The following is a 72,089-nucleotide window of genomic DNA, read 5'->3' on the forward strand; positions in this document are numbered from 1 at the left end:
ATATTTCAGGAAAGTTCAATGATTAGCATGCCATGGATTAGGAATGTGGACCCCTCAAAATGCTAAGGACAAAAGATTGGCTCAAGCTCTTAAGCTCAAGACTCTACATTTTCATTTTAGTGATCCAAGATCACATTGAGTCCATAGGAAAGCCAATACTATTAAAAGGGGATGAGGTATTGCTTAATGGGTTTCTTGCTCAAAGTGCTTAGTGATATGCTCCAAAACCCTCAGCCACTTTCTCACATCCACATATGTCCCAAACCAAAAGTCCAACTCGGCCCCACCGAAACTTTCTATCCGGCGCCATCGAGTTCTCTTGACATAGCCATTGCCACAAACCGTAGTCACTTTGGTCTCACCGATAGGGATCTCGGTCTCACCGAGATGGGATTGCAAACTCTCTATTTCCCTTCGTAATGTTTCGGTCTCACCGAGATGAGCGATTGGTCTCACCGAGTTCGCAATGCAAACTCTCTGTTTCCCCTTCGTAACATTTCGATCCAACCGAGATGAGCGAATCGGTCCCATCGAGTTTGCCTAGCCAACTCTCTGGTTAGCTTATTACCAACATCGGTCCCACCGAGTTTGTGTAATCGGCCTCACCGAGATTACGGTATTCCCTAACCCTAATGGAATCGGTCCCACCGAGTTGATCATGTTGGTGCCAATGAAAAAAATAACGCGCTACAGAAAATAGCGCGACCCCTGAAAATATGCTATTAGCATGCTATAGCGCGCTACAACGTGCTATTAACGAGACATTGTACACAAATTAATTTAGCGAGACAATTCTCTACACACTATAGCATGCTATTAGCGGCGCTATAGCGCGCTATTTTTTTCATTGGTTGGTGCCACCGAAAAGCCTAACGGTCACATTATGAACTAAATCGGTCTGACCGAGTTTTCTGATTCGGCCCCACCGAGTTTGGTAAATTTTGTGTAACGGTTAGATTTTGTGTGGAGGCTATATATACCCCTCCACCCACTCTTCATTTGTGAGGAGAGCCATCAGAACATGCCTACACTTCCAACATACATTTTCTGATAGAGAACCACCTACACTTGTGTTGAGGTCAAGATATTCCATTCCAACCACATAAATCTTGATCTCTAGCCTTACCCAAGTTGCTTTCCACTCAAATCATCTTTCCACCAAACCCAATCCTATGAGAGAGAGTTGAGTGTTGGGGAGACTATCATTTGAAGCACAAGAGCAAGGAGTTCATCATCAACACACCATCTATTACCTTTTGGAGAGTGGTGTCTCCTAGATTGGTTAGGTGTCACTTGGGAGCCTCCGTCAAGATTGTGGAGTTGAACCAAGGAGTTTGTACGGGCAAGGAGATCGCCTACTTCGTGAAGATCTACCCTAGTGAGGCAAGTCCTTCGTGGGCGATGGACATGGTGGGATAGACAAGGTTGCTTCTTCATGGACCCTTCGTGGGTGGAGCCCTCTGTGGACTCGCGCAGCCGTTACCCTTTGTGGGTTGAAGTCTCCATCAACGTGGATGTACGATAGCACCACCTATCGGGACCACGGATAAAAAATCTCCGTGTCTACATTGCGTTTGCTCCCTCTAACAACTCCCTTTACCTTCATGTGCAATTGTTTTACTTTCCGCTGCTATACTCTTAGAGTTGCATGTGTAGGTTGATTGCTTGACTTGTGCAATGTTGCTAAAATCTGCCAAGACTTAAAATTGGGAAAAGGCTAGATTTTTATTTGTTCAAGTAGTCTAATCACCCCCCCCCCTCTAGACATACTTTCGATCCTACAGGCGTAGTACTCGGAGACTGATTGTAAGCATGATTTTCATTAGCTGTCACACTGATTGTAGGCATGAGCAGATGGAAGATTAGGTTAGTGGGAAGCTTACCTTAAACCCTACCGCTGCCGTTGAAACGAGGCGAGCGACAAGGGAACTGTGGATTACGGCAGGGAAGAGACGTCGCGCCATGCGGCCTCCTCTTGCGGTGGGAGAGCAAATACTCCTGTGGCTCCAGCTGGCTCTGCACCCTCACGAATTGCACATCGTACTCGATCGATTCGTTATCCTCTGGGTGCTCGACCTTCGACATGTACACCCACCACCTCTGCCTGACTTTCGCCTCGGGCGAATTTGTCTGCTCCATCGCCCAGAGGAGATACTCGATGAACTCGAAGGACTGCGGCGTGACAGCCGCCGAGGAGTGCACATCACCGCCCTCATCTCCACCATCTCGCTCTTTCGCATACATTGCCACATGGCCCTCACCGTCCTCGTAATCTCCCACTCATTGTCAAACCAAGTAAGGATCTCCTTCAACCTGGCTAACTTTGCTTGGTCGCCACCGGCGATCTGCCCTATTCGTTGTTGCATCCTCTCCATAGATGTCCTTCTGAGAGGTCCGGTGCTAGCTTTGGAAGATGGGAGGAGAGATGGTGGTCTTGCAATAGAGAAGAGGGAGAGGCGAGATGGTGGTTTTGCAATGGAGAAGATCGAGGGGAGAGGGGTGGTTTTGCAATGGAGAAGAGGGAGAGGCGAGGCGGTGGTTTTGGAATGGAGATGATGGAGAGGAGAGGAGATGGTTTTGCAATGGAGAAGAGGGAGAGGAGCATGCGGCGGTGATTTAGGATTGGACGAGAGGGCCGGCGCGCTATGACTGGATCTAAATCAAAATCAGTTTACATTAACACGGCCTTTTCAAACAGGGATAACATCATGTTGGAAGTTTTATTCATGGTCGAAAATGGAACTACCAGCCAGTTAACATCATGCTAATCAACATTCATGCATAGCACATCTTCATATGATGCACAGTCAAAAAGATATGCTATTTTCAAAATGCCCACACAATGTCGACTGTGCGAAAAACAGAGAAAACGAGGGATGAAGTTTTGGCAAGTGTTGGACGTGGTGTGCGTAGATGACAATGGGGACCCACATGTCAATAATGGCAGAGGCAACAAATTTGGAGATATTTTCCCTGCATCAGGTGGAATCAAACCCGGGCGGAACAGCGGTCGGGTAGTGTCACTTGGCCACTGGGCTAGTTCAGTAGTTTCGCTACAAATAAGGCACTGCCTCAGGTGGTCCGATCTCGTCCTGTGCCTTTGTGCGCTCGTCGCGGCGCCGCTGTCTGCCGTTGTGAACATGCTGAACAAACGAGAGGAATCTGGAGAGGACCATACGTGGAGAGGCGGATAGTCGGGACCCACCAGGTCTATGGCCGTACGCAAGCAAGTGCCTCATTGAAGAAATACTTCCTCCTAATGCTATACTGACGTTGGGGCACACGGGTTTGTCAACATAGTTACATTTTTTTAGGTGCTTTAACGTAGTTACTAAAGGAGATAAATTCACAATGAAGCCGGGGAGCTGGCAGGTATCATTTATTATCACTGGGGCAGCAAGTATCAGTTGGGTTGTGGGCTGCCCTGTCTAGGCTTTCTTTTTTAGCATGCGCAGCCCACGACATGCTGGTTTGTATTTTCTTGAGGGCCTTCCTGTATCGACCGGCCTATGGACCTCCCATCCGAGGTTTTATTTTTCCTGAAACATCGGCAACCCAACTTATGTATTTGTTTGAAGAAAACACAGAGGTCTGTTCTATTTTTCTATATAAGAACAAGAACGCCTGGTCCAACTTATGTTTCCCTTCTAACTATATTATGTATATTTAAATTATTTTATATGTTATTATATATTATTGTTATTGTCATCATATATTTAACAGATACTTACATATGTAAGAAAAAAACAATATCCCACATCTTATTAACTTATAAAAATAATTTCTTAACAATAAAATCCTGGACTTTTTTGGCAACGAAAATCCTGGTGATTGTGTACAAAAGCTTGGTAAGATTTAAGGACCAATGTAATAATAAATCACTTATTATTTAAATATATTTATAACAAAATGCTCAACCCCTGTTTATTTTTTGATAAAATTGTTGCGCCCAACCCAACATTATAATTAGAATCAGCCCAGCAAAATCGTGTATTTCGAGAAAGTGCAAATGGCCTGTAATTTTTTAGGAAAAAAATAAATGGGGCGCATGAACGCTACATTCTTTTTCACCCAGCCCAGTAAATGGACTGTAATTCTAAAAAAAGAGATCAAATTGACTATAAATTTTGAAAAAATGGGTTGAATACGTGCCACATTTTTGGAGGTTGAAATGTGGGCCAATAGGTCGAAGCCGACGCAAGTCATTGTCAACTTAGTCAACAAATGATTCTGACATCGTTAGTCGTTGGATTTATATCCAACGAACGGCATCCATCTTCAATCTCTCGTCTTCTTCCTCCAGCGCCGCCGGGACCACCTGCTCCCGCCTCCTGATGCTAGCAGCTCTGCTTAGCACGCTTCGCTGTGAAGCGCTACCCCACCGCCAGCCAGGCCATCCCTCCACCCCTCCACACCTCCTGTTCTTCTCCACCGACTGCAGAACCACACCGCACTAGAACCAGTTAACCCTTGTACACCTCTCCGTCTATGACTCCACTCCCGCGTCTTCCCATCTCCGGCTCATTGTTGTCCGGGGCCTCGCCGTCGTCCACCACCTTGGATGCGCTCGGCGCGGCGTAGTCAACGTGGTCAACGAACGATATCCATCATAAGTGGACTGTACATGGAGAGGCTGACAGCTGGGTCCACGGCCGTACACAAGGAAATGCCTCCTTATTACGCGCAAAATAATGATTCCTCCACCTGACAGCTGGGATCCACCAGAAGGGCCTCTGTATTTCGCGAAAAAATGTTTCCCCACTGACAGGTCGGACCAACCAGCTATATCTTCGCACGCAAGGAAGTGCCTCCTTATTACGCACAAAAAAATGAATACTCCCCCTGCTAGCTGGGACCCATGATAGTGTGAGGCTAACTTGTGGGCCTACTAAGTTGACGCGGACGGAGGGCTTTGTCAACTTAATAAATATGAACAATTCTAGCTCCAGTGACCGTACGATGTCCATCCAACGGCCGTAGTGCTGCTTCAACCTCTGGTCTTCTTGCTCCAGGCGCCCAAAGCAGTGTCGGTCGTGCCGCCTGCTCCTGCCTCCCGTGGCCGGCTGTGCTGTGATACATCTCCAATGTATCTACTTTTTCTCACGCTTTTCCTCTTGTTTTGGACTCTAATTTGCATGATTTGAATTAAACTAACCCTGGACTGACGCTGTTTTCAGCAGAACTACCATGGTGTTGTTTTTGTGCAGAAATAAAAGTTCTCAGAATGGAACTAAACTTTGCGAGGATTTTTTATATCAATATTAAGAATTTCTGGAGCCAAGACCTATCGGAGAGGGGCACCTGGGTGGGCACAACCCACCAGGGCGCCCCCCCCCCTCTCCTGGCGCGCCCAGGTAGGTTGTACCCACCTGGTGGCCCCGCTGACGACCCTCCTGATACTATAAATTCACATATTTCCAGAAAAAATCAGGGAGAAAGAATTATCGCGATCCACGAGACAGAGCCGCCGCCAAGCCCTGTTCTTCCTCGGGAGGGCAGATCTGGAGTCCGTTTGGGGCTCCGGAGAGGGGGATCTTCGTTCTTCGTCATCACCAACCCATCTCCATCGCCAATTCCATGATGCTCCCCACCGGTAGTGAGTAATTCCTTCGTAGGCTCGCTGGTCGGTGAGGAGTTGGATGAGATTCATCATGTAATCAGTTTTGTTAGGGCCTGATCCCTAGTATCCACTATGTTCTTAGATTGATGTTGCTATGACTTTGCTATGCTTAATGCTTGTCACTTTGCGCCCGGGTGCCATGAACTCAGATCTGAACCGTTTATGAATTCATCATTATATCCATGTTTTAGATCCGATCTTGCAAGTTATAGTCACCTACTATGTGTTATGATCCGGCAACCCCGGAGTGACAACAACCGGGCCCACTCCCGGTGATGTCCGTAGTTTGAGGAGTTCATGTATTCACTATGTGTTAATGCTTTGTTCCGGTTCTCTATTAAAAGGAGGCCTTAATATCCCTTAGTTTCCAATATGGACCCCGCTGCCATGGGAGGGTAGGACAAAAGATGTCATGCAAGTTCTTTTAATAAAGCATGTATGACTATTTACGGAATACATGCCTACATTATATCGATGAACTGGAGCTAGTGTCGTATCGCCCTAGGTTATAACTGTCACATGATGAATATCATCCAACAAGTCACCGATCTAATGCCTACGAATTTATTTATATTGATCTTGCTGCGTTACTACTGCTATCATCACTGTCACACTTGCTACAATTTACTGCTATCACTGTTACTGTTACCGTTGATGTTGTTACTACTATCAAAACTATCAAACTACTTTGCTACTGATCACTTTGTTGCAGATAATTAATCTCCAGGTGTGGTTGAATTGACAACTCAGCTGCTAATACCTTCAAATATTCTTTGGCTCCCCTTGTGTCGAATCTATAAATTTGGGTTGAATACTCTACCCTCGAAAACTGTTGCGATCCCCTATACTTGTGGGTTATCAAGGCCTTTTTCTGGCGCCGTTTCCGGGGAGCATAGCAATATTTGTTGAGTCACTTGGGATTATTATCATATTATCACTATGAAGAATCTAAAGGATCCAAAGACTAAGGTATTTCCCTCAAAGACGAGGGGAGGTAAGGAACTGCCATCCAGTTCTGCTTTAGATTCACCTTCTGTTATGAATAAACTTGCAACACCACCACATGCTATGAATTCTAATATGTCGCAAGTTATTGATGATGCTACTTCTGCTATGGATAATGCTTATGATGATGCTAGTACCTTGCTTGATAATGATGATGTGCCACTTGGTGATTTTCTTGATGAACAAATTGCTAGAGTAATACAACATGATGTTGTTGAATCTGATGATGAGCTTGAAACTAAAACTCCTGATACACCTGCTAGAACCAGCCTTCCTAGATATGAATTGCCTAAGGTACCAGAAGGTTATGTTATGAGTGAGGAGGTAACTAGAGATATTCTTGCTTGTAAGGATAGAGATGATCTAGAGAAATTACTATGCAAGTATAAAGAAAAATCTATGAATGCTAGAATGAAATATGATCCTAAGTTTGCTACTTCACCTATCTGTATTGCTGATAAGTATTATGAATTCTCTGTCGACCCAGAGTTAACTACTTTGGTTGAATCTGATCCTTTCCACGGTTATGAAACTGAAACTGTTGTGGCACATCTTACTAAGTTGAATGATATAGCCACCCTTTTTACTCATGATGAGAAAACTCGCTATTACTTTATTCTCGAATTGTTTCCTTTCTCATTAAAGGGTGATGCTAAAGCTTGGTACAATACTCTTTCTCCTGGTTGTGTGCGTAGTCCCCAGGATATGATTTATTACTTCTTTGAAAAATATTTTCCTGCTCATAAGAAACAAGCTGCCTTACAGGAAATATTTAACTTTGTGCAAATTAAAGAAGTGAGTCTCCCACAAGCTTCGGGGAGGCTTTGCCAGTTACTTAATGCTTTGCCTGATCATCCTCTTCAAAAAATGAAATACTTGATATCTTTTATAATGGACTAACCGATGCTTCTAGGGACTTCCTAGATAGTTGTGCTGGTTTTGTTTTCAGGGAATGAACTATTGCTCAAGCTGAAGAATAATTGAATAACATATTGAAAAATTATGATGATTGGACTCTTCCTGAACCACCGGCTAAACCCACTCCGAAGAATAGGGGTATATTATATCTCTGTCCTGAAGATATGCAAGAGGCAAAGAAATCTATGAAGGAAATATGTATTAAAGCTGAGGATGTTAAAAATTTACCTCCTATTGAAGAAATACATGGGCTTAATACACCACCACTGCCTAAGGTGGTAGAGGTAAATTCTCTTATGAAATTCAATGAAAATTATAATCCTCACAATATGCATCCTAGTCGATGCCTTTATGAGTTTGAAAACTACATTAGAAAACAAGATCACTTCAATGCCAATGTTATGAAACAATTGAAATACAATTCTGATATGATTGCTCGCTTGAGTGACTTGTTATTTAGAATCTCAAATGATTTTAGAGGTGTTGGAAAACATGCTTCTATGGTTCAAACCCAGTTAGAACAAGTTGCTAAATCTCAAAGAGAATTACTTGATGAAATGAATAATAATATGCATGACTTTGCTGTTAGAGTTGCAACTAGAGGAGGTAAAATGACTCAAGAACCACTTTATCCTGAGGGACACCCAAAAAGAATTATACAAGATTCACAAAGAAACAACACCACTGCACCAAGCCCTTCTAAAAAGAAAAAGAAAAATAAAAATGATAGGACTTTGCATGCTTCTAGTGAACCTGAAATAGAAAACCTCCTGATAATGAAAATGAAACTTCTATCTCTGATGCTGACACTCAATCTGGTAATGAACATCCACCTAGTGATAATGAAAAAGATAATGTTCATGTTCATGAAGATGCTCAACCAAATGAAAAAGAACCAGATAATGATGTTGAGATAGAACCACCTGTTGATCTTGATAACCCACAACCTAAGAATAAAAGGTATGACAAAGAGACTTTGTTGCTAGAAAACACGGTAAAGAAAGACAACCATGGGTTCAAAAACCTATGCCTTTTCCACCCAAGTCAACTAAAAAGAATGATGATGATGAATTTGAACGCTTTGCTGAAATGCTGAGACCAGTCTTTTTGTGTACTCGCTTGACTGATATCTTGAAAATGCCTCCTTATGCAAAGTATATGAAAGACATCATCACTAATGTAACATCCCAAATTTTCAATTTGGAATGTTATAAATAGGTCATTCATGCATATCATTTTTTTTCATTTTGCATTGCGATCCTCGAAATTCTAAGCAACTCAAGGACCCACGGAGAGAGTTGGGGATTTCACGATTTTCATATTTGAATTTTCTCAAATATCGAAACAAGGATCATTCTGGTTTTATTTTTTTTCTCTTTGAAAATATTTCATATTAAAAATATATGAGAGGAGATAATATGACTTCTCCAAAATAAAAGAAATATTGGAGGAAAATGTTAAAATCAAATAAATAATTTTATTTGGATTTTATTGCTATTTTATTTTTGAATTAGGAAAAATATGCGTTTTTCAAGATTGCATTAGAGGCCCAAATAAATGTTCACTTTGTCAGCAACATTATTAGAGGACCGTGAAAATTTATTTCTGGATTTTTGGACTCCATTTAGTATTTCTTTTATTAGTTTTTCCACCTCATGATTATTTAAAAAAAAGTCAACCAACCTAACGGGCCGTACCCGAGCCGGGCTCGTCCGAGCTCAGGCTTTAAAAGCCTCCACCCGAGGCCCCCGAGGCCCAAGTCGCCGCCGCCAGCCCGCGCGCCCCCGAAACCCTAGCCGCCTCGCGCCGCCGCCGTTGCTGCCGCCGCCTCCCGCCGTCGCCGGAGTCGCCGCCGCCGCGTCGGATCTCGCCGTTGACCCCGTCGTTGACCGGTCGGTTTTCTTCGGTTAACCCCAGTTTTTTTAGAAGACCCTAGATCAGTTTTTTTATTTAGATCGGTTTATCTTCGGTTTAGTTAAATAGCGGACGTTCGTCCGTACGTTCGTTTTAACGAACGCTGTTCGTCAGTTAGCCGCAGACAGCGAACGTTCGTTCGTTAGCCTGTTCGTCTCGTTTTATTTTTCCAGGGTTTTTCCGCGATTATTTTCGATCGCGATTTCTGCCCTCATCTTCGTTTTAGTTTATCTTTTCGCTCGTTTATCCAAATCAGGTGAAACAAGCGCCTAGATCTTCGTCTCAAAGCCCTCTTTCTGTTTAACCAACTTAAACAAGATTTTGGTACTGTAAAATATGACTTTAGCCCAGTTTAGTAAACTGATCTTGTTTCTTTCGTACTTTGAGTTTCGTTGCTCCGTTTGATTTGATTCTTTTTGCAAACCGGAGTTCTTCAGTTGAACTTTCTGGTTATATCTTCTTATTTGAGTTTTACCCCTGCATCTTTGCTTGAGTGCTTATGTATGCTATTGTTTGTTTGGGATAGAATTCCCGAAGTGCGAAGAGTGCTACTATGAGTCACTAGGTTTTGTGGATCGTCAGCAAGGCAAGTAACACATTGATCATACTCTTTTCATACCCAATTTTTATGCATTAGTGACAATCCTCAAACACTACATGATTAGGATGTGATTAACTTGTGGGTATTGGGAAGTAGATGATGAGGTAGAACCTATTACCTGTTTTATTATCAAACCATTGGGAGTTACTTCTACGTTATGCTCATATTGCGATGCTATGCTCGTAGACATGGATTGGGTTTGACTGTATCCATGACAGATGTGAGATTGTTTATTTAATGGTTTAACTTAAGGTGGAAACTTTAATACACATCTAGGTGGATTATTGGTTTAGGGCACCTGGGGTTATACCAGTGTTGTCCTAGGAGATCCCGGGGTTATACCGTGTGATCCTCCTATGGTCCGCCACCCAGGCTCAAAGGGATCATAAGATTATTCATGCTAGAAACTTCCGTGTGCAGCCACAAGCTATTATGGGCTCTAGCATAGTTGAGTATGTTGCATGACCTCTTCCAGTGGTAGGCTAGCAAATGTAGGGGATGTAGGTTGGTACTGTCTACCCGGGGTTAGAGTTAATGCTTCTGAAAGACTGTGCCTCGGTCATCCGTTTCTCAAACACCATGTAGTGTGAGAAATCCAATGGAGGAGATCGAGTCTTGTGGGGAAAAGTGCGCAAACCTCTGCAGAGTGTACAAACTAATCATGGTTAGCCGTGTCCCCGGTTATGGACAACTTGAGTATGTGGTACTTGAATTATTGGTTTGATCTCATCACTCTAAATTAATTTGTTGGGTTGATAATGTACACTTTTAATTGGGATTGAGATGGGGGTACCATTCTCAATGTTTCAACCACCATGATAGCTAAATAAAATATATTCCTTTGTTGTAGGGACAAATTGGCTTTTCGTAAAACATTACAATCATAGAGCCTCCACCAGCCATATTTGCATGTAGTGATAGCATTTATCTGTTCATTGCTCTACTGTGTTATATTGCCAGCATATTCCATGTGCTGACCCGTTTTCGGGCTGCAACATATCATGTTGCAGACTTTTCAGACGACGAGTAAGGTGCTATAGGTCGTTGTCGTTCACTCAGCTATGCCGTTGGAGTTGATGGACTCACTTTATCTTCCAAGCCTTCCGCTGTTATCTTATTTAGATGGCCTTAAGCCATATTTATTGTAGTAAGCTCTCTTTTGAGACATTCGATGTAATAAGTGTGTGATTGCTACTCTGTTATAAATCCTTCAAGTATTGTGTGTGTCAGCATTACCTATCCAGGGATGACACTGAACACAGAGATTTGACCGTCTGAGGTCGGGTCGCTACAAGCTGGTATCAGAGCACACGCTGAATGTAGGACACGAGCACTAAGATGAGCCATAGGTCACTCTTCTCTACTCATTTCTGACTCATCTCCATTTTCTACCCTTGAGGATGGCGGACCCAAGGAACAAGTTTGCACAACCGGATGAAGACACACCTTTTGGACGACACTTGAAGGAAGTCACTAGGTACCTGAACATCGGAATACCAAGCTTCACCGAGACCTACACTGCCACTTTACCAGAAGAGGAGCGTTGGATGATTCGAGTTCAAGTTCCAGGAAGGACATTCACGCCAGTCACTGAGCCCATAGAGTTTTCCTTTGATGCACCCACCTGGAGTCTAGGCAAGAGCATGGCAGCCCACATTGCTATGGGATGAATTGGAGAAGTCTACAAACAGGATCTGAAGTACACTATCAATCAGATATGTGGGCACCGAGATGAGCAATGGGAGATGATCAGCACCAGGAGAGACCAGTCCATTGCAGCTTTCATCCAGGAGTTAAACCAGCACATTCGTCGACAGGAGAACCAGATGTGCGCAAGCATGATAGATTTGAAGAAGGCGATGACCAGGAACATGGAGCTAGAAGAGGAACTCAAGTCTACACACGACGGATATGAGGAGGAAATCGCAATACTAGTGGAGAAGAATGACGACCTGACAAGGAAGCTAGGAATATTCATGGGAGACCCCACGCCAGGAGGAGAAGACGACGAACCCAAGGAAATTTGTTCTGAGGACTACGTCATCATCGACGATACCGACTCCGACCCTGATGGTAGTGATGATGATTATGAAGACGAAGCTGGAGCGGATATCATGGAGTCTTCCACCGATCAAAATTTCTAGATGACCACCATAAAATTAGTAGTATTCCCCCATGTATATAGTAGTCCGAGCACTTTTGCAACGATAATTCTAGACCGATTGTATGCCCTTGCTTGAATTGATTTGGTGTGATATGATTGTGTTTGCTCATGTGCATATGGGTAGTGTTTTCTCACTAGACCTCAATCTATTCTAATCTCTCCCCTCTAAACCCATCAGATGCCTCCGAGACGTGATACCAGATTTGTCTTCCCACCTGAGATCACCCAGTTGATCCAGCAGCAGAATGCCTTGATGCAGATATTAGTCCAGAACCAAGGCAACAACAACAACAACAACAACCCGCCACCACCACCTCAAGTTGACAACTTAGCCCGTTTTCTGAGGTTGCAGCCATCGGTGTTTTCCAGTAGCACCGAGCCAATAGTTGCTGATGACTGGCTACGCAGGATAGGAAGGGAGTTGACCACCGCAGGTTGCACAGATGCAGAGAAGGTGTGTTTTGCCGCACATCAGTTGGATGGACCAGCAGCCTCATGGTGGGAGAATTACACGACCACTTTCCCTATAGCTAATATCACTTGGGATCAGTTTCAGCAAGCATTCCGCACCACCCATGTCTCAACTGGAGCTATGAACATGAAGAAGCGTGAGTTTCGCAACTTACGCCAGGGAAACCGTACTGTGGTTCAGTACGTAGATGAGTTTAGTAAGTTAGCTTGCTATGCCCCTGATGATGTGGCTACAGATGCCGCGAAGCAGGAGAAGTTTATGGAAGGGTTGAATGATGAGATGAGCATGCAGTTGATGGTAGCAACATTCGCTAACTACTAGGAGTTGGTAGACAGGGCTCTTATGATTGAAGGGAAACAGCAGCAGATTGAGAGCCGCAAGAGGAAGTATGGACAGGGGAAGTACAATTCAGGAGCTCAGCAGAAGCCTTGTTTCACCCCGAACTCGGGAGGATTTACCCATAACCATGGAGGCCACACTCACAATGGAGGAAGTACGCATAACCACAGTGGCCCCAATAATGGAAACGGGAATGGAGCAGGCAGCAATCAGAACCGCTCTAACCCAGCCACACCCGCCAAGAAGGATCAAAGTCACATTACCTGTTTCAAGTGCGGGAAGACTGGGCACTACGCCAATGATTGTCCGGAGCTGAAGAACGGTAATGGCAATGGAAGCGCTGGGAAGAAGCCCAACCCTTTCAACAGGGGACAAGTGAACCACGTGAACATGGAGGAGGTTGAAGAGCAGCCAGATGCAGTTATCGGTAAGTTTTTGGTTAAGTCATTTACCGCTCTTGTTCTATTTGATATTGGTATATCGCATTCATACATATCAAGGGGATTTGTGGACAAGTTTAAGTTACCCACCGTAGCCCTTAGGACACCCTTGTTAGTAAGCTCACCAGGTGCAGAGTATATGGCCAGCCGATGGTATACCCTTAACCATTGGTAGCCATGTTTTCCCCTCAGACCTAAGAATTTTGGAGTCACAAGGATTGGATGGGATACTGGGAATGGATTGGTTATCGAAGTATGGAGGAAATATTGACTGTGCTAGTAGGTCAATTCTACTCACCACCCCGGAGGGAAAAAGGATCAAGTATGTATCCAGGCATGCGCCGAGGAGAACCCAAGTAAATTCTCTCTCAGGAGTTGTTCAGGAGGAAGTGCATGTAGTGAAGGATTACCCAGATGTATTTCCAGAGGAGTTACTAGGCATGCCGCCAGATCGAGACATTGAGTTTTTGATAGAGTTATTGCCAGGCACCGGACCAATATGGAAGAGACCATACCGCATGCCCGCAAATGATCTGGAGGAGATTAAGAAGAAGATTAAGGAGTTATTGGAGAAAGGTTACATTTGACGAAGCTCGTCACCATGGGGAGCCCCAGTGCTCTTGGTTGAGAAGAAGGATGGATCATTAAGAATGGTTGTTGATTATCGTACATTGAATGAAGTGACGATCAAGAACAAGTACCCACTGCCGATGACCAATGATCTGTTTGACCAGCTGCAAGGAGCTAAAGTATTCTCCAAGATCGATCTGCGTTCAGGATACCACCAGTTGAGGATCAGAGAACATGATATACCTAAGACCGCCTTCACCACAAGGTGCGGGCTATATGAGTATACGGTTATGTCATTTGGATTGACTAACGCCCCTGCCTATTTCATGAGCATGATGAAGGTATTCATGGAGTTCTTGGATAAGTTTGTTGTGGTGTTCATTGATGATATTTTGGTATACTCAAAGAATGAAGAGGAACACAAGGAGCATTTGCGTTTAGTTCTCGAGAAGCTCAGGGAACATCAGTTATATGCCAAGTTCAGCAAGTGTGAGTTTTGGTTGAAGGAAGTTGGATTTCTTGGACACGTTATATCAGGAGAAGGTATAGAAGTGGATCCCACCAAGGTTCAGTCAGTCACGGAGTGGTTGGCACCCACCTCAGTTGGAGAGATCCGTAGTTTTCTTGGACTCGCGGGATACTATCGGAGATTCATTGAGAATTTTTCCAAGATTGCAAAGCCTATGACGGTGTTGTTGAAGAAAGATACTAAGTTCAAATGGACAGAAGAATGTGAAGCAAGTTTCCAAGAGTTGAAGAAACGTTTGGTTACAGCCCCAGTGCTGATTTTGCTAGATATACGCAAGGATTTCCAAGTGTATTGCGACGCATCTCGCTTAGGACTTGGAGGAGTACTTATGCAGGACGGAAGGGTTGTTTCATATGCCTCACGACAGCTTCGACCGCATGAGTTGAATTATGCCACGCATGATTTGGAGTTGGCAGCCGTAGTGCATGCGCTCAAGACCTAGAGACATTTTCTTATTGGAAACCGTTGTGATGTGTACACGGATCATAAGAGTTTGAAGTACATTTTCACACAGAAGGGGCTGAACCTCAGGCAAAGGAGATGGTTGGAGCTCATAAAGGATTATGATATGAAGTTGCACTATCATCCAGGCAAGGCCAATGTAGTAGCAGACGCTTTGAGCCGGAAGAGTTATCCCCATACCCTCATAAGCGGAGGATCGCCAAAGGAGTTAGCCGAGGATCTCAGGGAGCTTCGTTTGGAGATAGTCCCTAGAGGTTTTGTTGCAGCAATGGAGGTTCAGTCAACATTATTGGGAAAGATTCGAGAAGCTCAAAAGGATGACAAAGAAATTGCCGAGATAAAGGAGAGAATGAGCAAAGGAAAAGCCAAGGGTTTTCGTGAGGATGAGCACGACACCTTGTGGTTCGAGGACCGTGTATATGTTCCCAATAATGCAGAGATCAGGAAGCTGATACTTCAGGAAGCTCATGACTCGCCATACTCAATACACCGCAGAAACACCAAGATGTATTTGGATTTGAAGGAGCGTTTCTGGTGGACTGGAATGAAGAAAGATATTGCCGAGTATGTAGCCGTATTTGATGTATGTCAGAGAGTGAAGGCAGAACATCAGAAGCCAGCAGGATTACTACAGCCTATGCCGATACCCGAATGGAAGTGGGACAAGCTTGGCATGGATTTCATCACCGGATTGCCCAGGACCCGATCGGGATATGATTCTATTTGGGTAGTAGTGGATCGTTTGACTAAAGTAGCTCACTTTATCCCTGTGAAGACCACCTATACAAGTGCAAAGTTGGCCAAGATATATATGACCAGGATCGTATGTCTGCACGGAGTTTCGAGGACCATCGTATCAGATAGAGGAATGCAGTTTACCTCAAAGTTTTGGCACCAGCTGCACCATACTTTGGGTACCAGACTAGAGTTCAGTACAGCTTTTCACCCGCAGACCGATGGACAGACAGAGAGAGTCAATCAGATTCTGGAGGACATGTTGAGAGCTTGTGCACTAGATTATGGATCTAGTTGGGACGACAATTTACCCTACGCGGAGTTCTCATACAACAACAGTTATCAAGCCAGTTTGAAGATGGCCCCTTTCGAAGCTTTGTATGGAAGGAGGTGCAGAACACCGTTGATGTGGGATGAAGTTGGACACCGTCAGTTGTTTGGACCGGGTTTGATTAAAGAGTCAGAAGAGAAGGTTAAGCTGATTCGAGATAGACTGAAGGTAGCTCAGTCCAGGCAGAAGAGTTATGCAGACTCAAAATGCAAGGAGGTAGTCTATGGAATCGGAGACAGAGCATATCTCCGTGTGTCACCACTGCGAGGAGTTAAACGTTTTGGAGTTAAGGGAAAGTTAGCCCCGAGATTTGTAGGACCATACCGAGTTTTGGAACGTATGGGAGAGGTAGCCTACAAGTTGGAGTTACCCAAAGGACTGTCAGGAGTTCATGATGTGTTTCACGTTTCCCAGTTGAAGAAGTGCCATGCAGAGATGGCCATTATCCCTCTGAGAGATACAGTGCCCCTGGAAGCAATTCAGTTGGATAGTGATCTGACCTATGAGGAGAAACCAGTCAAGATTCTCGAGCTTTCCAGCCGAGTTACACACAGCAAGGTTATCAAATTTTGCAAAGTTCAGTGGAGCCACCATACCGAGGATGAAGCCACCTGGGAACGAGAAGATGATCTACGCAAGGACCACCCACACCTATTTTCTAGCCAACCCGAATCTCGAGGGCGAGATTCATCTTAAGGGGGGTAGGTTTGTAACATCCCAAATTTTCAATTTGGAATGTTATAAATAGGTCACTCATGCATATCATATATTTTTTTCATTTGCATTGCGATCCTCGAAATTCTAAGCAACTCAAGGACCCACTGAGAGAGTTGGGGATTTCACGATTTTCATATTTGAATTTTCTCAAATATCGAAACAAGGATCATTCTGGTTTTAATTTTTTTTCTCTTCGAAAATATTTCATATTAAAAATATATGAGAGGAGATAATATGACTTCTCCAAAATAAAAGAAATATTGAAGGAAAAATGTTAAAATCAAATAAATAATTTTATTTGGATTTTATTGCTATTTTATTTTTGAATTAGGAAGAATATGCGTTTTTGAAAATTGCATTAGAGGCCCAAATAAATGTTCACTTTGTCCGCAATATTATTAGAGGACCGTGACAATTTATTTCAGGATTTTTGGACTCCGTTTAGTATTTCTTTTATTAGTTTTTCCGCGTCAGGATTATTAAAAAAAGTCAACTGACCTAACGGACCGTATCCGAGCCGGACTCGTCCGAGCTCAGGCTTTAAAAGCCGCCACCCGAGGATCCCGAGGCCCAAGTCGGCGCCGCCAGCCCGCGCGCCCCCGAAACCCTAGCCGCTCGTGCCGCCTCGCGCCGCCGCCGTTATTACCGCCATCGCGCCGCCGCCGCTGCTGCCACCGCCGAGCCGCCTCCCGCCACTGCCACCGCCGCCTCTCGCCGTCGCCAGAGTCGCCGCCGCCGCGTCGAATCTCGCCGTTGACCCCGCCGCCGTTGACCGATCGGTTTTCTTCGGTTAACCCTGGGTTTTTTCAGAAAACCCTAGATCATTTTTTTATTTAGATCAGTTTTTGTTTGGTTTGTCTTTGGTTTAGTTAAATAGCAGACGGTTGTCCGTGCGTTCGTTTTAACGAACGCTGTTCGTCAGTTAGCCGCAGACAGCGAACGTTCGTTCGTTAGCCTGTTCGTCTCGTTTTATTTTTCCAGGGTTTTTCCGCGATTATTTTCGATCGCGATTTCTGCCCTCATCTTCATTTTAGTTTATCTTTTCGCTCGTTTATCCAAATCAGGTGAAATAAGCGTCTAGATCTTCGTCTCGAAGCCCTCTTTCTGTCTAACCAACTTGAACAAGATTTTGGTACAATAAAATTTGACTTTAGTCTAGTTTAGTAAACTGATATGGTTTCTTTCGTAGTTTGAGTTTCGTTGCTCCGTTTGATTTGATTCTTTTTGCAAACCGGAGTTCTTCAGTTGAACTTTCTGGTTATATCTTCTTATTTGAGTTTTACCCGTGCATCTTTGCTTGAGTGCTTATGTATGCTATTGTTTGTTTGCGATATAATTCCTGGAGTGTGAAGCGTGCTACTACGAGTCACTAGGTTTTGTGGATCGTCAGCAAGGCAAGTAACACATTGATCATACTCTTTTCATACCATGTTTTTATGCATTAGTGACAATCCTCAAACACTGCATGATTAGGATGTGATTAACTTGTGGGTATTGGGAAGTAGATGATGAGGTAGAACCTATTACCTGTTTTATTATCAAACCCTTGGGAGTTACTTCTACGTTATGCTCATGTTGCGATGCTATGCTCGTAGACGTGGATTGGGTTTCAGTGTATCCATGACCGATGTGAGATTGTTTATTTAATGCTTTAACTTAAGGTGGCAACTTTAATACACATCTGGGTGGATTGTTGGTTTAGGGCACCTGGGGTTATACCGGTGTTGTCCTAGGAGATCTTGGGGTTATACCGTGTGATCCTCCTATGGTCCGCCACCCAGGCTCAAAGGGATCATAAGATTATTCATGCTAGAAACTTCTGTGTGCAGCCACAAGCTATTATGGGCTCTAGCATAGTTGAGTATGTTGCATGACCTCTTCCAGTGGTAGGCTAGCAGATGTAGGGGATGTAGGTTGGTACTGTCTACCCAGGGTTAGAGTTAATGCTTCTGAAAGACTGTGTCTCCGTCATCCGTTTCTCAAACACCATGTAGTGCGACAAATCCAACAGAGGAGATCGAGTCTTGTGGGGAAAAGTGCGCAAACCTCTGCAGAGTGTACAAACTAATCATGCTTAGCCGTGTCCCCAGTTATGGACAACTTGAGTATCTGGTACTTGAATTATTGGTTTGATCTCATCACTCTAAATTAATTTGTTGGGTTGATAATGTACACTTTTAATTGGCATTGAGATGGGGGTACCATTCTCAATGTGTCAACCACCATGATAGTTAAATAAAATATATTCCTTTGTTGTAGGGAAAAATTGGCTTTTCGCAAAACATTATAACCATAGAGCCTCCACCAGCCATATTTGCATGTAGTGATAGCATTTATCTGTTCATTGCTCTACTGTGTTATATTGCCAGCATATTCCATGTGCTGACCCGTTTTCGGGCTGCAACATATCATGTTGCAGACTTTTCAGACGACGAGTAAGGTGCTATAGGTCGTTGTCGTTCACTCAGCTATGCCGTTGGAGTTGATGGACTCACTTTATCTTCCAAGCCTTCTGCTGTTATCTTATTTAGATGGCCTTAAGCCATATTTATTTTAGTAAGTTCTCTTTTGAGACATTCGATGTAATAAGTGTGTGATTGCTACTCTATTATAAATCCTTCGAGTACTGTGTGTGTCAGCATTACCGATCCAGGGATGACACTGAACACAGAGATTTGACCATCTGAGGTCGGATCGCTAAGAGAAAAATACAGGAGGCTGAAATCTCCACTATGCTTGCTAATTATACTTTCAAACATGGAGTACCTAAAAAAGTTGGAGATCCGGGTATACCAACTATACCTTACTCCATCAAAAAGAATTATGTGAAAACTACTTTGTGTGATTTAGGAGCTGGTGTTAGTGTTATGCCTTTCTCTTTATAAAAGACTTGACTTGAATAAACTCACACCTACTGAAATATCTTTGCAAATGGCTGACAAATCAACTGCCATACCTATCGGTATCTGTGAGGATGTGCCCCTTGTTGTTGCTAATGTTACTATTTTGACTGACTTTGTTATACTTGAGATGCCCGAGGATGACAACATGTCGATTATCCTTGGTAGACCCTTCTTGAATACTGCAGGGGCTGTTATTGATTGCAATAAAAGCAAGGTCACTTTTCATATTAATGGTAATGAGCATACGGTGCACTTTCCGAAGAAACAATTCCAAGTGAATTGTATTAATGTTATTGAAAAATCTCCGACAATCACTATTGGAAGTTTTCAAATACCTCTACCTACTGTCGAAAAGAAATATGAAACGCTTATTGTTGGGGAGATGCAAATCCCCATTGAGGTAACTTAGTGATTTACGAAAGTTCTTCAGTTTCATGCTAATCGGAAGCGGTTGTTAATAAGACCTGATCAACCTTATTAATGAATCATTTTTAGTGGTATGAAGTTGATGAATTTAGTAAGCACTACTTTCTGTCCCTACCTTTTTCTGTTTTTAATAGTTAAATAAAATAAAATGTCATGTTACGTCTGTTTTCTGAATTTTCCGTACAATAAAAAAATACCCAAAAAAAGTTCTCAGAATGCCCTGAAAATTTTATATGATTTTTTTCTAAATATTTCTGAATTTTTGGTGCAAATAATACCAGAGGGAGGTGCACTAGGTGGGCACAACCCACCTGGGCGCCCCAGCACCCCCTGGCACACCCTGTGGGGTTGTGGTCCCCACGTGCGCCCCCTCACTTACCTCTTCATCCCACATCATCACTTACCTCTATAAAAAATCTCCATTGCTCTCTCTCCTGTGTTCTTGCACTCAAACCCGCGGATTTCGATCTCTTTGCTCGAAGCTCCGTTCCGAAACTGTTTCCGGGGATTGTTGCTTGGTATGTGACTTCACCGTTTGTCCAATTAGTTTTTGTTTTAGTGGTTTATATTTTGAATAATTAGCTACTCTTGGTGCTATTGTAGATGAACTTGCATGTTGAATTCTTAGTGTTCTAAGTAGTTTGAATGCTTGCTATGGCCTCTATGTATCCCTATGAGTAGTTGCTATCAATTTAATAAAGTTTTGTTGACAAATTTTTTTCACTCAAAATTTTTTAGAAAATTGTACGCGGACATGAATATCTTTAGGAAGTTTAGCTCTAAGAAGAATGCCAATGGTGTTATTGGGGAGTCATCTGATAGTGATCTCCATCCTCGGAGGTTGGCGGAAGTACGGCCGTGTGAATGGCCGCACACCCCGTTCCTGGAAGAGGCTGGGATTCTTCAGGAGTTCACACAATATATTGCAAATATCGGCCTCACCGACTTCATCGCAGATGAGTGTGACCAACATCAAATCCTCACAAACATCTTTGTTCAGAGCTTTACTTTCTTGCCTAGAAATAATCCTCCTGAAGTAAGCTTTGATTTATATGTTGAAAATCATCAAATACCACTTACTGAATTTTGTGACATATGCATGATCCTGTCTGATGGGAGCTTAGCTGAGCCTAGGCCGGCTGAGTTTGAAGCCTTTTATCACACTTTGACAGTGGGAGATGAGAGAGGGGTGTCAGCTACTACTGCCGCTGGCTTGCATATTCCTGTTGTTCGTTACTTTGTTCTTTTCATTTCCAAATGCTTGCTTGCTAGGGAGAAGGTGGGTGCACTTAGTTCACCAGACCTTCTTGTTTTATGTCATGCTCTAGAAGGCGACAACACGCATAGCTTGGGAGCTATCATGGCTCGTCGCCTCCGTCTTAATAAATCCCAGGGTAAAATACATGGTGGGATTTTTGCTACTCGTTTGGCGGCTCACTTCAATGTTGAGATACGCCATCATGATTACCCTCTGACCAAGGTTTACCTAGACCATGCAGCCATGGAACACCATCATTTTCTTGCACATGATTATCCTAACATCTTCATTCCTTATAACCTGGTCATTAGCGTTAAAACTCGTGATGTTATTCCATTGCCTGCACCTGCTTTGTTTGATCCTGTTGCTAGGGGCGGATATAGGATTATGCCTGCGGACATCATGGCCTACCGGAATATGCTCAGGCTACTGCAGAGGCAGGGGAGGAGCCTCAGCAGTTGGATGAGTGGATGCCTGCTCCTCAGGATCCCTACTATCATCCAGGCTACTGATCAACTACCAAGCTAGGCCAAAAGCCTAAGCTTGGGGAAGTACATGTTCTCACTGACATTATATTCATGTTCACGCATATCATTCTATTTGTCGGTGTTCACACTCTTTCATTGTATCATCCATGCTTAGATTTATTTTCTTGCTTTCTTCTTGTGTGTTTGAAAAACTTTAGAAAAAACAAAAAAAATTAGTTGTAGTAATTTACTTTCCATGCATGCTTAGTAGTAGAACTAAAAATAAAATCCAAAAAGATTTCCTTGTTCTTCTTTTGCTTGATGGGAGCTTTCCCGTGTAAATAGTTTTTCTTGTTTTTGCTTTTCCCCTTTTATTTGCTTGTTCTAGAAAACCAAAAACTCCAAAAATATTTCAGTGTGTTTCTCTGAATTTCTTTTCTTTTTATTCGAGTCTTACCGAGGAGAAGACCACGATGAAAATGTTGAGTGGCTCTCATATGAATAACTGTTGAACTAATAAGAGCACATTTTACCTTGTCTTCTCCTGTTTAATAAAATGTTTTGCAGATTCCAGCTTAGTCCATGGCACTCTTGCACTATTATTATTTTCATATCATTCGGTCATGCAAGTGAAAGGCAATAATGACGATATTCGATGAGCTGGATGTGGCAAAGAGAAACTGGTATGAACTCGACTTGTTCTTGTTGTGTAAATATGTTTGACCTAGTGCCCATGCTTCAGCCCATTATGATTAAACATGTTTGCAATGACAATTAGAGATTATAGTTTCTCATGCCATTCATAAGTAGCTGGGAGTTGATAATGATTTATCTTGGATATCAACAAAGCGTTAAAATGATTGTGATATAGTATGATGATATGGTATCCTCCTCTGAATGTTCGAGTGGCTTGACTTGGCACATGTTCATGCATGTAGTTGATTCAAAACCAACATAGCCTCTATAATGTTTATGTTCATGGTGTTCATATTCTACTCATGCTAGTGTCCAATGTTACTTATGCATAATGCCTGGTTATGATCGTTGTTGCTCTCTAGCTAGCTTCCCAATCTTAATTACTAGCCTTCGCCTGTACTAAGTGGGAATTCTTCTTGTACATCAAAAACCTTGAACCCAAAGTTATTCCAGATGAGTCCACCATACCTACCTATATACGGTATTACCTTGTCGTCCTAAGTAAATTTGCATGTGCCATCTCTAAAAACTTCTAAAAAAATTATCCGTTTTGTGTGCCTGGATCATTCATGGAACGACAGGAGGTGGTCGATATCTTCCGTGCTAAGCGGGTTATTCTCAGGTCGAGTGTTTATTCACTCGCCATCGCACGAGAAAATGGGCGGTAATAGGGATTCCCAGTCCCGAACTCAAAAATGCAAATAATTAAACGAACTCCCCCAGGACTGATGTTGGTATGGACGGCACCCGTTGTTTCGTACAAGCCGTGGAGTGTGATTGATGGTGGAGGGGGAGTAAGCCTCTACTTTTATCGCTTGGGAACCGCCACTAGCGTGCTTAGCATGGAAGATGTTGATAACTGATGGTCGTGAAGTGAATAAGAAGGGTGCATGTCTCAAAATAATCATTTATCTCTGTTTTAAAAATTGAGCTCTGGCACCGCTGCGAAGGGACTTTCTATTTACTTTTATGTTGTGTCATCACCTTCTAGAAACAAGCGCCAGAAACTGAGTAGAGCATAGCTGTCATGATTTATGCATTATGTATAGCTAATGTTGGGTGCATCATGACTGGATCTTTTCTACCATGAATTACAATGTTTAGTCATTGCTTGAACTTTGGGGGTGCTTTGCATTTATGTTTTGCAGTCTCAGAAAGGGCTAGCGAGATACCACTATTGTCATATTATATCATGGTTGTTTTGACAACGTGTTGCTGTTTGAGATATCTTATTATTGCTCGCTAGCTGATTATGTCATTGATATGAATTATTATAATCTTTAAATGTTATTGTTGACATGGGTAGTTATAATGTTGGCTGAAAACCTGGGTGCTGTTTAAGCTTATTTATGCAAACAAGAGCAAAAGAGTTCGTAAAAGTTTTTCTTTCTCACTTTCAGTTTATCAACTAAATTGCTTGAGGACAAGCAAAGGTTTAAGCTTGGGGGAGTTGATACGTCTCCAACGTATCTACTTTTTCTCACGCTTTTCCTCTTGTTTTGGACTCTAATTTGCATGATTTGAATGAAACTAACCCCGGACTGACGCTGTTTTCATCAGAACTACCATGGTGTTGTTTTTGTGCAGAAATAAAAGTTCTCGGAATGGAACAAAACTTTGCGAGGATTTTTATATCAATAATAAGATTTTTTGGAGCCAAGACCTGCTGGAGAGGGGCACCTGGGTGGGCACAACCCACCAGGGCGCGCCCCCCTCTCCTGGCGCGCCCAGGTGGGTTGTACCCACCTGCTGGCCCCGCTGACGACCCCCCAGATACTCTAAATTCACATATTTCCAGAAAAAAATCAGGGAGAAAGAATTATCGCGATCCACGAGACGGAGCCGCCGCCAAGCCCTGTTCTTCCTCGGGAGGGCAGATCTGGAGTCCGTTTGGGGCTCCGGAGAGGGGGGTCTTCGTTCTTTGTCATCACCAACCCATCTCCATCACCAATTCCATGATGCTCCCCACCGGGAGTGAGTCATTCCATCGTAGGCTCGCTGGTCGGTGAGGATTTGGATGAGATTCATCATGTAATCGAGTTAGTTTTGTTAGGGCCTGATCCCTAGTATCCACTATGTTCTTAGATTGATGTTGCTATGACTTTGCTATGCTTAATGCTTGTCACTTTGGGCCCGGGTGCCATGAACACAGATCTGAACCATTTATGAATTCATCATTATATCCATGTTTTAGATCTGATCTTGCAAGTTATAGTCACCTACTACGTGTTATGATCCGGCAATCCCGGAGTGGCAACAACCGGGCCCACTCCCGGTGATGACCATAGTTTGAGGAGTTCATGTATTCACTATGTGTTAATGCTTTGTTCCGGTTCTCTATTAAAAGGAGGCCTTAATATCACTTAGTTTCCAATATGGACCCTGCTGCCACGGGAGGGTAGGACAAAAGATGACTTGCAAGTTCTTTTAATAAAGCACGTATGACTATTTACGGAATACATGCCTACATTATATCGATGAACTGGAGCTACTGCCGTATCGCCCTAGGTTATAACTGTCACATGATGAATATCATCCAACAAGTCACCGATCTAATGCCTACGAATTTATTTATATTGATCTTGCTGCGTTACTATTGCTATCATCACTGTTATTGCTACGATTTACTGTTGTCACTGTTACTGTTACTGTTGCTGCTATTACTACTATCAAAACTATCAAACTACTTTGCTACTGATCACTTTGTTGCAGATAATTAATCTCCAGGTGTGGTTGAATTGACAACTCAGCTGCTAATACCTTCAAATATTCTTTGGCTCCCCTTGTGTCGAATCTATAAATTTGGGTTGAATACTCTACCCTCGAAAACTGTTGTGATCCCCTATACTTGTGGGTTATCATGCTACCGCGGAGGCCTCGCCGCCCCTACTACTCCCACCGCTGGCCAGGCCATCCCTCCACTCACCCACACCCCGTGTTATTCTGCGGGGCAGCCTCACACCGCAGCCGAACCAGTGAACCCTCGTACTCCTCTCCGTGTGGGCATCCACTGCCGCGTCTTCCCCTTCCTAGGCCTCGCCGTCGTCCACCGCCTTGGTGCTCTCGGCACGGCATGGTCAATGTTGTCAATGAACGACTTCCATCGGAAGAGTACTGTACGTGGAGAGGGTGACAGCTGGCTCCATGGCCGCAGCAAGGAAGTGCATCCTTATTACGCGCAAAATAATGATTCCTCCACCTGACAGCAGGGACCCACCGAACGGGCCACCGTATTTCACGAAAAAAATGTTTCCCCCCTGACTGCTGGGACCCACCAGCTACATCTTCGCATGCAATGAAGTGCGTCCATATTACGGGCAAAAAATATGATTCGCCCCCTGACTACTGGGACCCACTAGCTGCATCTTCGCACGCAAGGAAGTGCCTGACAGTCGGGACCCACCTGGTCGAAGCGTACGTAGCGTTGTCTTTTTGGTCACGAACATGTACGTACGTACTGGTCGATCGGTCTGTCTGCAGGCTGCAGCGATGAACCGCGGCCGTGTAAGGAAGGGCACGTGTCGTAGTAGAGGTGCGCACGTGTCGTAGTAGAGGCGCGCACGTAGCATGTACACGTACGTACAGCAGCCAGGGTGCAAGAAAATAAATACGGCCACGTACGTACATACGGGTGGGGTCTCGAACGCCTACTCGCGCATACGTACGGCTAGGGCTCATGTACATGGCTGGGTCGGAATGGAGAAATTGCGTCGTCGTGTTCATGGGGAGGCAATGGAATGCATCGTGTTCATCAGGAGGCAACGGAATACGTCGTGTTCATCGGGAGCCAACCAGCTTGGATGAAACAGCCGATCGAAACGAGGCCTGGCGTACCGCGGAACGGAGGAAACGGGACCGGCCACCGTCAAAACGGGATCCTGTTCATCGGGAGGGGTCTGGCGTATCGCAAAATGGAGGAAACGGACTTTTCTTGGACCTCCTACGGTTGAAACGGGGTTCTGTTGATCGGGAGGGGTGTGGCGTACCGCAAAACAGAGAAAACAGACTTGTGTTGGAGCGCTACGGTCGAAACGGGGGTTCTGTTCATCGGGAGGGGTGTGGCGTACCATAAAACGGGACTCCACGGGATATTGTTCATCTCCACCGTCGACCTCCTCCAGCCTCCATGGGCTACTGTTCATCCACCGTCGACCTCCTCCAGCCTCCACCTGCGACTGTTCATCCACGGGCTCCTGTTCATCCAGCCTCCACCGCTCCTCCACCGGCTACTGTTCAACCAGCCGTCTCCACGGGGTCCTGTTCAACCACCCCTCAACGGGCTACTGTTCATCCAGCCCTCCACTGGCTACTGTTCAACCAGCCCTCCACGGGGTCATCCTGTTCATCCAGCCCTCCACGGCGTCCTGTTCATCCACCCCCCCCCCCAACCGGCTCGATCGATCGAGGTCTATTCATCCAACGGCAACACCACGTGGTCCTGTTCATTCAACCCCCCACCGGGAACTATTCATCCAAACCCCCCAACAACGCTCACTGTTCATCAAGGGAAGGAGGCAGCAGGGTTCGATAGGCTTCAGTTAGCAACAGTAGCGAAGGAATCGCTCGATCGGGTTCAGTTAACAGCCATCGATCGATCGCTCGGGTTCAGTAACGCATAGCCTGCACTGCAATCGCTCGGGTTCAGTAGGCGAACGCCTCGCTCGGGTTTAGTTAGAGCCCAACGCCTCGCACCCACACGCGTACGTGTACGAGAGAAACGCGCATCGCTCGGCCCCCGACCACCCACCGTAACCGGGAACTCCCCGATATTTTCCTCGCCCTCGCTTCTACCACAGTTTTTTCCGTCATGGACGGCCCAAAGAATGTCATGCAGCTGCGTCTCCGGCCCGCCCAGGACGAAAAGCCCATTTTCTGTCATGATTTTTTGTCATAGAAGTAGGAGCCCACCACATCTATGATGATACCAGGTTTTGTCACAATTATCGTCATAGAAGTGTCATAAGCATGACAGAAAAAGATTCGTTCGGCACAAAATGTCACGGATGTGTCTTTTCTTTGTAGTGTCATTGTTCATTTACAAAAAGTATAACACATACATATTTGTACTCATATATGTTGATGATATCATTGTTACAAGTTCATCAGATGAGGCCATCACAGGACTTTTGAAGGATCTTAGTGCAGAGTTTGCTCTCAAGGATCTTGGAGACTTGCACTGTTTCCTAGGGATTCAGGTGAAGAAGCATAAGGATGGACTTCATCTCTCTCAGGAAAAATATGCAACAGATCTGGTAAAAAGGCTGGTCTGCAAGGTTGTAAACCCTCACCCACTCCTTTGTCAAGTTCAGAAAAATTGTCTCTTACACAGGGACAGCTTTTAAGTCAAGATGATAGCACAAGTACAGAAGTCTAGTAGGTGCACTTCAATATTTGACACTTACCAGGCTTGATATCTTATTTGCTGTTAACAAAGTTTGTCAGTTTCTTCATGCACCCACTACAGTTCATTGGAATGCTACCAAACGTATTGTTAGATATGTCAAGAACAGTCTTAATGTTCGCCTAAATTCCAGTAAGTCATCATCTACACTTGTGAGTGACTTCTCAGACTCTGATTGGGCTAGTTGCCTGGAAGATAGGCAGTCTACTGGTGGCTTTGCAGTGTTCTTTGGTCCTAATTTGATATCATGGTGTGCAAGAAAACAAGCTACTGTCTCCAGGTCAAGTACAGAGGCAGAATATAAGGCGTTAGCAAATGCCACAGCTGAGATTATATGGATACAATCCATCTTAAGGGAACTTGGTGTCAAAAGTACTCAAGCTCCATGTTTATGGTGTGATAACCTGGGTGCTACCTACTTTTCTTTTAATCCGGTTTTCCATGCCATAACAAAGCATATTGAAATAGATTTTCATTTTGTGAGAGAAAGAGTTGCCAAGAAGCAACTAGAGATTCGGTTTGTGCACTCCAGAGATCAAGTTGCAGATGGATTCACAAAACCTTTGCCCACAAGGAGTTTTGAAGATTTCAGGCGTAATCACAACTTGATGAAGTTTTGATTAAGGGAGGGTGTCAAACACATAATGTTGTAGCCGTGTGTCACCTGAGCCGCACCAGGAGTCCAGCCGCACGAGGGTTCTACATAGAGGGATAGGCTAGGTAGTTTACTTAAAAATCTATCTATTGTAACTATCTCTATCCCTTCTTCTCCAAGGATGTAATCTCTTGTAATATCTCAACTGTATGCGCTTCAGGGATCGGGGGCCCTGCCTATAACACGTAGCACGTCCCCTCGTATCGAGGTTAAGACGTTTTCGCAAGTCGCACACATGTATCGTCTAGCACTACCGACGGTCTCTACTGGAAAGATGGCTAGCACATTTTTTACTTATCTGTAACTGTTTTATAAAATTCCCGCATAGATATAAACAAATATAGGCACTTGTGGCATCGACTTGTCATCTGAATGTGAGGACGCCTCAGTTTTCCCGTGATTTGAAGTTCCTTGTGAACCATCTCTGAAACTTGACCTTCCTTTGAAACTTGACCTTCCTTTCCTAGTCCAAAGCTTTCCTTCACCTGTCATGATTTCCACTAAATAAATAAAAAAACTTCTCTGATGGAAAGCACCATCATATTGGATTACTGATATTCACTTAACACTAGCTCTTCCGTAGCAGCAAACATTTTATTCTTTAACATTGGAGCGACCTGCAAGAGAACAGACCAAAATTCTGAACATGAAAAAGAGAAAGAAATGGGAACATGTTTGGCAAGATCTAATGATGATCTTTGAAGACAATTGTGTCTGACTTACCTTTTTGGATGTTGCCTCATCTTCAGTCATAACATCTTCAACACTCTTGGAAATTGTCTCGGCTATTTTCTTAGTTCTGCATAGTGCATTTTTTAATATGTTCATAGAAGCCTCGAAAATATATGGAACTTGTTATATACAAAGGTCTCAACGAAGTGCTATATGTATATGACTCAAAATGAAAGAAGTGGTCTTTTTATCAACTTATACCTTACTTTGAGACCTTCCTTTACCACACCAAGTTTCTCACTGAACTCCATGGATTTTTCTGGATTTCCATAACTTACAACTGCACACAGTTGATACCAAGTTGGCATTTAACAATCTCCTTTTGATGAAGATTGCAGTATTGTACATCCCAAATGGACTAGGATTGGTACCTTCTAGTGAAACCAATAAAAAAACTTTGATTAAATTATTATACTGTCCTTTTCTAAAAAAATAGGGATAATTAATTTGGTGCCCTTAGTTGTGTCCCACTCGGCAGGTTTATCTCTAGTTTCCGAAAACACTTGTTCCTGCCCAAACCACTTTGGTCCTCTTATGCTTTTGCCCTTTGACCGTTTGACCATCACTTTGAAAACTTCACAAAAAAATGCATACTAACTCGGAAAAATTCAAATAAGATATCAAAATGTTCAGAAAAGCATCACCTACATGTGCACGTCATTTGCATTCATGAAAAAAGTGTTGGCCAGTCCCCATCTCAGCCTTAGCTCATATGATCTTAGCATGAACAGTAAAATCTAAAAAATATCTAAAAATTCTAAAAAAAATTGGTGGCAAACTTTGACCAATGTTTTGAGTGCTTGCCAAGTTTCATAAGGGAATGGCATTCGTGGAAGTCATGGCAAAAAAATCAATGCTCCAAAATTTCATTTTTTTACCACAACTTCCACGAATGTCATTCCCTTATGAAACTTGGCAAGCACTCAAAACATTGGTCAAAGTTTGCCACCAATTTTTTTTAGAATTTTTTTAGATTTTACTATTCATGCTAAGATCATATGAGCTAAAACTAAGATGGGGACTAGCCAACACTTTTTTCATGAATGCAAATGACATGCACATATAGGTGATGCTTTTCTGAACATTTTGATATCTTATTTGAATTTTTCTAAGTTAGTATGAATTTTTTATGAAGTTTTCAAAGTGATGGTCAAACAGTCAAAGGGCAAAAGCATAAGAGGAGCAAAGTGGTTTGGGCAAGAACAAGTGTTTTCGGAAACTAGGGGTAAACCTACCGAGTGTGACCCAACTAGGGGCATAAAATCAATTATCCCAAAAATATATATACTATCATCTAGAAACTATAACACTTGGCTTGCAGACAACTTGGTTGTCTGTCCATAGGGCCACAGCTGCCACGAGCCCGGGTAGAGCACCAAGTCAGAAGTGAAATAATTAGGATTGAAACTCTATCTAAAGAAGATATGCTCAAGAATGACACTTTAAGCCAATTCTTTAGATTCTCCAAGTTACAGTGATATGATTACATGGGAGGATTAAGTTTTACAGACTTACAGAAGACAGCTGGATGTTGAAGATTACAACAAACTGCATGTATATGTATCGCAGAATCAACTTTGTTTTTTTTATTGAGACTAACTAATAACTAGAGATGCAGTTATTTTCCGCTTTGACTAAGTTCGAGTGAATTTTACCAAACTAACTTTGGACTTGCTACAAAATATGAATCTACCTTGAGACTCAAGCTTAACTTGCAACCAACATTGTTTAGTTATGAATGCTATGTTTGTTTGTCTTAAAATTGTGTACGATAAAGTCTGTATACCTTATTCCATCATGTCCTCTACTCGTATAAATTCAAATTGATATGTCGATTATTTCTTTTAGGAAACGGTAATGCTATTGTTACATACTTAAGTCCTGCTAAATTTGGAAGCCACTATGATTTCATTTTAATTGTTGCATTTGATTTCTTCTATTATAAATTATAAGTATAACTAGAGGTATGTTCTATATCAGAGCATCCTCACATCACAGGGCAGCTCGTAGAGACCAGAGGCTGGAAATTTTGGGGAAATTATACTTCGTGATTTACACCGTAGCCATGTTACTCATCTAGAACTTGGATGTTGGTCTACTTTCTGTGAAGGGATGAACAAATTGTGTGGTTCCCGTTATCTATTAGTGGTCAATAATGTCGATCAATTTACGAAGATACTGGTCTAATTTATAGTTAACTGCCTCTCCCCCAATCAGAACTAGAGCCCCATTTTATAACCATGCCGAGCTACATAGCCAACAGTGAAGTGAAGCATATAATGAAGTCGGCATCTAATTTTGCGTGGAAGATACAACAGAATACAGTTAACTGGATACATAAGGATACTCCTAATTCCGCACTTGGTAATCAACTCCGAAAACATTGGGTGGCCATATAATACATAAGCATTTTACGGACGTCGTAGCCTCTGGCTAATCCAGAAATCCAGGGCAGTGAGCACCTTCATGCAAAACGGCCGACCCATAGGTGGACAAAATACTACTCCCTACACAGCCTCGTTGCTAGTCCTGGAAGGAGAGTGTTGCCACACTGCAGTCAAGTGCCACTAGAAACAAGGAGTTGTCAGCCCGTAATCCTGCGAAAATTACCAGCAAGCTCAACTGCTACCTACCCATCCAACAAGGCGTACCGATTATGCATCGGCGATAGAGCATTCCCCTCGGAAGGATTGGACAGCGACTGGATCGAAGAAGACGGCAACTATCCATTTGCGAGGGACAAATCGAATTTTCTAGGGCCTCTCTTAATTAAAGTACGAGCTGACAAGTGCCTTTTATGTAACAGTGTGAACATAGAAAAATAACAATATAGTGAAACAAATGACATGTCTATGACAAAATGAGTACTATATAGTAACAATCATATAAGTACAACAACACAAATCATGCACATCATTAAACAGATAAAGAAGACAACGGCGCATGGTATTTGCGTTTTTATTAGTTAAAACAGTAGGTGAATTACATAATTCATAATTTTATTGAAACTGCAGAAGTGTATACAAAAGAACAGAAAATTGCATATATGTGTGTAATATACCCATAGGTGCAAGGGCAAAGGGCATGATCTTCGATTCGGCGAGATCATGCATGCATGATATTATATTCTTATGTTCTTTTCAGGGACACGCAGATGAGAAGGTACTTTCCTTCTCCCCTCTCAAGGTGTTGTGTGGCATAGTTTGCACATTTCTTGAATAACCTGTTCAGCAAGGATTCACCAAAATGTTTTGCAAGTAGGGGTCCAAACACCGCCCTCAAGCTCTTAGCGATGTTAATCCCGCTCTGTTCGCTATTTTGTACCTCACCCCCTTCTGAATCATCATGAGGATCCCAGTTGGACTCAAACAATTTGATGTGGCTGATGTTGAACAACCCGTTTTGAGCGACTACCTCCTTTACTTCATTGACCGATGGCGCGTAAATGGGAAGGTTGAAGGAGTCGAGCTTTTCCTTCTCCAGCAGACCCTGTTTGATACATTAACAAATGGTTTACAGTCTTACATTCTTTTTAAAATTCAGTCCAATATTTGCGGTAAATTAAGTTAAGGCTTACGCACTTCTTTAACAAGAGATCGCAGAGATTGCGCAAGTAAGCCCCAAGTATGGTTCACATATCCGTTGTTGTATATGTCCTCATATTTTCTCCCAAGAAACGTTAGCATCATTTGCCCGCCAAGCACTAGCTCTTCGTGCCGCAACTTGAGGAACAATAACATGTCTTTCTGAAATTGTAGTCGGTACAGTTCCGCAACACCTGCTGGCGTAGTCTTATCAACGCAAATGTTTCCCCCGTTTAAGTACTCCCTCCTTCTAATCCAGCAGGTACCTGGATTAAAACATTGATAATTAAGGACCATGTAGAAGACATACCTGAATTTAAATGTTCTTTACCCAATTGTGGTACCCGAGAGAGCCAATGGAGGCAGTATGATGAGTGAAAGAGGTGACAACTCTGGCGAGGGAAAAGCCTAGTGTAGCAGGTGCCTGGTAACCCAGCAATATAGAAAGGTGGTAGCAGTGTATTTTGTTCCGCTATTATCGACTCTTTGAACCGTTCGAGTGAACGGAAGACATAGTTGAAGTCATTTCCTGGTAAATCATTGAGAAAGAACTGGAGCTCCACAGGGTTGCACCTTGATTTTTCGTCACTATCACGGCCTACCACTTTGATCACCTTGGAGACCAAGAAGAGTGTGTTCTGACCAGATGAGCACCCTAAATCAACAGCAGTCATTGCTGGCTGGTGGAGATCCATGCACACTTCTCCGACGGCCTTCTCAAGCACCGCCTCAGTCTCAAGCAAAGCTTTTTGCTAGCATAAATCAACACATGAAAGGGAAATCCTGATTAAAATTACAATGCAATCTACTCAGAGCGAATTTTATAGCTGCAACGGAGAGTTTAAATGATACTTTTATGAAAGATGTACTCTATATCTTTTCAAAAAACAATATGAAAGAAGTACGTGTTCTTCATGTCTAGATAACAACCTGAAGCCTTGAGTTGTTCACGTAGCTAGTCTCTCCTTCGCCTTTGGCCATGTGCAAGTCACGTTGAATGTTCATAGCTACGATCGAATAGACCTTGTGTTGCCTAATTCTGATGTAGCAGTAGCACTTGTCGCCCTTGTGCAGAACTATTTATAGGGAAATGATTGCCCAAGAAGTGTGACTTGTTCCTCTCGATCGAAGGGCCCTTTTTTTTCCAAAAAGGGTGAATTTTATTAGCTTAAAATGAAGCATCAAGAGAATACAAATATGATAAGCACAAATCCGGCCTCTGCATAATTAAAATGCACACAGCCAACACCAGCACACATAAAAAACACGCCTGCAAATAGCAAAGTCATATAAGACCAAAGCTATGCATGAGCGAGAAAAATAAAGAAAAAAAATTCAAAGTGATCAGATCTGTGATCGGCAAACTACATGAAGGACCATATCCGCATCAATCATCTCAAGACACCATATGGACGACGAGGTTCTTTAACAGCAACACCTTCAGTAACGGAGCGACGCTCAATCGCCGCCGTTACCGGATCCAGCCAGTCAAGGCTAGAATCTAGGTTTTCACCCTGAAATAACAGTCCGAACATATCCGAGCAATGTCTTCAATAAGGTGACGACGTATAACCATCGCCATTGCTAGACTTCAGATCTGGGCTTTCACCTCGGAGCTCGATACCGGGTACTCAAAGAAGCACCACCATCGACATCACAAATGTATTGTCACCACCACTTTTCCACGATACCAGCAGCTACATGCGATGCGCCGCTGCAGAACTATTCCTCTGCGTCAAGCCGTCATCCATAGTTTGCATCTCATCGGCGAAGTCAACTATCGGATATAGAGAGATGAACTCCCCTAAGATCTTTCGATGTCCACCGCCGCCGTGGAGCCATAGTAGGTCACTGCACCATCACAATCTGCAGCCACTGCCACTAGGCCGACCAAGATCCGGATCACCATCAGCGTCTGAGGTACCGCCCGGCAACGGCAAGCCGCCATTAGCCCGGCCCAAGCGCTGCTACGCGCGCATCCGCTGGAACAAGTCCTTGCGCTGCAGCAGCACCCCAACCAGCGGCCACCCATGCACGCATCCACGCCCCCACCATCGTCGCAACGAGAACCAGCCGTCAGGGACCGCCACCCATGTCCAGCCAGCCGCCGAGCCCCGCCGCCGACCGCCAGGACCTCGTGTCCCAGCGCGTGCTGACGCGCCGCCTGCCTCGGTGCCCACCAGATCCAGGTTGCCGCCGCGAGAGGAAACCCCGCCGCCGCCGTCAAGATGGGCCAAACTGTTAGGTGCCACACAAAATGAGTGGCCCTCTATCCACCCTCATGAGAAGACACCTAGGATTAGGGGACTTTTGGCAACCTAGGAGAAAGAGAAATTCTAAGCAAGCCAATATACTAGCAAGACTGGTCATTGAGAAGGAGAAATAACAATAATATCGAACGAATACCAAATTCACATGATTACTTATGACAAGACTTCTCTCATGTCCTCAAGAGCAAACGTAACTACTCACAAATCATATTCATGCATGTTCAAGATCAAAGGGGTATTTAATATCATTAAGGATCTGAACATATAATCTTGCACCAAATAAACCAACTAGCATCAACTACAAGATGTAATCAACACTACTAGCAACCCACAGGTACCAATCTGAGGTTTTGAGATAAAGATTAAATACAAGAGATGAACTAGGGTTTGAGATGAGATGGTGATGGTGCAGAGGTTGATGAAGATTGGTCATCCCACGATGAGAGGATTGTTGGTGATGTTGATGGCTTTGATTTCCTCCTCTCAGAGGGAAGTATCCCTGGCGGAATCGCTCCGCCAGAGAGCAAAAGTGCTCCTACTCAGGTTCCGCCTCGAGACGGCGGTGCTTCGTCCCGAAAGTCCTCTCTTGATTTTTTTTTCTAGGGCAAATGGCATCATATAGGAGAAGATGGGCCTCGGGGATGGCCAGGGGCCCCACGAGCCACCTAGGCGCGCCCGGGGGTGGGCGAGCCCAGGTGCCTCGTGGGCACCTGGTGGGCCCCCTCTGGTATTTCTTTTCTCCAGTATTTTTTATATATCCCAACATAATTATCCGTGAAATTTCACCTCATTTGGAGTTGTGCGGAATAGGTATCTCTGATGTAGCTTTTTCAGGTCTAGAATTACAGCTGTCGGCAATCTCCCTCTTCATGTAAATCTTGCAAATTAAGAGAGAAAAGCCATTAGAATTGCACCACAAAGTATTATATTGATGAAAAACATTATAAATAATAGTAGGGAAACATGATGCAAAATGGACGTATCACGTCCGGGCGCGTCCGCCACGTCAGCCCGGCCCACCCCGACCCAACAAATATCCCCACATCCGGAAAACCCTAGACACCGGTCAACCCGAACTCCACTTCACTCCCGTCTCCATCCACTCCACTTTCGATCCCATCCCCTCCGATCCGAAGGCCGGCGACGGAACCAGCGGCGGATTCGGTTTAGAATCCAACGGGTCGAACATCGACGTGGAGGAGGTTGCCCTCCGCATCACATTGCAGAGGTCACTGCTCGAGCAAGGAGGCCCCGGCAACGGCGGATCTTCTTCGTCCGCGCCTGTCGCCCGTTGACGCAGCGCCGGCGACATCGCTGACCCTTCCCGCCCATCGCGCAGCACCGGCAACTCTGCTGTGCTCCGCTCTGGCAGTTCCCCTTCGCTTGGCCTGGTACGCCGCCCGCCTCCACCATCCCCTGGTCCGGGAGTGGTACCCGGCCATCGCTGGGTCCTCATGCCCACGCCGGGGCCGACACGCACGCGGCCGCCCGAGTCTGAGGCACGTGCAGCCCGGCGCGAGCGGCAGCGGGCGAGGGAGAGGGGGGAAACGATGTCGGCCCGCCGTTCACCCTTGAGCACACCGATGGATCCCGAGGCCGCGCTCCTCACGTCGGTCCTCCCGCTCTCTGACGACGACAGACACAGATGCGCGGCGCCTCCGCCGGAAGAATGCCACGGCGCTCCGACTCGCCATCGAGATGTCGGAGCGCGAGGCAACCAAGGCGGCCCGCCATGCGAAGGAGCAGGACCGCCTGCTCCGCAGGCTGTCGGGCATGAGTTGCAGCTCTGACTCAGATCTGACGGACGACTCCACCAGCTCTGACAATGACGCGCCTCCGCACGCCGACGCCTACACGGAGGAGGGGCACAGCCACGCCGATGACCGGAAGGGGAAGGGGTCCGCAAGGAAATGGTGATTTCCTCTGCCCTTCCCCGTTATGTTTATATTTTAACTATGTTTTAAGTTCGTAGTATGGATTTGCAGTTGAACTCCGACGAGCTATGCTTCTTTTGTCCGGCGATGGAGAGTTGATCCGATGAACTGCGTGTTGTTGATTGTGTTTACATAGCGTTGCATGGTTTGTATGGTTTTAAGAGCTCGAATATGAGGGACACAGGTGTGAAAGCCACCAAGTGAGACGCACCCGAACAGTGCCCAGCTGCCTGCGAACGCGTCTGCGGGCGTTTGAGGGTCTGGATTTACAACCTGTCGGCTATAGATACTCTAATGGCACATTTTTATGTGGTGACGATGTATTCAGAAGAGATAAGACCCGCTACCTCTACCTAACGAGCCGGGGAGTGCAAATCAAATTATAGCGTATTCGACCTCTCCTGGCCCTAGATCAATTATCCATTTCGTGTCGAGGCCCTGCCGACGGTGCTAATCAAATAAACAGGTGCGAATCTCATCACCGATACGAGTAGATAGCATTGATGCGGCGGAGCTCGTGCGTTAATAGATGCCAAACTTCACGTCAAATCTCGGATCTGTCCGACTGCACACTGAGGATGATTGATTATCAGGCATGTATCTCTACTACTATAGTACACCAATTTTCAAATTTGGATTGGCCACCCAGAGTGATGCTGGAGCATTTGTTAGCCGTTGATTTCTTCAACAGGATGAATCACTGCCATTTATCAATCTTGAACCGAACTTATCCAACGGCCATGGTTCCTGGGATTCGCTCCCCACGGCTGCGCGCCAAAATGAGGTCGGGGATCTTTCTAGAGTTCAGTTGCCATCTGACCAACCTGACACAAAGTAACTTTCATGTGAGGAGCTCCTAGCCTACGAAGTTCATGCTCGGAACTTTCTAGAGTTAAACACATGCCAGTTCACGTGAGGAGCTTCTAGCCTACAAAATCCATGCTCGAGAATTTGCACGTGAGGAGCTAGCTTTATGTTGCGAACAAGTGTAGTACTCCCGTGTAGAATAGAAGCTCTAAACAAGAGTGCGCGTAGAGCCTAGCAGCCTATATTACTGCGGTAGCAATTATCCCCACGCATGCATGAGTACTGTTGAATGCACGCATGGAAGTATTTTTTATTTTTCCCAAATGAATTAGTACACTGCAGAAAACTTGTATGCATGGCAATATTGCTGTTCGTTGAGAGAAATATTTGAACAACCAGTAGAAAATTAAGATTTATATTTTAATTTATTTTCTTAATGGGACGTTAAGTTATTTAAAGCTTTGTGCGGTCAACAGCACACAAAAGAAATAGATTTTGTGAGAAAACGCCGATGGTTTGGAAAAGTGAAATTATAACATCAAACTAATTTTATTTATAATTCAAATTCGAATATGAAAAATTAAAATATTTCACAAACACGGCAATAACATTTCTTTTGGAATAAAATTATATATTACTTCCTCCGTTCCTAAATATAAGTCTTTGGAGAGATTTCACTATAGACCACATACGGAGCAAAATAAGTGAATCTAACTCTAAAATGCATCTATATACATCCGTATGTGGTCCATAATGGAATCTATACAAAGACTTATATTTAGGAACAGGGGGTATTTCTATGCATGCTTCATATACTAGAAATTCGTTGTGCCACCATGATTTTATACAAATTGTAAGAAACAATTCACGAGTTCTCAACACGATAATTTTATTATAACATAACATATTTACTTTTAAGAAATGATTTAGTATTGTGATCACACATAATAATCTAACGTGCAACGTACAAATTACTAGTAAACAAGGTCCTTGCTAAGGACCGGTGCTGGAGATGGATCCATGACCTGTCTGCGATGGTTCTGTTGTGTGTCTTGTCCAAAAATGCATCTGACAAAATAGAGTAATAGTATTGTGCCTTGTTGACTTTTGTTCTCGCTCCTCAGCCACACACACGAGCCGTCCCCATTTGTTTCTTTCCAATTCCTGAAGCTTCGCGCGCGCTCTCTCTCCTTCTCTGTTCTTCCAAGACCAAGCCAGCAAGACGACGAAAATCTCCAAGAACCCTTAGACATCTTTAATGCCAACCTGTAAAAAACCTCCCACATTCGTTTACGGGCAAGGGACCAGTCCGCTGGACCAGAAGGCAGCCATCCAACGCTAGCGTATATATTTCAAACTATTTTTTTAACAAACCGGTTGAAATTCATGCAAACATGATGTTTTCATACAAACACGGCGGATTTAAGTACATTTCGAACATTTAGAACAAAAAAAAAAACCCGCCCCTAAATCTATCATACGGCGGTGGCGCCCGGCGTCCAAGCCCGTGTCGTCCTTCTTCCGCCGAATCCATGAGCACCGGCGATAAGACCAATGAAGTGAAGGTGCGGTCTCCGGTGAGGACGAGTAGAACACGGGAGATGGACCAGCCCACATGGGACACCAGGCCCCGCCGCCTCCAGTGGCCTACTCATCCTCGGAGGAGTTCGCGCCTTGTCCGTCGCCGGTGGACGTGAGGTCCACGAGGGAAATGGTGTTGCCTTGGCTGTCGTCGTCCCACCGGGCCGGCTGACGGTTTGTCAGCGACGCGTAGGAGGCGCAGCTGGCTATGTTCTCCTCGGCGATTGCCTGCACCTGCGCCTCTGTGGCTGCCGCTTCCTGGCGAGCGACGGCTTGAGCGCGGACGGCATCGTAGATGGCACGCTGCTCCGCGCCAAAATTTGGGTTCATCGCGGCCATCGCCGCCACGGCCTCCTCGCTCGCGTGCTCGCCGTAGATCTAGCCCTCCGCCAGCCGGTGCTACTCTAGGAGGAACATGTTGTACCGTTGTTCCACCTGCGCCTGCTGGAACGCCGACAAAGACGTCGGCGCAGGCTGCATCTTCGCCATGGCGATGTTGAACTGCGCCTGCGCCTACTCCATGGTGAAACCGGCGTGCACAGGAGGCGTGGGAGCCGGGGCGAAGTCGTCGGAGCCCGTCTCCATCATGGTGTCGTCCTCGTCGTAGAAGACCTCGGGCGAACTGGCCGGCAAGCCGGCCTCGATCCGCCTAGCACGACGGCTATGCTAGGTGGTGCCAAGGGCGGCCGCCGAGTGCTTCATGTCCGGCGACAGACTGTCCCACAATGATTTCCCGCTAGCGGTCATGGCAGATGCAATGCAAGGGAGGAGGATGTGGAGGGGTTGGTGTTGTGGTGTGGAGTTAGCCGAGTGTGGCCGCCTTTATATAGCGAATTCCGGTGAGGCCAGGCGTCCGGGTGCGTCAATGCGCGGCGCCGGAGTGGGTTTCTCGGCCGGTGAGCCTACTTAATGGTGGCAGACGGACGGACAGCGGCATTGAATGGGCGCGGTAGATATCCGTCCCATCCCGTCCAGTCACGCGTCTCCGGCATTGAACAGGCGCGGACACTAGAGACGCGTCTCGGGTGGCGCCCTCGGCCGACGCGCCGCTTCAATGGCGGAGGCAGTGAGAGGTTGCGTCCGCCCTGAACCATCTTCAATACTGAGCGGCGGGCTCTACAGCGGCATGAATGTGAGCAGCTAGCGCTGGGCGGGAGCGCGCCCGAAGGGGGTAGGGGTTTTTGGTGGGCCAGGGCGGACAGAAAACGGGCTTGGGATCGATCCAGACTCCCGCAAACCTCCCCCATTTTTTTCTCCAATTTGCGGAAGAAATCGCGTCCGGACCGCTCCGCGGACCGGTACAGATCGGCGTTGGATGGCTTCTACGGTTCGGACAGTCCGATCCGAACGGTTGCCGAAGGTTTACGGGTCCACCTTAGAGATGCCCTTAATTCTCTCTTGTATTATTGATTGACATGTCATACAATATTTTCGCTCTTGTGTTATATTTGCTTTGACCATTACATCAAGTACTAATTGATTTTATTTGCAGGTTAATTCGACTTGTTCTTACTTTATCTGTCTCAACCACAACAACAGAACATGCATTTTCGGCAATGAAACTTGTTAAAACAAGACTCCGGAAATAAAATGGAAGAGATTGCTTGTTGATTGCTTGTTTCTAAGAGATTGCTTGTTGATTTTCCACGAGAAAAAGATTGCAGTAGGATTCTATGCAATTATTGATGAATTCAATACAAGTGGCCCAGGCAACCAATACTCATCTATCTGTTATTTAGTTGAGATCAATGTTTTTTGTCAAATGTCTCATAGATGAATGTAAAATTGCGAATAACTTGTGTACTGTTTGATCTAGCCATTGTGTACCAATGGGTATGAGTATGTGTAAAGTTTCATACACGTGGATACAATTATAAGTAGAGTTTTGTATCCATTAACTACATAGATATGGGTAGAGTGAATTGCAAAAAACATCGACATTGAAGGCTAGGGTTGCAGGAACCACACTTCTACGGGTTTATGCCAAAAACCACTAATTTGGGCTTAACTTTTTACAAAAAACACCAGTTGCCCAGTTTGCTCGTTTTAAGCTCAATTATGACAGGTGGGACCCGCTGGACAGGGTGACGTGGCAAATAAAAAAGGCAATTACATCCTGATAAAATTTTGTTTTGCGTAATGATCCCTGCAAAAACGCAACGGGGTCGCCGGACGAAACCGCGGCGAACCTTGCTCACCAGACCCGGGGGGGGGGGGGGGGGGTCGCCGGACGAAACCGCGGCGAACCTTGCTCACCAGTGGCATGGCCGTGGCGGAGCTCGGTGCAGGTGGGCTGAAGCGGTGTTCCTCGGGCGGACGAGGCGGATGCAGGGGCGGCCCAACTTCGATGGTGCCCGCCGGATCTCATGGTTTCTGGCGGCAGCGGAACTCGATCCGGCAGCGGGCTGAGGCAGCGAAGACCGGCGAGTCGGCGAGGATTTGGGGGGCGGCTCGTGCTACTGCTTCCTCCGGCGACACAAGAAGAGAGAAGGTCAGGGGAGAATAGGAGGCCTGCCGGTGGCGGCGCCAGTGGCTGTTGGAGGCGGCGGCCATGGCGGGAATACCAGGGGCAGCACATCCCAGTGGTTGCGCCACCAGAGGGAGGCCGCGAAGGTAGATGCGCCGCCGTTGGTTTGCCGGAGGGAGGCCGAGGCGGTGGTTGCGCCGCCGATGGTTTGCCGGAGGGAGGCCACGGCGGAGGTTGTGCTGGGGCGACGTGAAAGATGTCCTTCTCCTCTTTTAGTTTTTTACAATTTAGTCCGTGTTATTTTCTTTATTTGCAACCCATTATTTTGTGTCACATCACCCTGTCCAGCGAGTCCCACCTGTCATAATCGAGCTTAAAAGGAGCAAACTGGGTGACTAGTGTTTTTTGCAAAAAAATTAAGCCCAAAATTAGTGGTTTTTGGCACAAACATGTAGAAGTGTGGTTCCTGCAACCCTAGACTTCAATGTCGATGTTTTTTGCAATTCACTCATATGGGTATGGTATTGCTCTGTCCGCCCCATACCCTATCCATTGTCATCCTTACTGAGGACCGACGGTGAACCGCTGCAGCCTTCCTACAAGGCATCCACGTACCGTCGGCTGTGTCTTCAACCTGACGATTAATGAGATTATAGTTTGGAGCCAGGCTGGGTGAAAGGAACGCCAGGATCTTTGATCGATGAGAGTGAGGTCGAAAGCCAACGAGAGGTCTTCGCTACTAGCCGGTGCTTCCATGGCGGCGGGGCCAGTCGGGCAGGGGTCATCAGACATGTGTCCTCCTGATCGTGGGATAGTACTGGAGGACCGTTTATCTACGTCCACGGAACTACCCATCAAAGCCCTTTCCTTTTTTAAGTCTCGCATAGTCTTTTCTTTGTGTAAAAAAAATCTAAAAAACTTTGATTCCAAAAGAAAATTCATTTTTAAAATCTCAATCACAAAAGAAGTTGCACATAAGCTGTTAAACTCTACGTTTTGGAGTTCACTATGCAGCTAAGGAAGGAACAAAGATGATAATGTACTGCTACTGAAAAGATGAAACACTTCCACTCACTAGTAAATGCGCACATGCAACACACGTTAATATTTAGGCAATACATTAATTGCACGTGAATATTATGTATGCTATTATTTGTGTGTTAATCTTGTGATTAATGCAATATTTGGTATGGTATTAATTACATGTTAAACACGTTTAACACTCGTCATTGGAGCAATCTAGGTCATTGGATTGACTTAGTCCGATGGCCGAGATCAGTTGGATCTGCCTCTTTGGTTCTTTTTATATTGGTATAGATATCATGCGAACATCTTACATCGGTGGATCGATATTCAAATTTGCCCGGGTTCATTTCACAAGTACACACACATCTCACAGGACGCTAATTCACACTGGCCACTTAAAAGTCTACACCTTCAGTCCGCTTATCTTCACCAAAACTTCAGTTGGACCCAGTGCTCTTTTTCAGCATGCAGAACTTTTCAACTCCACCAAAAGATACGAAGGATCGCTGTGGATAACCTGAACAACGGCGACGATGGAAAAGGGCAAGGGCAAAATTTCATCACCGGGTTAATATATAATATGAGAAAAAAAAATCATCACCGGGAGAAGCACTTCGCTCAAAGGTTGAAGATCTGAGCTGGCCAGCTGCGCTTCCGGCCATCTGAGCTGATTCCCGTGGTTTAAATTGGTATGTCTATGCTGCGGTGCTCGGAGGCCCTCACGATGCTGATGCGGGATCCGATCGTTGCAGCTGGGCATTCATCCGTGCCAACAGATACCGATGAGCCAATGACTGACCCATCCTTTACCATCGCGATGGGCTCTTCGAAGGTGAAGATTGTCTGCGATCAATGAGTTGGCGTGGAGAAAGGAGAGGTGGAGAGGACCACGGGCTTGTCCTTGCAGAACCTGCTGGTGAAGCCGGTGTCGAACCACAAGACAATGCCATGGCACCAGGTTACTCCTGGCACAGCCGCACAACTTTCAGGAAGCCTTAGCTCCAAGTTGGCGGTGAAATCCATTTCGCTTTCCTTCATAGTTGCCAAATCAAAGGACTGCATAAAGAAGAAATAAAACCAACATGTCAGAGTACAGATACCTGCATCGGAAGGATATATGAGGACACAGGATGGAATGTTGTAAACCTCAAGTGCATTTATTAAATCAGGAATCTTGAGTATTACACTTGGGTAGCGAAATGTCAAATTATATCTATAGAACTATTCGATTTATTCAGCTCTGTATAACCATTAAACAATTTCAGCAAAAAAGAGGATGCTTGAGAAGTGACATAGCCTAAGGCCCCGTTCGGCGTCACTCCGCTCCACGGCTCCGCTCCGGGAGCGAACTTGAAGTAGCCACGTCTTGATGGCGACCCGTGAGGCGTCTCGTGGCCGGCGGCTGACGCTGGCGTTCCGGCCATCCGCGTCACCACCGGCGTCGTGCTCCCCGGCGGAGTGCTCAGGCGGGTCCCGGTTCTCATGCCTGGGTGAGGATTATAGTTCTTCCGACGTGGAGAGCTCGCCGGCCGTCGGCGTCAAGATGGCTTTGGATGTGTTGGGAGATGGAGAGGATACGACGGACTGGACTCCGGTGGTGGGCAGGAGAAGGAAGAGGAAGGCCGAGCTTGTGCAGGATTTCTGGGTGGATGCCGGTTTTCCCACTCCGGCGTCGCGTTTCTGGGAGAGGCGCTCGCCATCGACGGCGGAGACACCTTCTGGTTGCGCAGGTGCGGATGCTTCTTCTTGCAGCGTGCAGGAGGATCCCATGGTCGACGGGAGGTTCTGCCGGCCAAATGCAGTGTCGCCGACTGGCTCGGAGGCGGCCGGGCTGCCTCGCCGGAGCACACCATCGTCGCCAACGGGCCTGCGAGTGGCTCGAGCTCCTCGCATGGGCAAGTGGAGGGGACCTCTGCCGCCACGCCGGGTCACGCCGCCGCCCGTGCTGGGGCAGTTCCTGGCCGCGGCCAAGCACGATCCCGTAGTTGGCGGTCCTAGATCGCCGGCGCCGGAAATTGCGTCGGGAACGGAGGCGAGATCGCCGGGCGTTACGGAGACGCGGTCAGAGGAGTTTCAAAATCCGGCAGTCGTGGGGCCCATGTCTCAGGCTGGGCAGGATTTGGGCCGCGAGCTATCGTGGGCCTATCTTCGCCGTCGGATGAGAGCCCTCTGGCTGGGCTACCCTAATGAGTCAGCCACGATCGCGAGCTCCGTATCCACGATCGCTCCTTCGCCTGCGACGTCTACCTCACCTTCGTCCGCCTTCATCAGGCGGCCTCTGCCGCCTCCATCCTCTTCCACGACAACGACAGCCACGCCGTCGCCTCTGCCGCCGAGTTCGTCTTCGACCACCCCCGCTCTTCCTAGTGCTGGCCCCAGTCACTCCTACGCGGCGGCTGCGGCGTCTCGACCGCGGCCGATGACGGGCATGCCACTTTCTCCGCGGGGTGCCTCGACCGCGGGAGGGCTGCACCCTCGTGGTTCGCCGGTCACCGGGTCGGCTTCTGGCGCCTCCCGGCCTCCTGCTCCAGTGATCGGCCTAGCCGGCACGTCGACCCGTCCACATCAACAGCGGGCAGCATCCCCTGCATACATGTATGGGGCACCACAGTATGCACAAGGCCAGGCGTTGCACTACCATGCGCCGGTTGGTGTTGCAGCAGGGGGAGATCAGATGCCTTCGTACAGTACACCGGCCGTTGGAGCTTTCATTTCTTCTCAGTTACAGCCAGGGGTTGCTCTGGTTCAACAGCAGCATGCACCGTTCTCAGTCGGACAGCAAGGAGTTGCTCAGAAACGTAAGAAGAAAAAGCCTCAAAACCAACAGCCGCACTTCGGTAATAACTTACAGCTTGGCTACCAATATCCTCAGCAGCAAGTGCTGATCCAACAACATTTTCCGAACCAGTTGACATACTTGCAACCAACTCAGTACGGGCAATACCATCAGCTTGGGGTGCAGGTGCAGATGTCACAGCAATCACAGTTGCCACAGATGCTGCAGGGGCAGGCCCAAGGTCCTTCCGTGGATATACCAACCCCGATTGCTTCTGTGCCTATTGTGCAGGGAGATACTTCCACGACCAAAGGCAAAGCTAAAAAAGGAGTACGCTGTTGCAAGTGTGCGGTTGACACGCACGCAACGAAGGATTGCAAGGTTCAGCACTACTGTTATATTTGCGACAACATTGCTCACCCGACGTTGCAATGTCCAGTTCTTAAACTTCCTAAGCCCAATGCTTTTGTCTCGGGAGTTGGTGCGGAGGAGACTTACTTTGCCCAGTTGCCAGATTGTGTTGTCAAAGATCACTTGGCACCAGCTCGGTCTCCTATTGCTTGCGTTCAGGTTAGCGGTATTATGGTACCTGCTTCTATTATTGAGAGTCAGATCGCAAGGATATGTCCGGTTTAGACGCAATGGAAGTGGGAGGCAATACCACGCAGGGAGGATGCATATCTAGTTAGCTTTCCTTCTTTCGTGGATTTGGACAGGGTTGATGGTATTAAGATGAAAGTGCCATCGGTTAATGCTCAGATCACAATTTCTGCATGGAAGTCTCAGGAGATCCCGCACAAGATGGAACTCAAACAGCTTTGGCTCCATGTTGAGGGTGTCCCACACACTCTTCGTCATTTTTGGGGCTTGTGGGCGGTAGGCTCCTTAATGGGCAAAACCATTGACGTTGATCTCTTCAGTCTGAGACAACGTGGAGTGATTCGCATTCTGGTAGCCATGATAAATACTCAGATTTTGTTGAAGGAGAAATATGATGTTGGGTCTTTTATTTCCAAGGATGTGGTGGTTAAACTCAAGGGCTATGCATTCACATTCAGGAGAGAACCAGCGGGCTATGTTCCGGATCCGGATTTTACTCCATTTATTTGGAAACGTAAGGGAGATGATACTGATGATGATAACATTGGGAAGGAGAAGGACGACGAGGTGGATGCCTCAGAGCAAGCCGGTCTTTCCTCTAACCCGGCGCCATCCGGTTCTACACCTACTAATGATATTCATGTGTCACATGTTCAAGGACATGGCCTCGGTAGCGCGGTCTCCTCCAAGACGTCGAGTACTGGCTATGTAATGATGGCTGTGACTCCTTTTAACCAAAACCCGCAAACTCCTCGAGGCATTCAGCTAGTGGCGAATATGAGAGCTAACTCACCATTGCGTGGGTGTCTTGAACGATCGTCGGAGGTGCAGCATCACGAGACTCCGGCGGAGGTCATTCATTCGCCGGTGCTGGAAAATGATAGGCCGCCCGTGCATTCTCTTCAGGAATCGGAGGATCGGACAAACATGCATGCAACTGGACGGAAGCCAACCATGCAGTACAAGTTGATGGGCACAAGAAAGGACGTGCATGTCCACCCGAATCACATGCATGCACCAGGTCCGGTGCCATTCCGGCCGATCGAGCAGCTGGCCAGCTCTCAGCCGTCCCACATGCATGCACTGGGTTTGGGGCCGCTACAGCCCACCGAGCAGCTGGTCAGCACGCAGGTTGCCCCCGCCCAACCGACAAATGTTCAGGTGGCGAACACGGCAGGTGGTTTGGAGGGGCCAGACCTGGGATGCTGCGTCTCCGACACGATCGTTCCTGTTCACGAACTGCTGGAGCCGGGCAGGGCCTCTTCTTCGACGACGACGGCCCCTTCTACAATGATCGCTACGACACCGACATTAACGTCTTCGACGGTTACTGTTGGAGAGGGGATTTCTACACCACGGCCACCCCCTCCATTGGCAGCCACGCACATGCAACAACCATCGTCCGAGGCAACGTCGGTCCGTGACACGCTTCTGATGGCGGCCTCGTCGCCAGAGCCGGCGGTTGAGACTATCGGGGAGGGGGTTGCTACTTCACCATCTTCCCGTCCTCCGGCGGCAGAGCCGACGTCGCCACCACAACTGGGGGTGACTCCTACACGTCGAAGTTGTCGGCATATGGTTGCCGACGACGGTTCTGCGGACACTGATGAGGACTCCTTGGCCAAGGCTATGCGGCGTAAAGCAGCGCACAACCTCGACAACCAAGGTATTACGTCGTCATCCAAATCATTTTTAGCCTTTTCTGATACTGCCATTGTTTCTAAGTTGCATAATGTGGGTGTTAGTATTGGAAAGAATGATAAGGATATTTCTTTTTCGACTAACGCTTTGAAACATTTGGAATATGACCGATTAAAAGTTACTCCACGTGTTTCTAGCAAGTCTTATGCCTCCCATACTGATGAGGAGGAGTTGCATGCCACATCAGATGATCAGCTACTCTCTCATTTAGTAGGAGCGGTTTTGGACGTGGGTCTAGATGAACCCGGGCTCAGTTCATTGATTGAGCTTACAGCATCCGGACGTAAATCAAAGACCGCACATTTGAAAAAAGATAGTAAGTCCCATAAGAGGGCGAAGTGTTCTAAATCTCCTATTGTTTTCTCATGAATGGAATGTTTTTTAATAGCAGAGGTCTTCGTGACTTGGCTAAACATTTATTCATTGCGGAATGTAATAGAGAATACAATTTAGATTTTTTGGCTATCTCTGAAACGGGGAGACGTGATTTCTCAGGAAGTCTTCTTAACCGTCTTTCTGGCGGGATAGACTTTACTTGGGTTTCACGACCGCCTAGAGGTCGTTCTGGGGGCATTTTACTTGGCGTAAATACAGGGACTATGGATGTGTTGACTAGTTCGGATGGTGAGTTTCACGTTAAACTCCATATTCGCAACAAGGCCGACAACTTCACATGGACCCTCGTCGCCGTGTATGGGGCAATCCAGGATGAGTTCAAGGCCGATTTTCTCCGTGAATTGGTTAATCTGGCGAAAGATAATCCCTATCCCATTCTTATAGGTGGGGATTTCAATTTGCTTCGATTTCCAAATGAGAAAAGCCGCGGTAGGTTTGATAATCATTGGCCTTTTCTTTTCAATGCTGTCATCGACAGTCTAGATCTGCGAGAGGTTTCCATGATTGGAAGACAATTCACTTGGGTGAACAGTCTTCCCAAGCCGACATGTGAGAAACTAGATCGCGTCTTAATGGATACCGACTGGGAATCTAAATTTTCTATGGTGTTTGTTCGTGCTCTACCTCGTATCGAGGCTATATCAGACCACGCACCCATTCTCCTAACTACTGGGTTGCCACGACCACAACATAGACGCAAGTTCAAGTTTGAACTTGGGTGGTTGCTTCGGGATGGCTTCCATGACATGGTTAAGGAGGTGTGGGAGAAACCAGTAGCCGGGCGTACCCCAATACACACATGGAATAACAAAATGCGTGCATTACGTAAATTCCTTGGTGGTTGGGCTAGGCATACGGTGGGCATCCTCAAAAAGGAAAAGCTTCGTCTTTCATCTATCATTGATGAATTAGAAGCTTTGGCAGAGGTTAGACCTTTATCTGAGCATGAAATCGAGATCAAGAATCATTCGAATGCACATATAGCTAGCATGTTGCGTGAAGAGGAACTCAAATGGTACCAACATTCTAACTCTCAATTTATCCTGAAAGGTGATTCGAATACTAGATATTTCCATGGAGTCGCCAATGGCAGACACCGGAAGAAAATTATTCATTCCCTACAACAGGATGAGGGCACGATTGAGGGGCATGAGCAACTTAAATCATATATCACTAATTATTATAAAAAATCTGTTCGGAGCGCCAGAGGAAGAAAACTTCACGATGGATGAGTCCCGAACAGATGACATCCCCCAGGTCTCCGATGAGGAAAACAGCCTTCTAACAGCCCCATACTCCGAGGAGGAAGTTAGAAAGGCGGTTTTCCTCATGGAGCATAACAAAGCCCCGGGTCCGGATGGTTTTCCCGCTGAGTTCTATCAGAACTTCTGGGAAGTCATCAAACAGGATCTCCTACTTTTGTTTAGCGACCTACATGCTGGCCAACTAGAATTGTTTCGCTTAAACTTCGGTGAGATTATTTTATTACCTAAGGTTAATGAGGCTGAAAGGATACAACAATATAGACCTATTTGCCTCCTTAATGTTAGTTTTAAAATATTCACAAAGGTTGCGACTATTAGGCTAAATTCGGTTGCTGAACATGTGGTTCGGCCTTCACAGACAGCTTTTATGCAAGGCAGACACATCCTAGATGGAGTTGTTATCCTTCATGAAACAGTCCATGAATTACACCGGAAAAAGTTGAATGGGGTGATACTCAAAATAGACTTTGAAAAGGCTTATGACAAAGTCAAGTGGCCCTTTCTTCAACAGTCTCTCAGAATGAAAGGATTCTCCGCAGAGTGGCGCGCTATGATACATACCTTCGTTTCTGGAGGTAGTGTTGCCATTAAGGTCAATGATGATGTTGGACACTATTTCCAAACGAAGAAGGGATTGCGACAAGGTGACTCGGTATCGCCCATGCTATTCAATATAGTGGCGGATATGCTAGCGGTCATGATTGAGCGTGCCAAGGTTGATGGCCAAATTGATGGGGTAGTAAATCATCTAGTTGATGGTGGTCTCTCTATACTTCAATATGCCGATGATACGATTCTCTTCATGGATCATGACCTCGAGAAAGCGAGAAATCTGAAACTGATTTTATCAGCATTCGAGCAACTCTCGGGTCTTAAGATCGATTTTCATAAAAGTGAATTGTTTTGCTTTGGCGAGGCTCAAGACGAGGCCCACCTGTACGCTGAACTATTCGGATGCGGGTTGGGCCAATTTCCTATCACATATTTGGGGATACCGATACATTTATCGGAGACTCACAAATGCTGAATGGAAACACGTCGAGGAGAGACTGCAAAAAAGACTTAGTAGTTGGAAAGGTAAACTGTTGTCTCTGGGTGGAAGATTGGTCCTCATAAATTCAGTACTAAGTAATATGGTACTATATATGATTTCCTTCTTTCAGTTGCCGAAAGGAGTTTTACATTGGATTACTTCCGATCAAGATTCTTTTGGCAAGGAGATAGCGAGAGGAAAAAATATCCGCTGGCTAAATGGAGTGTGGTGTGCCATCCCAAAGACCAAGGCGGGTTGGGCATTCATGACCTTGAGGTTAAGAATAGGGCCCTCCTCGGCAAATTGTTGTTTAAATTACTAACGGAAGATGGTGTATGGCAAACCCTTCTAAGAAGGAAATATGTGGGTTCCAAGGCGGTATCCCAAATATATTGGAAGCCTGGGGATTCCCACTTTTGGGCGGGTCTAATGGCTATGAAAAAATATTTCTTCTGCTATGGATCCTTCTTGATTAAGGACGGCTCGGAAATTAGATTCTGGGAGGACAAGTGGCTAGGAAATGCCACACTCCGGGAACAATATCCGGCTCTATACAACATTGTGCGCCACAAGGGTGATACTATCGCCACGGTGATGGAATCATTTTCGCCGAATGTGACGTTCAGAAGAGATTTAATTGGACCCAGACTACAATCGTGGAACATTCTGCTTCAGCGGTTATCCACGGTGCAATTGTCACATGGGTCTGATGTATTCCGATGGAACCTCCATGGGAATGGACAATTCTCAGCGGAGTCTATGTATAGAGCGTTAATCCAGTCTGATGTGCCAGTTGATAATAATAAGAAGATCTGGAAGATGAAGATACCACTTAAGAATAAAATCATTGCATGGTATCTTCGTCGCGGAGTCATTCTTACTAAAGATAACCTTATTAAGAGGAATTGGCATGGAAGTCCGCAATGTGTCTTTTGTCACCATGAGGAGACAATAAAACATTTATTCTTCCAATGCAAATTAGCTCGTTCTATATGGTCAGTCATCCAAATAGCTTCTGGCTTGTATCCTCCCTGTAATGTTGGTAATGTATTTGGCAATTGGTTGCATGGGATTGATCACAAGTAGAACTCTTCTCAGGGTGGGAGCGCTTGCCATTATCGCTTTGGCTATATAGAAATGATAAGGTTTTTAAATATAAAAGTACGTCTCTGTTGCAGGTTATCTACAGATGTACCGGGACTCTTCGTTTATGGTCCTCTCTATAACGTGTGGAGAACCAAGACCTTTTTACGGAGGTGTGTACACGATTGAAGGATACAGCAAGGGATACTTTTACCCAACATGGGTGGCAGAATGATCTTAGGATTGGGCCCCCTCCGCTTTAGGTGTTTCACAGACTCTAAGTTTCTTTGTATTTCGTCTTTTTTTGTGTGTGTGAGAGGACCTTATTTAGCTGTGTGCATCTTAGTTATGCAGAGGCCGGGTGTAATACTTAAATCTTTTAAGTAATAAACGCCTCTTTTCGAAAAATATCAACAACAGGAAACCGAGCTGAACTCTCTGTTACTTCTTTCCCAATAGATGACATATCAAAGCCATACACATTTTCCCAAAATGGCAAGCTCGTTCCACCTCTCCCGAAACCAGCACCAAGCTATGGACAGAGGGAAAAAGTTACCAAATGCAGAAAACAAAGACAAATAACACATGCAGGCATTGTTAAAAAAAACTTACAGTTGTTGCAGTATCCGGGAGAACAGCACCACCAGGTCTCAGGAAATGGTCACGTGCTTATATAACTGAACTGAGCATGGATTCATAAACGCGCAATATCCCATCCACTCACTAACACATCAAAGCCATTTGGCGGAACTACTATTTTATGGTTTAGCTCTTCAGCCTTGGTATGCACAACAATTATCACTTCAGAACTACGCTTTTGTTCCATTTTCGTATTCTCCTCATATAATAGACATTATTTTTTTCCATCTGCATTCTTATTTTAACTGTGAGATATAAACCTCGACATTTCGGGCCAATAGCGTGCAAAATGTTCTCCTGCCAATAGCGGGCCGTCGTAGTACCTCGACATTTCGGGGATGCAGATGGGCCGCGTGAGTACTAGGGCCTTGAAGGCGACCAGGACAGCACCAAAGGCCCATTTAGCTTAAACACACAGCAACTCTCACTAGCTTTTATTTTCCCCTAAAAAAACTTGCTTCTTTATTTTAAAGCATAATGTTGCCTTTGAGTAAGCTTATTATCACAAAATTTATTACATCCCTGGGGTACCAGATTCTATTGTATCAAACAACAGAGAATTCTACGATTGTGGATGGACAGTTAGAGCATACCTTTAGCCATGGAGTTGTTGAGGACCTCAGCCCCCCGCCGATTGGAGGGACCCCGTTCTCATTCTTGTTAGGTTCAGCGTCATGGTTTTAGTTGTGTGGCGACGGCGATGTCCCTCGATAGGAATAGTGTCTCCCACGTTCTATCCTCGTCCTGATTGTGCGTCTAACATCATCAGAGGGCGTGTGGAGGTGTGCCTCCGCCGCCGGTGCTAGTCTTCAGTTGATCTGTTTGATCCGATCTTCATTCGTCTTTATTTATGTGTTTACAGGTTTAATTCTTCCAATCTACGACTTTCTTCAACGGCGATGGTTGCTGCTATGGTGCAGTGGTTCTACGGGGCCTTAGCACGACGACTTCCCGACTGTTTACTACAAGGTTTGCCCGGCTCTAGCAAGGGAGTGGCGATGATGGTGGCACACCTTCGGCTCGCTCTAGTGTTTGTAGTCACTAGATGACCCGTTGCGCCCATGGCGCAAAGGCCGAGTGAAAGCTAAGTATTGAAAGAGTGTGCATTAAAATATGTAAACACAAAATGGGATTGATGATAGATAGATGGCGGTTGTTTCAAGCATATGCTTGCCCTTTGTTCATGCTAGATGACCCATTGCGCCGATGGCACAAAGGGCAAGAGTGAACCAAGCATTCAAACCGTGCAAGTAAGAATATTTAGAGATCAATCATAAAATCTTGAAGCATAAGGGAAAATATTTAGGTACGTTCATACATAGCATTATATAGTCTGAACTAATCACATGGTAACAATGAGCATAAGAGAGGCATAGGAAACACACAACTGAGCCTGAAAACAAAGGACACATCTTACTGGTTGTGTGTATATCAGAACATAAAACCATACACATTTTCACACCCACACATACTGTCAGCAAAACAAGGAATGTTAGCTGCTCCTGAATTATCTGCAAAACATACGGAAGATGAACAGGACAATCTGACAGGACATAAAATCAGATCTCAAGCTTCTCGACAAAGAAAGCTAATTTCCTACCGCCTGCCAGTAATGTTACATCGTTACTTGGTTATCGCCATACAAATCAGTGTAGTTAAGAATGCTCAAAGGTTGCAGGCTACAGATAAAACCTTCTCAAAATAGGCTTTCACCCCGCTTTATTTATAAAGCAAACATCCATACAACCAGGCCAAAGTAGCCAAGCAACTAAGATGGCCGGGGCAAGAACACGACCATGCGCAAAGAAAGCAAAAAAGAAATAGAGAAAAAAGCCGTCGAGTGGCAATAGGCATAGCAGCACTATGAAGAGGAGAGACGGCAGTACAGATAAAACCCTCTCTGAGAAAAGCATGAGGCAGCAATGACCATATGAAAGGTAAAAACCTACCCGGGCAAACACGACGTTGCATCTCCGAATAGGAAGTGACGCACCAAGCAAAAACTCCCTTTGCAGAGACAACGACACATCCTTAAGTTAGTTCTGCACCCCTCATCAGCATGAAAGCAACAACTCCAGATTTGTTGTAATTTCACCAACCTGAGACAAAAATCGCAAAAAATTATCTAAAGGTCCTAAATAAACGTGTTAAACATCTGTGTGTATTTATATCGGTCTAACCTATAGATTTAGCACATCACGATGGATAATTGGATAGACTGCCATTACCTTGTCAACATGCTTCCATAAGCATGTAGTTGTTTAAATTCGGAAAGTGTATGATACAACAAACGTGGATTGGGTTATTTATACGGACAGGATAATATATAGTTTGATGCATATTCCTAACCAAAGCCTACACACTATCTGATTCTAAGTGTCCACATCCATTTATGCCGACCAATTTTTTGTTTTGCCAATCAGTGTGTGAGTGAAACTTGTTTATCAGGATATTAACATTCCCATTCAAGTTCACAGAATTTTACAAAGGATAGTTTAAGTTTAGTAGTATCAATATTGGGTGAGAGAGATACCCGGGATAGATGACATCAGCGAGATACCCAAGATCTCCAGACCATAGCCAAGATGGTAAGATGACATCACTGAGTCATCTACAAAATGCATGGTGAAATTACCTCACTACAAGGTTGTCTTGTGAATACTTGCAACATATTTAACATGACGGTTATATTGTTAGACACAAACCAACTAAATTCTGAAACTATATCTTGTAAATTTGTTTCATCGGGATGTAGTTTTCATCATATGCTAGTTCACACCATTGGCAGGAATATCATCACACAATAACGGGACACGACAATTAGCTATATACTTTCTGACAAATGGATATGCAAGCACCACGGAGTAAAACCATACAAACAAAAATACATAGAAGGAGCAGGAGGAAAGGTAGAGCAAGAGATTGGAAGTCTCACAAGAGGAGGTGAATTGGAAGGGAAGAGGAAGACGACTATGTGTTGCGGAGGCCTGTGGCAAAGAACAGTACACTCCAACTTGCAAATGAATTTCACTGCAGTGTACGATCAGCAACATGTGTAGTTCAAATACTTAAAACATTAAAGTTCTGTTGAAAAATAATTATCATGCAAAAGAAACCTTCATCATATGTAGAACTATACATCATTGATCACCATAGCTGTCCTCTTGCTGGGTACCTTTTTTATAGGACGCACTGAAGAAGCGAAGATCAATGTGCAAATTCAGATTAGGGGTACTGTAGCTTCATTATCATCCATGACAACTCGGCCTATTCAGAAGATGTTAATCAGCGCACATAGAAGATTTACAGAAGGCCTACAGGGTCCGTGTACTTGGTCAAACAAAATCACACTTCTACTTTTTTCAGAGCACGAGCTATGTCAGTAAACTTTACTCCATAAAAGATGAGAACATTTGTAAAAGCTCAATTGCTAAGTTATGCACTCAAGCAAATATATATATCTTAAAGAATACAGAAAACCACAAAAATTAAAATATGACATGGTATAAACTACTTGTGAAAAAAGGCATCTCCATTATAGACAGAGCAAAAATTGCAAACAAAATCATCTTTTTTTACTGCTCTGAACCCCAGGTTCAGAATGATTCTTAAAATACAAATAGCTGGAGGCCAACAAAGAAAAAAAAACATATAGCACTCGAGTATTGACCGAGGCTTCTCTTTGTAAATCTGGAACAAACACAAACATCAAGCGCATTACAGTGTAAAATTGGATAGAGCTAATTCATTGGAATCATACGGACACACTGGATGCAGCGGCGCGGGTCTTACCTGCGGCGACACGGATCGGAGACCCGGGCGCCATGTTTGGAAAAGGGGCACATAGCTCAGCAGCACACAACGGATTCTTGTTCATTCAAATAAAAGGGCTTTTGTTGACTTAGTCTATTATAATGTGATAGATATATGAAGTACTGATTGTTTCAGAAAGAGAAGTTATTTTGCCATAAAAAAAAGATGAAGCACAAACCTTTCTCGTCGAGCCCGAGTCGTGAACTCCTTCCATAGATCCTACAAACAAAGATGAACACAAAGTTCGGTCGGTCCATGAAACAGGCAGAGATCAAATTAAACGCAAGTAATACAAACCACACCAAGAGCTGAGGTGGCGGCGAGCACTCACCTCGACCTTGTCGAGCTTGCCCTGGTTCAGAACCTTGAAAAGGGCGAGCCCAGCAGGCCTCTTGAACAGCACCAACATCCCCATCCAAGCCGCAGCTCAACTCACCTGGATCGCAAGCACAACCACACAACGAAATCAAAACAATCCAATTTGTTTGGTGTAGCCTATGGCTCTATTATAAAAAAAATACTAACATGATCTTGAAAAACAATTTTGCTCCTATCCAGTAATTTCTACTGGGAATAGCTCACCGGTGAGTATAAAACTTTCGGAACTGGAGTTCCCCTGGTTGGAAAATTAGTATAAACTTGTGATACTAATATTCAGGAGAAACGTAGAATGGTAAATACTAATTTATTTTATGCGATAAGTACTAATTGATATTTGATATTCAGTAGAAATGTAGAATGGTAAGCCCTAACTGATATTTGATATTCAGTAGAAATGTTAAAGGATAATCCTCTAACACTGGATAGCTAGAGTATTATAATTTCTAATTCATGGTAACAGAATTTAGCATTTGCAATTCACCAAAAGAAAAAATTCAACCTCTAGAAATGATAATCCTCCTTTCTCCTGCCAAAATCATGTCACTACCACGGTTCTGTGAATCAAATAAATTGTAATATAAACGAAAGCAACATATGTTGTTTTCACGCTAACCTACCCCCTACCCAATAAATAGTTGTACAATACCAATTGTAAAATGTTGTACATTATCTAAATGCTATAAAATGAGACAAGTTTGGTTATGTTTGTTTGTTTGGTTAGATTTCCTTACAAATCATTCCATTGTTGCTTTTAGGATCTTCACTAAGTTTGTTATTTCGGGTCTGCTAGAAAAACACATAATGTTTCATTTATTTCATAGTGTACTGATACTGCTCATAAGCCGAATAAAATGGGTTAACCTGCTAGTATCAGGTCGTAAATAAACAGTATTGCCTTTTTGTATCAACTAAATTGTAAATCTAGCATGAAGTGAATTGGCTGGCTGTGATATTGAGTCATTATTTTCCTTGATGAAATTTATCACACCCTGGGCTGTGAGTATGACCAAGAAAAGAAAAAAAGGTGAACCTGGCCTCCATGATGCTCCTGAGCTTTATGAGTTCCATTTAGTTTCCTGGTATTTTGCTGCAAAAGTTTTCTTTCTTCTTAAAAGGAAAATTAAAGACACACCCCTTCGGTTGAAACATTCAGCTATCTCTTGATGGTGTTTCGTCAGACCCTGTAATTTCATAAAAAAAATCATATCAAAACAAGTAAACCGGGCTGGCTAAGATTGTTGGAAGAGATGGACCTTGCCTCTAGTGTGGAGCTTCTTATGTGAAGGTTGTACCACTGTACATAATAACATGAAGCAAGTTCTTTTTCACAATAATAATCTTAATCATGAGTCATCACTATGTAAAATCTCAGAGCTGGTAAAAGAATGAGTTCATAGTCTAGACATGTCAATGGTACATCAAGGAACCAGCTGTGACCATACTCCACTATGAGAAGGTCAAAAGCATGGGAAAAAGGAAAATAATGACTCAATATCACAGCCAGTAAATTCACTTCCCAGACAGTCAATTCACAGCTCTGAGATATTGAGTAATTATTTGTTTTACTGGATTTGCTTCTTCACAGCACATGATATCTAATTACAGACCCGTTCAATGAAAAAAGATATCTAGTTAACTGGATTTGTTTCCTCCCAGCTCATGATATCTAATTACAGACCCGTTCAATGAGAAAAGATATCTAATTGCCTTTTCAATTTGTTTCCCGTGTCAATGCAACTGAATGTGATATCCACATACTGAGGTTTTCCTTGTAAAGAAACAAACACAGTGAGTAAACGCACAGCAGAAGACGGAGCAACAAATTAGCATCAGCAATCCTACAAACGAAAACAAAACAAGAAGAACATGAAATCAATCCAGTGGAAGAGCACGCAAATCCTTACCGCACGCAGAAATCGATCTTGACAGGATGGATCACATTCCTCTGGCTCGATCCCGTGCAGTGCCATCGTTCTTGCGCCGCCAATCCTGGCAAGGTCACGAGGGCGTGAGGGGTGAGAAGGACCTAGGGGATTAGATTGATGCGGAAGGAGGCGCACGAGCAAGATGGGATCTTGAGGTAGGAGGAGAAACACCACAGGGCTCCTTACCTTGACTTGGATGTCGAGATCGCCGAGGGCACGTCCTGACCGCCGCCACTACCATACGCGCCATCACCGCCGCCACTACCATAGGCACAGCGAGTAAACGCTCCTGCTCCAGGCTGCCACACGCGCGCACACGACGACAAAGTTATATCACCAGCAAAAGCGCCAAATCGAAATGAAATTCAAAAACATCAAGACAAGATCAAATGTAAGAAGGGGTCACAAAGTTGAAGAAAAATAAAAAACCTGCCGTCATCCTCCAAACCATCAGGAGTCTCACCATAAATTGCAATATTTCTCCCCTATGTATTTAACAAGAGATTGATGTAGTCAGTCAGGTATAAGGTGTTGGTTGTCTAGACTGTCGACAGAGTGAAATCCCAATGTTTCTCTAGTGACCGTCAGCGTCAGGTATGAGAAACAATTCAAGTTTCAGAAAAATGTGTCAATCAGGGTGACAACAGTGCCACGGGTAGAGGTAGACTCAACAGCCATTGACGTTTGTTTCAACCTACACAACTACAGATAGCATCGATCAACAGAAGGAATTTTCATTGCCCATCTAGTGGAAAAACAAATGCTTGCAGAAGGCAACACAGCAAGCACCCATGGCCGGCCAAGTATATGTGTACGTACGTACTTGGCAACCAAACCATGAGGTGAGCGGCATGGTCATCAAGTTCCAATCTTGGAGAATATATAACAACAAAGGGGAGGATGGAGAGGAGGGCATACCTCGGTGGCCATCCTCTGCTGCGGCTGCGTCTGTGCCCGAGGCAACGCGTCGACGACCCGCAGTCCACCGGTAAGATCTACCTCGCCGGCTCGGGCTCGCCGCCGTCAATGGACACTTGAACAGCCAGGTCCCGCCTGCGCCGCGCCGAGAGACGGGGATGGGTCGGGAAGCGGGAGGCGGGTGGTAAGAGGACGGTGGCCGACATGGAACGGGGACACCGGATCCGGCAGGCCGTTCCCTCGACGAAGGGACGGCCACGGCTTCTCGGACGCGAAGGATGGGGGCAGGAGGTGGATATTCGTGTGGGGGAGGGGAGGGGAGGGGTGAAGCTCGCCGTCCAGTGGAGAGCGGCGGCGGCGGCGGAAGAAACCGGGGGACGGGAAGGGGAGAGGAGGCAGCCGCACCCGGCGGCGACTGCAATGGCCCATCGGCTCTCTCGTGGACGCGGCCTTGCCGCTCATCGCCGTGAGTGGCGGCGACCGGGCGAGCGAGCAGGGGAGGAGGGAGGCGGACGGGGGATTGGTGGATAGGGTTGGCCAATCCACCACACGGTAAAAAATGCCCTTCCCTAAAAAAAAAACAAAAAATGCCCTGACAACCCACGATCGATTGGCCACAGCCCACGACCAACCCGCCCCTGCTTTTCATCGACAGAAGCACGCACCGACCGTGTCGCTGCGAGGCTACCCCACGTGCAAGCATGGCCTAAGAGCTGCTCCTGGGCCGAACACGCGCCGTACAGAATAACCAGCGGCGGGATGTTTACCAGGTCGATGTTACCGCAGCCAGCAAGGCTAATCGTGCGTGCAGGATGATTTTGAAACCGCGAGGGCGCTGGATCGGCGGGTAATCTAGCGTTGTTTATATGCTCCGATTGTTAGGTGATCCACGGACTGGTTGTAATTTTTATTATCCCTGGTATTTTTTGTACTGCCATAAGGCCCATAACTGAAAACGAATAGATTGGAAATTTCTCAGCAAAAGATGCTCAACACTTTTGTGGCATTTCCTCGATCTCTTTTCTCACCAACCAATGATTTACTATGATGAACACACTGCCCCGAAGCCACATAATAGGGCAAACAATGCTACTTTGATACCTTGTGAAATTTTCCTTGGCAACACATGTTGGATGTCAGTGTTTATCACAATGCATCAACCAACACATCGAAATAGGACAACATTTCCGTTTCAAAAGAAAAAGGAAATAGGACAACATTTCAATCAATGTCACAATCTGTTTCTGTACAACACATGGGCCGGATAATTTAATGGCCAAGTGGCCCTGAGAGACAGACAACCAAGTAATCGTCAAGAAACTGATGGCTCACTCAATTATGGCCTAATCATGGATATAAAGAAAGCTATGGCATCATTCTCAGCCTGCAGCGTCCAGTGTGTGAAGAGGGATAGAAACTCATTGGCCCACGGGCTGGCCGCGTTGACCAGGAGCATAGTTCTAAAAAAAAGAGCAAATGCTGATTTCTGACATACCAAACAGCCTTCAACCCCTTTGAGCATGGTTAATAATATAGTCTCTCACATGGATATAACATGTTGTCATGTCATCTATAACCAATGTAATAGTCAACATGTATAGTAATGGGCTACAAGAAAGTATTACTTTTCTACCACATGGTTCACCATACACGCTCACATAGCTTCTTGAAGCCCGTGCTACAGCCGGCTGTAAATCTATAGCCCGTTTATCTTCTCTCTCATCCAACTCAGCAAAGATATAATATTTAAAGTCTTACAGCCCGCCTGGATCATCTTTTTTTTTCAGAATCGCCTACGTCACCTTATTATACTTGCTCTTATGCTTTCTGAATGTACTGCTCTGTTTTGAGTAGGCTTCCTACTATGTTCTCAAAAACACACACACACGGGCACTCTAATAGTATGTACCAATAGGAATTTTATAGGGGGTCTCTTAATTGAAGTTCAGTGCCTTTATGTAACAATATGAACATGGACAACAACCAATATAGTAAAATACAAATGGCATGTCCGTGATATAATGAGTACTATATTGTAACAATCGTAAGTACAACAACACAAATCATGTACATCATTAATAAAGAAGACAAAGGGGCATGGTATTTGTGTTTTTTAAACTAAAACAGTAGGTGAATTACATAATTCATAATTTTTATTGAATGAAAAGTGTGTACTGAAGAAAAGAAAATTACATGTTTGTGTGTAATATACCCGGTTAGTGGCAAAGCGCATGACCTTCGATTATGGGAGATCATGCATGCATGCTAGTATACTGTTATGTTATTTTTAGGGACACACAGATGAGAAGATACTTGCCTTCTCCCCTCTCAACAAGGTGCTCCGTGACATAGTATGCACATTTCTTGAATATCTCATTGAGCAAGTGTGACACCCAAAATTTTTGGCCTTGTTTTGTTTATTAAAATATTGCCAGGAAATAAAACTTTTCCTTTTGTCAAGATTTAACCTTTAGTTATGGTGAATTTTTACTTCTAGTGGGAAAACCTTCAAAGAGTATTTTTGGACTTGTGTGCCCTCTTTATAAAATCAATCCTTTATCAGTGGATTAATTTGCATAATTATTTTTCATGAGTTTTATTCTTTTAAAATGATCTTTCATAAATTTGGAGCCCCTTTTTGCACTGCAACTATTTGATAAATGCTTTTAAAAATTCCACCAAAATTTGGGGATGTCATGTGATGTTTCCACATCACTTTTATGCAAAGATACCTTCTGGCCATTGGAGATTTTGAGCTCTACACCAATTTTTCCAATCTGGTCCAGTAGGCACTTTTGCACTGCAACCCATTTAAATATTTCTTCAAAAATTCTTCCAAGTGTTTGGAGATGACAGTGGATGCATACAATTCATCTTCAAGCAAAAACCCAATGATGTTCTTTGGAAGATTTGAGTGGATCAACCTCTTTTGCATTCTGGTCCAATTTGGTGATTTGTACTACAACCATATTTTTCCTTGCTCTAGTGACCCTGAGCTTTCTCCTACTTGTAGCCCTCCCTACCAAACTCTTAAGTTCAGGAGATTGGGCTCATTGGAGGCTTTGTAGTGCATGTTCTAAACCCCTTTTCTTTCTGCCCAAAACTGGAGTTTTGCAAAACTTGCACTATCAACTTCCTGTTTTTGCCAAACTGACCCTACCACCATCTTTTGTGTCTAAAGAGACACTGATCTGGAGAGTTTGGCCACTCCAAGAATTGCCTATGTGCATCTGGCATTCTGTCGAACACCTGGTGTGCACAGTCATTTTTGGCAAGCTCCCTGGTTTGCATTGTGGACTTGTACCCCAGCCCCAACAACCTTGTCCACTGAGCTCCTAGCCACCCCTACCCTTGATCTGTGCTTTGCCAGCTCCACCCTCGCGCTCTAGACCACACTGGCATTCCGTCGAGCACCTGCCTTGCGTGCTCTGGGCGCGCCCAGAGCGCACGTTTTGCACGCGCGCGCACTACGCCGACACGCCGCACTGCCGCGCTCGACGTGACCCGACCCTGGTCCCTTCTGCACCGCTGAGCCACGCACTAGCCGCCCCCTGCTCCACGATCCCTCTGGTGCCCGGCTGCGCCGCTGGCCGCGCCCTTGGCGGCACGCCGGCGTCGGCAGCGGCCTCTGCCATGTTCGGCACCGCCCAGACCGCGCCAGCGCGCCAGCTGCCCCTAGGAATCGCTCGTGCCTATCCTCCTGCCTGTCGGAACGCGTTCGTCGCCGCCAAGATGCCCTGCACCTACAGCAACGGCTGTCGCCGGCGATCCTATCCTCTGCCACCGCGGGAACCTGCCTCGAGCGCTATATAAAGGGTCCCCGAGCCCCTCCGAGCACTCACGCGACTTCAGGCACTCCTCGTAGAGCTTCCCGCGTAGTGAATCGACCTGTGGTGGCCGTCTCCCTCAACTCCGGCCAGCCCGGCCGCCGCCAAGCTCCGGTGCGATTCGTCGCAACCGGCCACCCTCTCGCCCAACCAGCACCACCAGAAGCTTCCCCGTAGTCTTGCGGAGCTGCCCAGCTGCCCAAACTCGATCGGAGACCACCGGAGCACAATAGTCACTTCACCACCGTAGCCTTCACCCGCCGAGGAGCTCGCCGCCGGCGATTCCTTCCACCTCCGACGACCCTTCAACCACCCAAAGGACCGCCTCGGTCTAGCCGTTCCATCCCCGCCCGCAGATGCCCTCGAGGAGCCGCCGTCCGTCGCCGGCGATCGCCGGAGCTCCGCTCCCGTCGGGCAGAAGAGAAGAGAAGGAGGGAAGGAACGGTCAAACCTGACTAGTGGGCCCTCTGGACCCACTGTCAGTGACCCGCGCGGCGCCCTCTCTCTGTTTAAGTGGAGGCGCAAAACCCCGAATGCACTTTCCCTGCTGCGTAAGCGTATTTCCCTCGAAGCGTTTTCCTTTTTTCTGGTTTTATTTAAAAATAGAGTTGACCAAACTTTGACTGACTATAACTTTTAAAATAAAACTCCAAATGAGTTGATTCTTTTTCCTACCTCTCTCAAATTTCATCTAGTTTATTTTAAGATTTATTTCAAAAATATTTGAGACAGGTTTTGGTACTGTGTTTGAAATATTTGTATTTGTGTATTTTGCAAAATAGGATTTTTGGAGGAAAAGGAAAGCTTCCAATAAGTGCATCCTTTGCATACTCTTGAAGGCAAGCATTTCTGAACTCTGGCATAATATTTGTTGTGGTGTTTGGATACGATCACAGCACCTTTTGTCTTGGAGTATAAGTGACAGTTTATGTATCGATGTAGTCTCGTGCATGAGTGCACTTTGGAGTTGTTTGTGGCCAGCAATGGATACCCTGAGGATTTGGATCGCCCTCGTGAGCTTCTCTTGCACACCGGTAGGAAGCGGGAAAGTCGTGGTCTTGGGTAGACACGAGCTTGTCCCTAATCCCTCGTTGTGACGAGTATGCCCGGCATAGCATGGTGAGGCTCGAGGAGTGGTGATTTATTTCACTAGTGGTAATATTGTTGGTGGATACTTGGATCACCTGAGTCGGTTGTAGACCGAGTCTTGTTCAGTAGCTTCCTTTTGTCGGTACCACCACTTGTCCCTGCAGGGGACAGGGTATGGTTCAGTAGGTTGTCAACCCCTTTCCAAAGCACACACCGTACAGAGAGGCCGTGATGAAGGTCCCGTGGCCACGGATTAAAGCCTGTCATTCGGTCCGGGGGCATGGGTGTTTTCGGTTGTAGCCGAAGGGGATAGCTTCCCCAGTTTGCGCGCGGTATAAATTTTGTGATCCCATGCTACGTCGAGGTTGTAGCCTCCCCACTTAGAGTTTTGCTTGGCAGGTGTCGTGGGTGATTCCAGGCACTGGTGAGTTAAGCTGGTGTGTGCAGGTCAGGCGTGTTTTCAATCAAAAGACCGTAGACGGAATTAGTCCCGAGGGACTGAGTAATCCCGTTACTCGTGGAAAATGGTACTCCCTCTGCAGAGGATACATCCTGTTGGATAGTCATGTTCTTGAGTATAGGACCACAGTCTGGGTTAAATCTTGATGACGGTATTCGGATGGATAACGATTTAACTAGAACTCTGTAACGGTATTCGGATGGAGAACGGTTTAACTAGAGCTCAGTAACGGTATTCGGATGGAGATACGACTTGACTGAATTATCGGTTTTCGGATGGAGAAACGACTGTACTAAATATTGTTTATGATTATGGCACCTTTGGATTATGATCTTTATTATTATGGACTAACCATTTATTTTATGTATATTATTGAGTATCCCTGGGACGGTTCTACCTCCTGGATATTCACTGTGATTATTCTCTTATAAGCCCTTTATGTGGTGTCGCCCCGACGCCCGACTGCGGCATTATTATTTCTGCATTTTCCGCTCGAGGAGTCATTCAGACACTCGTTTGGCATCAGTATTATTATTTCTGCATTTTTCCGCTCGAGGAGTCATTCAGACACTCGTTTGGCACCAGTATTATTATTTCTGCATTGTCCGCTCGAGGAGTCATTCAGACACTCGTTTACTATTCTGCATTTTCCGCTCGAGGAGTCATTCAGACACTCGTTTGGCACCCAGTATTTTATTTTGGTATATTTTTATCCATATGTGTGCATCATGGTTTCTCGTATATTTTCGTGACGGATGTATGATCGTCTATTAAACCTGGAGTATGTTTGATATATTATACCGGTGTTCTTAATGTTTGCGAGTACATTCAAACGTACTCACTGGCTTGTCCCTGGCTATTGTCTTGGCCAGATTGCCTTGCGTGGAGGTATGCATCGCGGTGACAACCTCGGAGCCTACGTGTTGACATTTGCAGCCTCGCGAAGATAGAAGTTATCCTGGTCAGCTGTTCTTGTGGGAAATGGAGTCCCATAGACGCAGATGTTTCCAACCGCTTCCGCCCTCAACCATTAGAAACCAAGTGTTGTACTCCCAGGCCTAAATGGTCTTGTACTACATATTTTTGTTCCTTGCTTGGAATTCTTGTATCAAGTTGGTACCTCATCAGCTAACAGTAATCCTGGGGCTGGTGAGCACACATGCCGTTTTTCTGGGAATTTATATCCCAAAAATCCGGTCGTGACAGACTTGGTATCAGAGCCAGGCTGACCATTGGCTAATCCTATCTTAGCCAGGTCGATAAACTTAGGTTAACCAAACCATCAGACCTTAGTCTGACCCCGGTCAAGCTTCCCGCGTAAGGTAGCTCCACAGTGACCCGACGCCTTTTCGACGGACGGTGCCCAACCTATCAACCTAGCCCGTCGATCACGCGCCAGTGACCGACGTCCAACCCGTCTCTATGCAAGCGTGCGGAGGAAGACTCCGTCCCCTTTTCCTATAAAAAGGGCACGCTAGCCTCAGCACCGCACAGCCTCTTTCCCCCAAACCCAGCCACGATGCCTGGTCCCATTGTTCATAACGAGACCACAGCGACCAACCTTGGAGGTTTTGTGACCGTGCTCGCAAACCTCACCCGCCGTGCCTACGCGTTAGAAGAACCTCCTGAGTATGTTGTGTACCAAGGACCCATGTACGGTGGAAGCCGTCAGTACTGGGCCACTGTGCACATGTACGGTAGGGGTCTGTCGCCAGAACGCCCCTACAGGTTCACTGGAAGGACAACTTCCTTTGAGCCACAAGCCATCCAACTGGCAGCCCGAGAAGCTATAGTTCAACTCCGGCACTTGTCGCCCAGAGTTAACTGTCGCTCATTCTACTACTACCCCAGTCGCGATGGGTATGGTAGGCCGCCCCAAGTTGCCAACGGAGACCACGAGACGGATCCTGTGCTGTTGCATCTGGTGCGCTATGTAAGCGCACTAGAGCAACTGTTCGACCAGGTCACTCTAGATCTGATCGCAGCTCGTGGAGAGCTGGTTCGCCGAGCCCCGGCGAGGAGAGAAGCGGAGCCCGACACCGACAACCCAGTCGTGCTGTTCGGACACCCAATCGATCCCTTGAGGTCTGCGCCAGCCATCAACCAGAGCACTTTGGTGACCCCAGAAGCGCTTCGTCGCCTTTTGGAAACTCATTCCAACGGGATTTGGGCCAACAACCCCCGGGATGGTCATCACCATCTCCCCGACCCTGCAGCACCTCAGCCTCAACCAGCAAATCCCGACGGTGAGAACCGTGGAGAAGCATCGGCGTCCGCAAGGCCAGCCCACTTGGACATTAACGAAGTAGACTAAGTCGCTCAAAGTTATATCGAGCCTTAGTTTCCCTACGCTTTGTAATGTGTGGCCTTGTATCGCTTTTGTTGCATGCTGTCTGTTTGAGCGCTCTTATTTTTGGAGTAGTAGCTATGCATGTGTACGTTGGCGTACAATTGCATTTTTTTATTATTTATTTTCTCGGGCGCAGCCACCTAGACCAACCCCGTCAACGCCCACAGTAATGCGTCACCTTTATGTGATATGTATATCTGTGGCTTTGACCCGAGTACAGGATCGTCAGCCAGTCGCCTTTTACCCTGGTAGATATCCCAGCCCCGGTGCTATATAAAGGCCACTCCGTGACCTTGCCGAGCACCCCTCACCTTTGTGCGCAGCACCCACAGCCATTCCTTGCCATGTCGACCCCCAGCATTTATCTGAGAACCCCAGACGCAACCCCCGACAGCTTTGTCAAATTACTGTGGGACTTTACCTGCAGTACTATGAGTGCCACCCGTCCACCCCAGTACGAGTTGCTCAAATCGAGGATCACTCCATCCACCTCGAAATATTGGGCAGTGGTGCACATCCCTCCCGCCTACCCAAACCAAGATCCCACGGAAGTCTCCTTCGTGGGGAAATCCATGCCGACGCCGCAGATGGCCATAGAAGCTGCTGCGTACGAGGCGCTCACCCGCCTTCGATTCGCAGTGCCCTATGCCAGTGAGCGAGGGTACTATTATTTTCCGAGCCGTGCAGCACCCGGAGAAGTTGCATCTTTCCCCGGTGGGCGCATTGAGAGAGATCCAGTACTGGCCAACCTTGCCCAGTACGTCATCGCCCAAGAGCGTTTAACTCAGCGGGTAATGGGTTATCTCCAGAGCCTCGCTGATTTAAATCCTCGGATCGCTATTGGCAGACCACTGAGGCCTGACCAAGAAGGGCGCATTCATCGTCTGGTCAACCCGCTTCCCCCGATATAAGAGGAGTGTGCCCCGGTGCCAGAGGCGTTTTCTCAGGACCCTGTCGCTTTACCGTTTTCCATGTGAACGCCTCCGATGTATTTATTGTCCCAGTACTTGTATTTATGTGTTGCAGCATGTTCGTAAAATCCTCGTGCGACGGATCCGATTTTTCTTTAGTTCCTGTTTTGTGAGCAGTGTTACTGCTGTTAGCCTTGTTTTAATTGCTTCTTCTCTCGCAACATATTTTCAAGGATATTTCTTTTCCCCGAGTTATTGCTGCGTATATATGCATTTTCCCGGCATAGACCTTTTATTCGCGCATCATCGTTACAACTTTTAACAAATCTCGAGGACGAGATTTTTTCTTAAGGGGGGTAGTGTTGTGACACCCAAAAATTTTGGCCTTGTTTTGTTTATTAAAATATTGCCAGGAAATAAAACTTTTCCTTTTGTCAAGATTTAACCTTTAGTTATGGTGAATTTTTACTTCTAGTGGGAAAACCTTCAAAGAGTATTTTTGGACTTGTGTGCCCTCTTTATAAAATCAATCCTTTATCAGTGGATTAATTTGCATAATTATTTTTCATGAGTTTTATTCTTTTAAAATGATCTTTCATAAATTTGGAGCCCCCTTTTGCACTGCAACTATTTGATAAATGCTTTTAAAAATTCCACCAAAATTTGGGGATGTCATGTGATGTTTCCACATCACTTTTATGCAAAGATACCTTCTGGCCATTGGAGATTTTGAGCTCTACACCAATTTTTCCAATCTGGTCCAGTAGGCACTTTTGCACTGCAACCCATTTAAATATTTCTTCAAAAATTCTTCCAAGTGTTTGGAGATGACAGTGGATGCATACAATTCATCTTCAAGCAAAAACCCAATGATGTTCTTTGGAAGATTTGAGTGGATCAACCTCTTTTGCATTCTGGTCCAATTTGGTGATTTGTACTACAACCATATTTTTCCTTGCTCTAGTGACCCTGAGCTTTCTCCTACTTGTAGCCCTCCCTACCAAACTCTTAAGTCCAGGAGATTGGGCTCATTAGAGGTTTTGTAGTGCATGTTCTAAACCCCTTTTCTTTCTGCCCAAAACTGGAGTTTTGCAAAACTTGCACTATCAACTTCCTGTTTTTGCCAAACTGACCCTACCACCATCTTCTGTGTCTAAAGAGACACTGATCTGGAGAGTTTGGCCACTCCAAGAATTGCCTATGTGCATCTGGCATTCTGTCGAACACCTGGTGTGCACAGTCATTTTTGGCAAGCTCCCTGGTTTGCATTGTGGACTTGTACCCCAGCCCCAACAACCTTGTCCACTGAGCTCCTAGCCACCCCTACCCTTGATCTGTGCTTTGCCAGCTCCACCCTCGCGCTCTAGACCACACTGGCATTCCGTCGAGCACCTGCCGTGCGTGCTCTGGGCGCGCCCAGAGCGCACGTTTTGCACGCGCGCGCACTACGCCGACACGCCGCACTGCCGCGCTCGACGTGACCCGACCCTGGTCCCTTCTGCACCGCTGAGCCACGCACTAGCCGCCCCCTGCTCCACGATCCCTCTGGTGCCCGGCTGCGCCGCTGGCCGCGCCCTTGGCGGCACGCCGGCGTCGGCAGCGGCCTCTGCCATGTTCGGCACCGCCCAGACCGCGCCAGCGCGCCAGCTGCCCCTAGGAATCGCTCGTGCCTATCCTCCTGCCTGTCGGAACGCGTTCGTCGCCGCCAAGATGCCCTGCACCTACAGCAACGGCTGTCGCCGGCGATCCTATCCTCTGCCACCGCGAGAACCTGCCTCGAGCGCTATATAAAGGGTCCCCGAGCCCCTCCGAGCACTCACGCGACTTCAGGCACTCCTCGTAGAGCTTCCCGCGTAGTGAATCGACCTGTGGTGGCCGTCTCCCTCAACTCCGGCCAGCCCGGCCACCGCCAAGCTCCGGTGCGATTCGTCGCAACCGGCCACCCTCTCGCCCAACCAGCACCACCAGAAGCTTCCCCGTAGTCTTGCGGAGCTGCCCAGCTGCCCAAACTCGATCGGAGACCACCGGAGCACAATAGTCACTTCACCACCGTAGCCTTCACCCGCCGAGGAGCTCGCCGCCGGCGATTCCTTCCACCTCCGACGACCCTTCAACCACCCAAAGGACCGCCTCGGTCTAGCCGTTCCATCCCCGCCCGCAGATGCCCTCGAGGAGCCGCCGTCCGTCGCCGGCGATCGCCGGAGCTCCGCTCCCGTCGGGCAGAAGAGAAGAGAAGGAGGGAAGGAACGGTCAAACCTGACTAGTGGGCCCTCTGGACCCACTGTCAGTGACCCGCGCGGCGCCCTCTCTCTGTTTAAGTGGAGGCGCAAAACCCCGAATGCGCTTTCCCTGCTGCGTAAGCGTATTTCCCTCGAAGCGTTTTCCTTTTTTCTGGTTTTATTTAAAAACAGAGTTGACCAAACTTTGACTGACTATAACTTTTAAAATAAAACTCCAAATGAGTTGATTCTTTTTCCTACCTCTCTCAAATTTCATCTAGTTTATTTTAAGATTTATTTCAAAAATATTTGAGACAGGTTTTGGTACTGTGTTTGAAATATTTGTATTTGTGTATTTTGCAAAATAGGATTTTTGGAGGAAAAGGAAAGCTTCCAATAAGTGCATCCTTTGCATACTCTTGAAGGCAAGCATTTCTGAACTCTGGCATAATATTTGTTGTGGTGTTTGGATACGATCACAGCACCTTTTGTCTTGGAGTATAAGTGACAGTTTATGTATCGATGTAGTCTCGTGCATGAGTGCACTTTGGAGTTGTTTGTGGCCAGCAATGGATACCCTGAGGATTTGGATCGCCCTCGTGAGCTTCTCTTGCACACCGGTAGGAAGCGGGAAAGTCGTGATCTTGGGTAGACACGAGCTTGTCCCTAATCCCTCGTTGTGACGAGTATGCCCGGCATAGCATGGTGAGGCTCGAGGAGTGGTGATTTATTTCACTAGTGGTAATATTGTTGGTGGATACTTGGATCACCTGAGTCGGTTGTAGACCGAGTCTTGTTCAGTAGCTTCCTTTTGTCGGTACCACCACTTGTCCCTGCAGGGGACAGGGTATGGTTCAGTAGGTTGTCAACCCCTTTCCAAAGCACACACCGTACAGAGAGGCCGTGATGAAGGTCCCGTGGCCACGGATTAAAGCCTGTCATTCGGTCCGGGGGCATGGGTGTTTTCGGTTGTAGCCGAAGGGGATAGCTTCCCCAGTTTGCGCGCGGTATAAATTTTGTGATCCCATGCTACGTCGAGGTTGTAGCCTCCCCACTTAGAGTTTTGCTTGGCAGGTGTCGTGGGTGATTCCAGGCACTGGTGAGTTAAGCTGGTGTGTGCAGGTCAGGCGTGTTTTCAGTCAAAAGACCGTAGACGGAATTAGTCCCGAGGGACTGAGTAATCCCGTTACTCGTGGAAAATGGTACTCCCTTTGCAGAGGATACATCCTGTTGGATAGTCATGTTCTTGAGTATAGGACCACAGTCTAGGTTAAATCTTGATAACGGTATTCGGATGGAGAACGATTTAACTAGAACTCTGTAACGGTATTCGGATGGAGAACGGTTTAACTAGAGCTCAGTAACGGTATTCGGATGGAGATACGACTTGACTGAATTATCGGTTTTCGGATGGAGAAACGACTGTACTAAATATTGTTTATGATTATGGCACCTTTGGATTATGATCTTTATTATTATGGACTAACCATTTATTTTATGTATATTACTGAGTATCCCTGGGACGGTTCTACCTCCTGGATATTCACTGTGATTATTCTCTTATAAGCCCTTTATGTGGTGCCGCCCCGACGCCCGACTGCGGCATTATTATTTCTGCATTTTTCGCTCGAGGAGTCATTCAGACACTCGTTTGGCACCAGTATTATTATTTCTGCATT

At 45.8% G+C, this 72,089-nt stretch overlaps 2 protein-coding genes across 25 annotated transcripts; both read right to left on the bottom strand.

Annotated features, from left to right (window-relative positions):
• Positions 1-32,484: 32,484 nt before the first annotated feature.
• On the bottom strand, positions 32,485-34,234 carry LOC141041962 (anthranilate O-methyltransferase 2-like). The gene is made up of 2 exons (XM_073509540.1): positions 33,284-34,234; positions 32,485-32,844 (listed from the first exon to the last, which is right to left on the bottom strand). Exons 1-2 carry the CDS (start codon positions 33,632-33,634, stop codon positions 32,485-32,487), a joined length of 711 nt encoding a protein of 236 aa, XP_073365641.1. The 5' UTR covers positions 33,635-34,234.
• Positions 34,235-54,210: 19,976 nt separating this feature from the next.
• LOC109766373 (putative nucleolar protein 5-3) lies at positions 54,211-60,103 on the bottom strand. Of its 24 annotated transcripts, none has more exons than XR_012201971.1 (11): positions 59,555-60,103; positions 59,066-59,338; positions 58,823-58,935; positions 58,616-58,700; positions 57,742-57,892; positions 56,662-56,766; positions 56,509-56,549; positions 55,693-55,784; positions 55,453-55,547; positions 55,051-55,128; positions 54,211-54,616 (listed from the first exon to the last, which is right to left on the bottom strand). XR_012201971.1 is itself a non-coding variant. In XM_073508099.1 (7 exons), exons 3-7 carry the CDS (start codon positions 56,743-56,745, stop codon positions 54,572-54,574), a joined length of 282 nt encoding a protein of 93 aa, XP_073364200.1. In that variant the 5' UTR covers positions 56,746-56,766; positions 56,856-56,946; positions 57,742-58,003; the 3' UTR covers positions 54,211-54,571. The 24 variants fall into 24 exon arrangements, 5 of the variants coding, with proteins under 5 accessions (XP_073364200.1, XP_073364202.1, XP_073364201.1 ...); XR_012201966.1 differs by having other exon boundaries at positions 55,634-55,784; XR_012201968.1 differs by lacking the exon at positions 55,051-55,128 and adding an exon at positions 56,856-56,946.
• Positions 60,104-72,089: the final 11,986 nt, after the last annotated feature.

The sequence above is a fragment of the Aegilops tauschii genome, chromosome 2 (genome assembly GCF_002575655.3).
Source record: "Aegilops tauschii subsp. strangulata cultivar AL8/78 chromosome 2, Aet v6.0, whole genome shotgun sequence".
Taxonomy (NCBI): domain Eukaryota; kingdom Viridiplantae; phylum Streptophyta; class Magnoliopsida; order Poales; family Poaceae; genus Aegilops; species Aegilops tauschii.

What these genes read in the sequence shown, in the direction of transcription:
- LOC141041962 (XM_073509540.1), bottom strand. Translation starts at nt 33,634, where the DNA reads ATGGATCTCCACCAGCCAGCAATGACTGCTGTTGATTTAGGGTGCTCA. An exon ending in GCCTCCATTGGCTCTCTCGG is followed by an intron (nt 32,845 to 33,283) that starts GTACCACAATTG and finishes TGTATCAAACAG; the next exon opens with GGTCTGCTGGAGAAGGAAAA.
- LOC109766373 (XM_073508097.1), bottom strand. An exon ending in GGTTTGGAGGATGACGGCAG is followed by an intron (nt 58,936 to 59,065) that starts GTTTTTTATTTT and finishes CGCGTGTGGCAG; the next exon opens with CCTGGAGCAGGAGCGTTTAC. An exon ending in AAGATCGATTTCTGCGTGCG is followed by an intron (nt 58,469 to 58,615) that starts GTAAGGATTTGC and finishes GGAAAACCTCAG; the next exon opens with TATGTGGATATCACATTCAG.